The following is a 72089-nucleotide window of genomic DNA, read 5'->3' as shown; positions in this document are numbered from 1 at the left end:
CTTGGTCTTGGGAGACTCGGACCTTCTGGTACATCAAATTCAAGGAGAATGGGAAACGCGAGATATGAAGCTCATACCATACCGACAATGCTTGCATGATCTTTTTCAACGGTTTAGATCAGTGGAGTTCAGACATATTCCAAGGGTCCATAATGAGGTCGTCGATGCTTTGGCTACCCTAGCGTCAATGCTGCACCATCCGGACAAAGCCTATGTCGATCCTTTGCATATTCAAGTACGAGATCAGCATGCTTACTGCAACATGATTGAAGAAGAATTTGATGGCGAACCATGGTTCCATGATATCAAGGAATACATCAGAATAGGGATATACCCAGTGCAAGCCACGGGGGATCAAAAGAGAATAATTCGACGGTTGGCAAGCGGATTTTTCTTGAGTGGAGGAGTTTTGTATAAAAGAACACCAGACCTGGGATTGTTAAGATGCATAGATGCTAGACAAGCTACGTCTATCATGTCCGAAGTACATTCAGGAGTCTGCAGACCACATATGAGCGGATATGTGTTGGCAAAGAAAATTCTCCGAGCAGGTTATTATTGGCTCACCATGGAGCAAGATTGTATTAGTTTTGTGCACAAATGTCATCAGTGCCAGATACACGGAGATTTGATTCATTCTCCGCCATCGGAATTACACACAATGTCAGCGCCATGGCCCTTCGTCGCTTGGGGCATGGATATTATTGGGCCAATTGAGCCAGCAGCATCCAACGGGCATAGGTTCATTCTGGTAGTCATTGATTATTTCACCAAATGGGTTGAGGCCAAAACTTTCAAGTCTGTGACCAAGAAAGCAGTGGTTGATTTTGTTCACTCAAATATCATCTATCGATTTGGAATCCCAAAGGTGATCATCACAGATAATGGTGCTAATCTTAACAGCAATTTGATGAAAGAGGCATGTCAACAGTTTAAGATTACACACCGCAATTCTACCCCATATCGTCCCAAGGCGAATGGAGCAGTTGAGGCAGCCAACAAAAACATAAAGAAGATACTTCGGAAAATGGTAGAAGGTTCTAGGCAATGGCATGAAAAATTACCATTTGCATTGCTGAGTTATCGCACTACTATCCGTACTTCAGTAGGGGCAACTCCTTATTTGTTGGTATATGGAACTGAAGCCGTAATACCTGTGGAAGTTGAAATCTCATCCCTTCAGATTGTCGCTGAGGCTAAGATTGATGATGATGAGTGGGTCAAAACCCGTCTGGAGCAGTTGAACTTGATTGATGAAAAAAGATTGGCAGATGTGTGTCATGGCCAGTTATATCAAAAGAGAATGGCAAGAGCATACAACAAAAAGGTGCGTCCCCGGAAATTTGAAGTGGGTCAGCAAGTGCTGAAACGCATCCTTCCACATCAGGCTGAGGCAAAAGGCAAGTTCGCCCCAAATTGGCAAGGGCCATTCATTGTAACTAGAGTATTGTCCAATGGGGCTTTATGTTTAACAGATATCGAAGGAAAACGCATAGACATGACTATAAATTCTGATGCAGTAAAAAGATATTATGTATGATTTCTTCGGTATAATTGTTGATTGTTTGTATTTGGCATTATTTCTAAGATTGAAATGACGAAGGCAATTTGTTCTACTATCTAAACACTTTACCCTTTGTTCCCCTTTTTGAGCCTTATTTCTTTCTTTCATACCCCTCTTTTGGAATCAATAACGAAAAAGAGAGAAAAAGAAAGAAAAGAAAAAGAGAAAGGAAAAGAATTGAAAAATATAACAACAAGGAAAATTCAGGTGTGAACTACGTTTGACCTGATCCCTGTTAAGGGTACGTATGCAGCTTTACGGCTCGGTCATAGTAAAATAAAAGTCAGAAGATCCCCAAGCAAGAAACTGGGGCAGAGGTTGTTTTGTAATAAGAAATGTGATTCCAAAAGTTGTAATTTTAAACCCATGTCAAATTATTTTGAGCCTTTGATACCCTTTCTTTCTAATCCCATCCAAAAGCCCACATTACGGTCCAAACAAAGACCTTCTGATCAGTTTTCGAGAGATGCCAAGTCGAGCGAATAGAGTGATTCATATCAGGGTAATACTCCGGTCCAAGTAGGGAAAATAATGAAAATGAGAGAGTCTTATTGGTGAAAACCTTCACATGCACCATAAGGCGACGGAAGTTGAGAGAAATAAAATGAGAGAGTCTTATCGGTGAAAACCTTCACAGGCACCATAAGGCGACGGGAGTTGAGAGAAAACGAGAGAGTCTTATTAGTGAAAACCCCTCGAAGGGCACTATAAGGCAACAAGGAATTAAAAGGGGGCAAACGAGATAAGCTTGATGGAAAGGATCCGTCGAGACATCAAGCAGAATAAATGTTGTTTCGGCAAAAAGAAGATGAGTTGCGGGACCTTTGAAATGCAAAGTAGGGACATCAGAAAGATTGATTGATGTAAATAGACTGGGTTGATTAATCTAAAAATGCACGACATGACCATTGGGATCGGTTATACCATTAAGATAAGTTATTTTCTCTTCAAACAATTGTTCAGAAAGATTTTTGCTTGTCCTATCTTTCGAAGTCATCATTTTCCATTTCTTTTTGATCAATAGTAGTTTGTTTTTAAGAAAGATTTTCAAAGCTAACTACTAGCTGCCAACACGGTGCAAGGTAAATAGGGATAAGACAGGCGATGATAATGTAATAGGACGAGAAAGACGTCGTTGTAAGACTAGATGATGGATTGGTCTAAGATTTCGGGACAGTGTGGAGCAAAAGTGGAAAACAACGGTTGAGAGGTTGGTGAATACAGAATCATCAAGAAGGTCAGAAGTTATCAGCCAAGTTTCAAGATGGTCGAACAACACAGAGCATGGAAAAGAGCGAAAGGGAAAACCGTCCCCAGCAGGAGCATCCTCACGTTTTAAACTAACAAATTCTCTTTGATTTTAAGCAGAGACAGGAAATGTTATTGATGACAGAAAGACATGCCATAAGAAAGATTGTCAAACTGGGGCAGAAAATTTTCTTTCATTTTAAAAATTTTCTGGAAGTCAGGTACCCACTTGGGGAAGAAGGAAGATAACACAAGTTCGGTGAAAAGCGGTATCCCCAGCAGTTTTCGGAAGAAGGCTAAACAAGTTTTAAAGAAAGCAATTTCGGGAGGAAGATAACACAAGTCTCAAGGGAAGTAGTTCCAGAGGAAGGAAAACACCAGCTTTAAGGGAAGTAGTCTTTGAAGGAGGAAAATAATATATTTTTGAATGAAACACCGGTGTTATCCCCAACAGTTTTCAGAGGAATGAAACACCAGTTTTGAGGGAAGCAGTTCTGAAAGAAGATAATTCAAGTTAGAAAGAAAATGGTTCAGGAGGCAGGAAGGAACAACGGCAATAGAACGCATTCTAAGAAGTAGTTGAAGTCAGGAGCCCTCCTGGAGAATGGAGGTTGTTATATTTTTCAAGTTGTAGTCGAAGTCAAGAGCCCGCCTGGAGAATGGAGGTATTATCTTTAAGTTGTTTATTGAAGTCAGGAGCCCGCCTGGAGAATGGAGGTATTATATTTTAAGAAGTAGTCGAAGTCAGGAGCCCGCCTGGAGAATAGAGGTATTATCTTTAAATTGTTTATTGAAGTCAGGAGCCCGCCTAGAGAATGGAGGTATAATCTTTTTAAGTCGTAGTAGAAGTCGGGAGCCCGCCCGGAGAAGCAGAGGGTTGCAACAAAGATCCCCAGCATAAATTAAAGTTCAGAAGCCGGAAGGAAGGCAACACTAGTCAAAAGAAGGCGGTTCAAGCTTCGAAAGAAAATAATTCGAAGCTCACAAGAAGGAAATAAGCAGTTCAAATTCGACAATCAAGAGAAGACTACGAGTCAAGACAGAAAGAAAGAAACATCAGAGGAAACATCACCAAGACGTCAAAGCAACAAGAGACACAAGAGCACGACTGAAGATCTAGATAAGATTTTGTAATTCATAAACTATAGTTTAGTCTATCTTCTTGTTTTCTTTTAGCATGGTGTAATAAGGAGGTTAGTAAGTAGCGGCAGCAGCAGCAATAGCAATAACAGTAAAACCACAGCTCCGTGGTAGTCCCAGCTACCAAAACTTCCCGAACTACATTGACCTGATTCCCTTTTAGCCAGGGATATGTAGGAAACCTTTGAAGCAGAGGTTTGGTCAAATCTTTCAAAAATGCTTCACACGGAGTAGCCGAACGGGCAAAAATCGCTCGTATCCGCTCACTTTATCTTTGCACGAAAACGCTTCGGGTTTCCGGACAAAGAGGGACAGCTGTGAGCACGTGATTTTTTCCCTATGAGAATTGCTCCCAAAATTTCAAAATAAAATAATTTTTCCTTTGTTTGTAATTTTGTAGATTTTGTAGTATTTTTCTGTTATTGTTTACATTTGTCTGTGCATGTTTATTTTTTGTTTAAATAAAAAAATATATCTATATATACAAAAAATATAGCCTCTGCATTTAGGAATTAATCTTGCATTTTTAGAATTAATTAATCATTGGTTTATATAAAATGAAAAATACAAAAAGAATACATCTAGGATTCAATTTTATAATTTTTATGGTTAAATCATAAATTATTCGGCAATAATTGGAAAATCATAAAAAAAAATCATAAAAAAAATATGTATTTTATTTTTATGTTTAACTGTGTGATTTTGTACTTAATCTAATATTATTTAAGTTAATTTGGTTTTTAGAATTTAATTTAGGATTTTCAGGTTTTGGAAAAATTAGTCTAAAAAGGGAAAGAAACAAAAAAAAGATGAAAAGAAACTCGGACCAGGCCAAGTTCCACAGGCCCAATACCACACCCCCAACTAGGCCCAAATCGACGCCCTTTTACCCGGTCCAATTAGGCTGGCAATACGACCGTCCAAACGACGTCATTTTTGTCACGCTCAATCTGGACCGTTGATCTCAATCCATCAACGGCCAAGATCATCTCTCCCTTACCCGTTCCTATACCCTCCCCGACCCCGTTACTACTAAACGACCCTGTTTGGTTTAAGTGAATTAATCTGGACCGTTGGTTCCCATCATCCAACGGCCTAGATTAATCAACTAATTTTTGATATACCAAACACCCCCCCCCCCCACTCGTCTCTTCAGAGACCAAAAACACGCCACCCCTACCGCCGTGCTCCGCCCCACCGGAAATCACCTCACGGCGGTTCCGGTGGTCCAAACAGCCCCAAAATTACACCACAGCCTCCCCACGACGTCCTCTTTCTAAATCCCGAATTAGTTTTCTTCGAATCATTACCATACGCTTCGAATCTTCAATCGAAGATTAGTCCCAAAACCCTAGTTCGTCCGTTTGACCCCAAAGTTACACCATTGAACCACCTAGCTACCCACGTCCCAAATCCCACCCCAGTTCTGTCCGAATCTTGTTAGAGCCTTTTGAATTTCAAATCGAAGGCAAACCCTAAAAGAACCAAACTTCAGACTGTGTACGGAGTTAAAAATTTGAGGTTTTAACTGACTTTAGTCGAGTGTTCTCAGTCGAGAACACTCGATTAAGGTTCGTTTTGGCTTCAAAATTTCAAGACGAAGTGTCGACTGAAACGGATTGGGTTTGGTCTGAAATTTCGAGGTATTTCTTTTGTTTTCCTTTTTCTTTTGTTGTTGTCTTATTTTGACTGATTAATTCGTCATTTTTGTCAAGTAGTTCTTCCTCCTCTTTCGGACCTTTTTCTTGGTCCAGTTTTCTTCTTTTGATTAACATATGGTATAAATAGTTTCGTCGATTAATCCGTTCATGTTTATAGTTTAGTAGTCCTCGTCAAGATATTTGATGTCGATTGAATCATTTTGTGATCCGTATATTCTCAGCTTCAGGGGTTCATTGTTAGTTTTGAGTTTTGCTACCTGAATCAGTAGGTTTTTAATTCATATTCGTTTTTGAATTGAGTTACAATCAATCGAAAATTAAGGTAGAGATTCAAGGGAGCTTTAATTTGAAAAGTTGACCTGAGGGTAACATGACAGCATGGGCTGTCAGGGCACTTTTTAATTTAGAAAACCATGTTGCCCATAAGTAGGGGAATAAAATAATGAAATTGGGATGTAATAAGGTAACTGACACTTCTGTCTTGGTTTTTTGAGTGGGAAAATCAGAGGGGGTGATGGGAGGAAATATTTTCTTAATAGTTAAGTGCTTTTAGGAGTTGGAAATCAGAGACAACATGGGCTAATGATAAAAGTTTAAAGAGGTGCACATGGGAGGGAAAAAAAGAAAAAAGAGGCTAGAGAGGAGAAAAATTGGGGGGAGAGGGAAAGAGTCTTGAAGTTTAAAAGGGCAGGACAGGCATACGCAGAGGGGACAGATCCTAAGAGATAGCAAGAGAGAATACGGGGAGGAATAGGGAGGGAGATATAGAGACTGAATTCATAGACACAGAGATATTAGGCAAATAACAATCATTGCCTCCTTGATTTTGAGTCAATTTCATCGAAAGTCGATTAAATCTGGTTTGCTGTCCGATCGAAACTGATTTCTGGGCCACTATATGCTATTTCCTGAGTTTGAAATTGGTTTGTTGGTCACCTGTTGCTGCTGAATTCTACTTCACTACTGTCACTGCTGAAACCCTCACCTTTCTGTTTCATCTTTACTTCCACGTACATGTTCTTGAATCTCATCTATGTGAAGTTCGAATGAAAGAATGAAATGAAAGATAGTAGTTTGAAGAGTGGCCTCAAATGACCTGTTCATAGTTTATCTTTTGTATTGTTTGTTGTTCCCTGCCTTGAATCCCTTTTTGTTCTAGTTCGTCCTTGATGCATACTGTTTTGTTGGCTCTTGAAAACTTCTTTCAAAGAGTTGCATTTAATTGGTACCTAATATAGAATGTAATGTCCTATTAAAGTTTTACGGATTATCGAGCTTTCACTTTTAATTTTGTTTGAACGGGTAAGCAAGCTTGATGAATAATATATGTGGTCTGATCAATAGTAAGTCATGGATTTTATTTCTTCTGCTGTCACAATGTGCTTGTTGCCTTTGAATAATGCTATTGAGTAACCGAATGATTCTCGAGTTTAGTGTGTGCAAAGTTCATGTTAAGAGAAGAGGAAATGGTCTAGGCTGTTTTAAAAATAAAGACATGCACCTGAACTTGTTTCAAGTTAGAATTGGTTTGAATCTTAAAAATGGGTAAGTTCAAGTGCTAATCGAATCAAATTATCGGATTTTGATTGATGATGAGTCTGGATGAATTTGCTTTGCTACGCGCATCTGCTCTGTTTCGTTTTGTGTTCAGATATCGTATAATCTCGGACTTGATTTCAACATGCTTGACTGAAGTCGGATTTGGTTTACAATGGTATTGATTACTGAAGTGTCGCATTACTGTTAGTTTTAAGCCGTCTAGTTCCCCTGACGTTTGCAAAGTTTTCTGTTAGTGTTGGTTGGTCTGTTAACATAAAGCTTCTCCTGCTTGTTGAAACTTGGAGGTTGAGTTATAGAGTTTACCTGATTTTGAAGATGATAGTGTAAGCATAAAAAATTGCATTTGAGCTGGTATTAGTTTCTCTTTGAATAGGCTTTCATGAGAAGAATGTAGGAGTCCTCTATTCATTAGTTGATTAGCTTGAGGTATGCTGAAGTCTATTTCGTTGGCTTAAGACTGAAACCTGTTGGAGACTCTAATTGGCTTGTAACTGTTAATAAAGTGTGAGGCCATCATGTCGCTGGTTGCCATTGTCACGGATGTTTCTGCTTGTATGATTAAGTTACTTTCTACCCTTAACACAAAAGTGTCGATAAGGTTGAGTAGGACCCGGTGACTCATTGTTCTTATATCTAAGTATGAAAATTGGTATATTTGCTTGAATTAGCTTCCAGGCAGCTTGTGGTTGCGTTGTTAAATCGTGTCTTTGTTCTCTTTGCCTTCATGATTTTTAGGAAGCAATTTGTTTGAGAACTATAGTGCTTATTGCAGCATAGGAAAAAAAAATAAAAAAGGATTTTGTGTGTAATTGAGTTCCTGTTAAGGACATGATTCCATTTGTCAATTGATAATTGTTGAAGAATCTAAATATTCTGTATAGCAGCAATACACGAAATTGGTCCGTGAGGTTAAAAGCTTTAATGATTGAGCTGGTCATGTGTATAAATTGCTATTTTTCACTTGTTTGTGTGATAAATTGGTCTATCTCGTATTCCATCATGAGTTTGGGTCTCTCCCTGTTAGTTAACCAGGTAACTATGCATTGTGATTAGTTTAAATCTTCTTTGAAAGGTTCTGGTGCTATGAGTGTGTTTGATTAGCAGGGTGCACAGACGAGATTCCAATTAGTTTGAGGAAAAATTGAATGGATATGCTAAAGTTGCAATCGGGAAGGTGGAAGTTAATTATGAAAGTCGGCAGAATAGTTTCATCCTTCTTACATTCTTTTGTGTTCTTGATGCTTTTGTTTGACATTTTTGTCCGATTGTTGGGTCGTGGGAGTGGGGAGAAACCGAAGCCCATTAGCAATTGATTTGTCGACATGCTTTAGGTATCAGGCTCAGCCTAATAAAAGAAGAAGTTAAAAAGATATGAGCATGAAATCTCTTTTAGTAAAAGTGCTCCATAATCACAGGCCTTTCACGCGTAATATCAAAGTAGTTTAAAAAAATAATTCATGAACCTTCATAGTTTTCTTTAGGCGCACTATAATAAAATTATCATAGCTACGAGTACGGTTCCCGTGATGTAGTTGTGATACATTAATTTTCTTAAGCTCGGGTGCACATTTATGTGACCCAAATTCAAATCTCAACGATGCTGAAATGTGTCAAGGACCGCGGGTGCATTTATATGACGTGGTTCAAGACGTGTTTTAATAACGTTGCAATCTTCCTAAAAATGGCTAAAAGCGGTTATAAAGCTAAAATTGCACCATAGGTTAAAACATGTATTAAAATCAGATAATAGGTCAATTATAACAGTTGAGCGACCGTGCTAAAACCACAGAATCCGGTAATGCCTAACACCTTCTCCCGGGTTAACAGAATTCCTTATCCGGATTTCTGGATCGCGGACTGTAATACAGAGTCAATCTTTTCCTCGATTCGGGATTCAACCGGTGACTTGGGACACCATAAATTTCCCAAGTGGCGACTCTGAATTAAATAATAAATCCCGTTTCGATTGTCCTTTAATTAGAAAAACTCCCATACGCCCCTGCGGGCGCAGGTAAAAGGAGGTGTGACAACAGACTCAGAACCCAGGGTTAAGATCAAGAAATGGGGTTTTCAACATAGACGAGTTGAAAAAGGAGAAAAAACACAGAGTCAGTCGAGATATGTAAAGGAAAGAGGTTTAAACATGAAGAATCAATTTAAACAGAGTGTAGAAAAAGTTCCGAAAACCCTAACTTTTAAAAGAAAATAAAATAACTCGCAATCGATGATTTTTGCAAAAGAGGTTTGAGAATAGTGTAAAATATAGAAAGAAATAGACTCGAATCATTAAAAATAGCACAGATCTAAGAGATACAAACGAAAGTTAGGGTTTCAAAGGAAACCCAAATAGAAACGGAAGAACCTGCTATAAACTTCGAAGATCGTAACAAATGTAGCGTGATATTGCGCAAAATCACACCGGAGAAGCCATGAATAGCCAAAATAGTAACCCTAGATACAAGTCGGCGTGGCCCAGGGGCCCTTGAAGGCTTTAGAGAGGATGAGCAAGGCGATAGAGGAACCATTGGAGGCTCGGAGTTGAAAGGTGGTCACCGGAGAAGACCGGAGAGGGAGGCGGCGGTTGAAGAGGGATTAGGGTTAGGTTGAGAGAAAAGAGGAGACGAGAGCATCTGAAGGCGGTGGGCTGTGAAGAATGACTAGGGTTAGGGTGGTCTTAGGAATTAAAAAAGGAAAGGGGTCGTGTGGACCGTTGATTTGGGAGATCAATGGTCAGGATTTGACCGGGTAGATGGGTTCCGGGTTTGGGTAGCTGTATATAGGGTCTGGGTCGGGTTAATTGGGTATGAAATTGGGCTGGGGAGTGGGTTCGATTTGGACTACAATTGAAAGCCAAATCTAACTATAATTTAAATAGCCATTTTCCCTACTTAATTTATAATAAATAATAAATAGTTTTCTGAAAATAATTTTTATATACCAAAATGATTTAAAATATATAATTACCATTTTAAAAATATAGGGACCAATTTTACGCATATAAAATGTAATTATACACTAAATGGGCTAACATTGCAATTATATGCAATTTAGCTTAAAAAATACCAAATGCAATTATAAAAATGCAAAAATTATATTGCCCATATTTTGGTATAAGTATAGAAATTAGATAAATAAATCATCATAACAATAATTTGGGGAATAATTATTGGGGATTTTATGAGTAAATGGGAAAAAAATAAATCAATTTAAACTCTTAAAATTATGGGAAAATTATAAAAACCTTGTACATGCTTATATATGCATATATATGCTATTTTGAAGGTATTTATGCATATTTAAAAAATATATAGGGAAAATTTGGGTATCAACAGTGCACCCAAGGTGACACACTAGGCCTAATAAACCCCTTCTCAAAGAGTTCCTGAAGTTGCTCCTTCAACTCTTTCAACTCAGCCGGTGCCATACGGTACGGAGGAATAGAAATGGGTTGAGTGACCAGCACCAAATCAATACCGAAGTCAATATCCCTGTCCACCGGCATGGCCGACAGGTCTACAGGAAATACATTCAGAAAGTCTCGCACCACCGGAACAGAATCAATAGTAGGGGTCTCAGCACTAACATCCCTCACAAAAGCCAGATATGATAAACAACCCATCCCAACCATCCGTCGGGCCTTCAAGTACGAAATCACCCTACTGGGGACATAATCTTAAAGAGCCTCGCCACTCAATCCGAGACAACCCCGGCATTGCCAACATTACAGTCTTAGCGTGGAAGTCTAAAATAGCATGATAGGGAGACAACCAATCCATACCCAATATCACATCAAAATAAATCATACTAAGAAGCAATAAATCAACCCTAGTCTCCAATCCTCCAACAGTCACCACACACGACCTATATATACGGTCCACAACAATAGTATCGCCCACCGGAGTAGATACATGAATAGATAAAATGAGAGACTCACGGGGCATATCCAAATAATAAGCAAAATACGGTGACACTTATGAATAAGTGATCAAGATCAAATAATACAGAGGCATCCCTATGACAAACTGAGACAATACTTGTGATCACTGTGTCTGAAGCAATAGCATTTGGCCTGGCTGGGAGTTCATAAAAATGGTCCTAACCTCCACCTGATTGGCCTCCCCCTCTAGGGCGGCCCATAGCTAATTGAACTCCACCCCGAGCTAGCTGGGCGAGCCGTGAAGTAACTGGTGCTAAAGATGCAGTCTGGCTCCTCTGCTGCGCTGAACCTCCATAACGACGAGGACACTGTCTCCACACATGCCCAAACTTCCCACACTCAAAACAACTCCCTGGTGCTGGTGACGAGGACTGAAGCAATCCCCGAGCACCGGGATAACTGGTAGAAGGACCTGGCATAGAGGAACCCTAATTCGATTGAGCACGGGACGAACTCTGAGCTAGAAGAGCACTGAGAAATGAGTGGCCTGATGAGAGTTGTGTGAACTATGGATAGATGTTGCACTACAGTGAACTGGACAAACCGTCCGAGCATGCTTGTAAGGACTACCCCTGTCGTGGTGAAACTGACCTCCAGAAGGAACACCACCAAAACTACCTGATCCACGAGGCCTCTTGGCCTCCCTCTCAACCCTCTCTTGGCAGCGAACAGACTCTATCTCCCGAGCAATGTCAACAACCTCATCAAAAGTAGCACCAGACACCCTTTCTCTAGTCATAAGTATTCGCAACTGATATGTGTGGCCATCAATGAACCTTTTGATCCTCTCTTTGTCTATGGGAACCAACCAAATAGCATGATGGGCTAACTCATAGAATCACATCTCATACTGCGTCACAGTCATATCCTCCTGATGCAATTGCTCGAAGTGTCTGCGCAGCTTCTCTCTGCGAGACTGCGGCACATACTTCTCCAAGAAGAGAACGAAGAACTCCTGCCATGAAAGTGGCATTGTACTAACCGGCCTACACCGCTCATAATCCTCCCACCAAGTGAAGGCAACTCCAGTAAACTGAAAAGTAGTGAATGAGACCCCACTGGTCTCCAAAATGCCTGTTGCACGGAGAATCCTCAGACATCTGTCCAAGAAACCCTGGGCATCCTCTCCCTATACACCCCTGAAAGACGGAGGCTGGAGTCTGCTAAACCTCTCCAATCTACGTTGCTCATCATCAAGCATGACAGGAACCACATAGTCCTGAGCAGCTGCAACCGGCTGGGTTGGTGGTGCCTCCGGTGTCTGGAGTCCCTTCACCACCTGCTCGGGTGTGCAGGCGGCGGGAGTCTGAGTGCCTCCCTCGGCCTGAGAAGTAATTGTTTTAGTAGGAACAGAAACCGCCTGAGCAAGACTGGTGCACACGATCAAAATCTAAGCTAAGGCCTCCTGAAAGCCTAGGATAACAATGGGCACAGTTGGTGCCTGAGCTGGTCTCGCTGGTGATCTATAACTGAGACCTGGTCCTGAACTGGGGCAATTGGTGGATCTGCAGGTGCTGCCCTAGCTGTTGTGCGAGGTGCACCTCTGCCCCTACCACAGCCTCTACCGCGAACTCGGCCTCTCGCGGCCCTAACTGGTTGTACTGGTGGTTGTCCGTCCTGCCTAGTAACACGTATCCTCACAATCTGTAAGAGTATAGAATAACATAATTTTAGTTACTAGAATCAACATATTCACACGACAAGAATTCAAGGATGTAAATTTTCCTAAGGGTTTTGTAGCCTCTCGAAAATAAGTACAGACGTTTTCGTACCGATCCGCAAGACTCTACTAAACCCCCTCATGACTCATGAGACCTATGTAACCTAGGCTTTGATACCAACTTGTCACGACCCAAAACTGAACCCGTCGTGATTATGCCTATCGAGGTACTAGGCCACCCGACATTACCAAACGCTTTCAAATATTTAACTAGAAGTGAATTAAGACATTTAAATAACTGAAGTTTTGCCATAAAACGGGATAAACCCAAAACAAAAGTGCGGAAAGATAGCCCGATATCAGGGTGCCACTAGTCATGAGCATCTAAACAACCAATCCAGAATAGTGTCTACAAAAGTCCATATCCCAAAATACCACTACATAGAAAGGAAAGACAACAAAAAAGGAGAGACAAGGACTGCGAACGCCAGTAGCTATCCGTAAGTCTCCAATAATCAGTCACGCACGAGATCAATGTCCACTATGTCCGGGAACACCTGGATCTGCACACGAGGCACAGGGAGTAACGTGAGTACACCAACTCAGTAACTAACATAAATAAATAAGGAACTGAGAAGCAGTGATGAGCTATACAAATGCAGTCCATCTTAGAAATTTCAGTAAAGAATATGCATGCTTTTAATCCGGAAGTTTAAGTCAAATCAGTTTGTTTAAGTCAAGTTTAAGTAAAAATCAGATAAGATATCTTTCAGCAATTTTCAAAATAAGGATATAAGTCAATTGTGTGCATCAATAATGAAATCATATACTGCCTCTCAAGCAATTATCACTCAGTCATCCCAATCACTCCAACCTCACAATTACTCATTCCTCACGATCTCTTAGCACCCGGCACTCGATACTCGCACGCAGTAGATACCTGCGCTCACTGGGGGTGAGTACAGATTTCGGAGGGGCTCCTACATCCCAAGCGCTATATCAGGCCAATCATGGCAAAAATCAATGAAATATATTGCGTGCGTACAACCCGATCCCATAAATATCCTCATAATCAGGCCCTCGGCCTCACTCAGTCATCAATCTCTCCAGTCTCTCGGGCTCTTAGAAATCATGGAAATAATCACAAATAGAAATAACATGATGCATCAAATAGAATAATAGAGACTAAGATATGATATGCGAGTAAAAACTGCGATTGAGTACAAATAGCATTTAACATACAATTCAACATATAACACAACCTTGGTGGGCCCCAACTGTACCAACACATAGCCTAAACATGGTTTCTAACATGGTTTACAATCAATTTCTATAACACATAAAGGGCATATAGCTAACAGTAAATTGTTCAACTTTACAGTATCCACGGGACGGACCAAGTCACAATCCCCTCGGTGCACGCCTACACGTCTGTCACCTAGCTTGTGCGTCACCTCCAAAATAATCACATGACACCAAATCCGGGATTTTATACCCTCAGGACCAGATTTATAACTGTAACTTATCTCAATCCGAGCAAATCTCTACTCCGCAATATCCGAAAACTACTAAATAGATTCCAATATCCGAAATTGGCTCAACCTGGCCCCCAGGCCCAAGTCTCAAAATCCGACAAAAGTCTCAAAACCTGAAACCCCATTCACTCACGAGTCTAACCATATCAAATTTACTCAAATCCGATAACAAAATCCTATTCAAAACCTCAAAATTCCATCTCAAGAACACTTCCTCCTTTTTCCCAATTTCCCACCCAAATCACAAATTAAATGGTGGAATTAAAGACATAATCATGGGATTTGACCAAAATTAGATAGGAATCACTTACCCCAAACACCCACGCAAGAGTCTCTCCAAAAATCGCCTTCTACTGAGCTCCCAATTCAATTTTGTGATATGAACTCAAAACCCTCGTTTTTAAATCTTTTATTCTGCCCAGGTACGGCTCCTCTGCGAACTCGGAAGCACGCTCGCGTTCGCGAAGCATAAATTGCCTCTAACCAGAAATCTCTTCTATGCAAACGTGATCAACCACTCGTGAACGCGAACCTTTACTGACCCCTCTCATCGCGAATGCGATCTCACCTCTGCGAACGCGTAGACCAAATGAATGGGGTCCCCACTTGCCTCTTCTCTTCTTCGCGAACGCGTTCCCCATCTCGCATCCGCGATGCACTCTACTCCCAGACCTTCGAGAACACGTCCTCTCCTTCGCGAACGCGAAGAACAAATCTTCCTCAACCTCCAGGTACGCTTCGCGAACGCGAGACCTGCCTTGGGAACGCGTAAGAAGAAACAAACAACAGCAAAAACCAGCAGATCACCTATCTCTCAAAGGCCAAAAATAATTCGTTAACCACCCGAAACTCACACGAGGCCCTCGGGAACTCAACCAAACATACCAACATGTCCCATAACATCATACGAACTTAGTCGAATCTTCAAATCACCTCCAACAACATCAAAAACATGAATTATACAAGGATTCAAGCCTAATGAACTTTGAAATTTTCGAATTCTACAAACAACGTCAAAACCTATTAAATCAAGTCTGATTGACCTCAAATTTTGCACACAAGTCATAAATGATACCACGGACCTAGTCCACTTCCGAAAATCCAATCCGACCTAGATATCAAAAAGTTCACTTCCGGTCAAACTTTTCAATTTTCCAACTTTCGGTATTTCAAGCCAAATTCTACTACAGACCTCCAAAACACAATTCGGGCACGCTCCTAAGTCCAAAACCACGTAACGGAGCTATCGAAATTCAAATTCGTGGTCGTTTACACATAAATCAACATCCGGTCAACTTTTCCAACTTAAGCTTTCAAATAAGAGACTAAGTGTCTCAATTCATTTTGAAATCACTCCGGACCTGAGCCAACTAACCCGATAAGTCATAATACAGCTGTAGAACACAAAAGAAGCAGAAAATGGGGGAACGGGGCTACAACTTTCGAAACGACCGGCCGGATCGTTACAAGAATGAATACACAATTTTATTTTATGCGTATATATATTTTAAAACCTTTTTGTTGCATGTATACATATACACAAAACTCGAGAAAAGGATAATAACTAACCATAGGAACGTAATCGATATGCAAATATAATGAGTTTAGTTGAATCTGTAAAACCCGTTAATAGATGTGATACATTTCCAATATATATAGATATAGATTTGCAATAAATACATCAACATGGGTTTTCCTTTAGTGCAGGATGTACCAAATGTCATAAGGCATGACGTCCGTACGGTGCATGTAGTTATAAGGTACCATTGCACGTTAACGACTTTTACTCGTAATTTTCAGTCGGTGATATGCAGAATTTAGTAAATTATTATATTATTAGAAGAGAAAAAGAAAAACATATGCATATGGGCCATGTTACCTCATGTGCCCACTAGTATTCTTCTTTCATCGTCTATATAAACGTGGCACGTGATAAATAATTAAAGTCGATAAATTTAAAACTGATTTTTTTCAGACCCTTAACTCAAGGTTTAGCTTCGAGTTCTTGATCTTTGAATGTGAAGCGCTTTATCCAGTAAAAATAGCACGGTATAACCAGTTTTTGGACTGGTCATTCAAAAATAGTCAGCGTTTACGAAGTCAATGAAAAATAACCACTATTTTACTGCAACAGAGACTGGTCCAGCATAATATATTGGAGTTCGGTGCACATGTGTATGAACTCCAGCATATTATGCTGGACCGGTATACTTTGCTGACTCCAGTATAATATACTGGAGACTGGAGCACCGGTGCTCCAAACTCCAGTATATTATACTGGACAATTATACTTGCTGGAACTCCAGTATATTATGCTGGAGTTCTAGTGTACTTATGCTGGAACTCCATCATATTATGCTGGAGTTCCAGCATACTTATCCTGGAACTCCAGTATAATATGCTGGAGTTCAAGCATACTTATGCTGGAACTCCAGTATAATATACTGGCGTATTTTTCGGGTTTTGAACAGTGTTTTCGCTCAGATTTATCTTTACATGAAAAGTGGCTAAATTTCGATTACTTTTGAAACTGGGCTATTTTTGAATAATCAGTTGTAAATCTGGCTATTTTTGAATTTCTCCCCTTTATCTGACATGAATTCGACTTGGGTCCTTTCGGTGGGCTTCAGATACCGAACAAGGTTAACCGATAAATAAGATAGGGATTTTTTCATACCTATATAAAATTAGAAATTTTATTATCAAAAATGTCCATATTTACATAATTACCCGATTTACCCATGTTTAGTCTACAAAATATATACATTCCACCTTAGAAGACTCTCAATCCATTATTAATGCTTTCAATTAAGGATTTAGTTACACCATTTTCCTTTTTTATCTCTTTTCTCCCTTCTTCTCTTCAGATTGAACTTATATTTAGGGATTTAGAGAATCTAAACCCCCAAATATCAACTGATGTGTATAGCTTGAGTTGGAAATTCGAATTCAATTGTGCCTAATCTGCATTTCATCTTCCAAGAACACCGATCCGGGCTTTACTGGCCAAAGATAGCCAAAGTGATTTCACCATTAGCAAAGATATGATACAAGTGATTGTTTTGTACATATTAAAAACTTACTTGTTGTGTGGTTCTGCTACTTTCTTCAACTGTTAACCTTTAAAGAAACTAGCCTAAAGTTCATCTTTTAAAATGCAGCTGATTATCTTCTATCTATCCTTGGGACTAATTTCACCATTTGTCTAGTTTGGTATTGAAGGTCACGTCTAAATTTTCTAGCACCCCATGATATTGTTTCTTGCCTCTTATTTTCCTAAAACATACCCTCAACAACGATTGAATTGGGTCAATCTGTATGCAACAGTCGTTTTTTCTGATGAAAATCATGGCTCTCAGAAGCGTTATAACATATATCTATAGCATCACGAAGGTGTATAAAAAACCATCAATGACCAAGTATAATTATATACATAATAATTGTATTATACAACTTATCTACAATTTTTCTACAACTTTCATATATTATTTCTACCCAGTTATATACAAATGCAATATCATACTACTTAAAAATAATTTTTATACAATATGTCTTTTGTATATTTTGTATCTGATGTATACATAGTAAAAATAAATTTCATACAACTAATTATATATAATACAACTTATCTACAACTTTCATATATTATTTCTACCCAGTTATATACAACTACAATATCATACAACTTAAATACAATTTTAATACAATATTGTTCAACTTTCATACAAATATTTAAATAAAAAAAAATATATATAAATAACATAATACAATTTTTCTACAATTTTACTACAACTGTACTACAATTTCTGCAGTATAATGTATGTCATGTCTTCTTCTTCTTCGAGTTTCAACCTGAAATTCAGCCAAAAACAGGTCTAACCTTCACCAAAACTCCCTCAAAATTGATATATAAACTCCAAATCGTATCCCCAATTGTTTGCAACAACACCCAATCCAAACAAATAATGATTTTTGAAAACCCAAATTCGAATTCAAAGCTTTTTATGGCTATCAATGGTGGAATTGTTGTTTTCTTTTACTTTGCTTTACATTACTGAAATTAGAGATTGAGAGATAGAGAGAGATGTAGAGAGAATTCCCAATTCTTTGCAATAACACCCAATTCAAACAAATAATATTTTTTAAAAATCCAAATTCGAATTCAAAGCTTTTTAATGGTTGTCAACTGTGGAATTGTTGTTCTCTTGTGCAAGATACGTGAGGGAGAGGGTGGGATGTAGAGAGAGAAACGTGAGGGAGTGAGATTTGTATGTTACTTTAATATAGGAATTGATTAATTATCCTTTAATCCTAAAAATGCACATAATTGGTAATTTTGTATATATGAGGTAATTAAAGTAAAATTTAAGTAGGGAAAGTAATAAAATTTCTAATAATGTATAGATATGTAAAAATACTTTTTGTATATATATGTGCATGTATATATATTTACATTCTGTATGTTATACAGAATGTGAAAAAAGTTTGTAAGGGTAAATATCATCAATGGTCAGTCAAATTAAGCTTTGTAACATAAAAATCAATTATTTTGGTAACATAAAAATCATTTTAGTGTAGCCTAATTAACACATATATAAAACAACAACAACAACAACAACAACGACCCAGTATAATCCCACAAGTGGGGTCTGGGGAGGGTAATATGTACGCAGACCTTACCTCTACCCCGAAGGGCAGAGAGGCTGTTTCCAGGAGAAAACACATATATAAAAGTAAACGAAAAATATAAATTTTAGTTGGAAATTGACGTGGCTATCCTAATCCTCTAATTAATTTATTAAAATTTTACACATAGTTATTTTCTAATTTGAAATGACAACTTGGTCGTTGCAGTTATTAAGCTGTGATCATGACAAAAACTAATGCTCATATTTGAATTTACAAACTATATGCAAAAACTACTGCTCATATTTGAATTCACTTTAAAAATTACCAATTGTTCGTAAGCAACATCAATGGTTTGCAATAACATCCAATCCTGTCACGATCCGGGTTTTTTCACCCTCGGGAATCGTAATGACACCTAATATGAGTTAGGCAAGCCAACCTTTAACTACTTACCTCATTACCCAATTATTTTTGTTTAACAATCATAAGGCGATAACGTGATAACAGCGGAATTTCAAATTTAAACGGAAGACAACAATAAAATATATGAAAAAAATGTATCTATTACAAATACTTAAGCCTTAACCACCCAAAACCTGGTGTCACAGTGTCACAGACTGTCTAAGATTGCTACATACAAAGTCTGAAGAAATAACAATACACTGTTTCTGAATAGAAGGAAAATGAAACAGGAAATAGGGATAGAGGGAGACGCCAGGGCCTGCGGACGCCTGCAGGTCTACCTTGGATCTCCGTGTGGACTGAAGGTAGCCTCCACATTACGGTCCAAAAGCTGCTCCGGGATCTGCACATAGTGCAGAGTGTAGTATCAGCATAACTGACCCCATGTGCTGGAAGTGTCTAGCATAACCTCGGCGAAGTAGTGACGAGGTTAGGACTAGACTACCAAATAACCTGTGCAGTCCAAATACATATACAGCGAAACGAAATACAGAAATAACTAGTCAATATGGGAGGGGGAGCATGCTGTGGGGGAGATAACAATTCCGAATAGAAAGACATCAAGTAATGAAAGAAACAATATAACTCGGATATCAACAAAGAATCAGAATCAATAAATGCATGGCATCACCCTTCGTGCTTTTACTCTCGTCCTTACCAAAGCAGTCATATAATAAAAATGTGCACGGCATCACCCTTCGTGCTTTTACTTTCTTTCTTCACCATAAAATCAATAAAATCGGCACGGAATGGTACATCGTGCGGCACGGCATCACCCTTCGTGCTTTACACTCTTTCCTCACAATAATACACTGCATCACTCTTCGTGTTTTACACTCCTTCCTCACAAAACAAATAATGCACGACATCACCCTTTGTACTTTAACTCTCTTCCTCACCCAAACAACAATAAAAAACAATAGGGCAAGGGAATAAATGAAATTGCAATAAATATCCCGGCAAGGGAACAACATCAATAACCTCAACATCCCGGCAAGGGAGATAGCGAATAAATCAACAGTAGCCCGGCAAGGGCGATAACATAATGATCTCTTCTCTTTCTCACCTTTACTTCACAATTCACTTCACAACTCGAGCCAATGCTCTATAGGTTCAATTATCACTTATACTTTCACAATTCGTTATACAACTTGAGCCAACGCTCTTCAATGTTCATAGGTCACAATTCCTTCCACAAACTTTACACAACAAGTAGAAACCATTACCAGGGCATGAAAGATACAACGAAGCCATGATAATCATAATATAAGACTCACGGGCATGCTAGACATCAACGTATAGATACTTGTCACCATGACTATACGTCGTACTCAACAATTACCACATAGAAAATAGGACTCGACTCCTAATCCTTCAAGCTAAGGTTAGACCAAATACTTACCTTGATGCCACAAACACAATTCACGATTCAATTATAGTTTTACCCCTTGATTCAACCACCCATTCGCTCGTATCTAGTCACAAGTTACTTAATTACATCAATAAACACTAAATGAATCAATTCGAATGCATAAAAATGAGTTTTCTAAAATTTTACCCAAAAAGTCAAAAATTGCCCCCGGGCCCACATGGTCAAAACTCGAGGTTCGAACCAAAACCCGATTACCCATTCCCCCACGAACTCAAATATATAATTTGTTTTGAAATCGGACCTCAAATCGAGGTCCAAATCCCCAATTTTTGAAAAACCTAGGTTCTACCCAAAACATCCAATTTCCCCCATGAAAATCATTGACTTTGAGTTGAAATCATGTTAAAAGATGTTAAGGAGTGAAGAAAATGAGTTAGAAATCACTTACCAACGTTTTGGAGAAGAAAGATTGTTTGAAAAATCGCCTCTTATGTTTTTGGGGTTTTGAAAAATAAAAAATAACTGAAAATCCCGTCTAAATATATCCCTCTCAGACCCCCTGTGTGGACCGCACAAAATCGACTGCGGTCGCACAGCCCTTTCTGTGGACTGCAGTGACACGCTTTAGTATTTTGGCCATAACTTTCTCTACAAATGTCCAAATTATAATTTATTTACCTTTCTGGAAACTTGACACAAAAGGCTACAACTTTCATTTTTGAATCATCTCAAAATTCCTTGTAGATCAAAAGATATAGGCTTCCGAATTCGGACCAGTGAACCTGTGCGGAACGCATAAAATCAACTGCGGCCGCACAGTCACCAGTGCGGACATCACAAAAACCAGTGCGGACCGCAGTAGCAGGTTCAGAGATTTGCAATTCTCTGAACCTCCAATAGCCATGTTTTAAGCCTAAGACACCCCGGAACCTACCCGAAACTCACCGGAGCCCTCGGGACTCTAAACCAAATGTGCATACTAACTCAAAAATATCATATGGACCTACTCGTGCGATCACATCATCAAAATAACATGTAAAATCATGAATTAAACCTCAAAGCTCAACATTTTCATCAAGAACTCTCAAAGTTCATAACTTTTCAACCGAAAGTCCAACTCACGTCAAATAAACTCCGTTTTCCCCAAATTTCACGGTTATATTTCAAATACTATAACAAGTGTGAGCACATGATTTTTGCCCTATATGAGAATTACTTCCAAAAATTCAAAATAAAATGATTTTCTTTTGTATGCAATTTTTGAATTTCTTAGCATTTTTCGGATAACTATTTGTATTTTTGTCTACGCATGTTTATTTATTAGATTAATAAAAAATATAAAAATATGTCGCATTTGAGTTTAATATTTAATTAAGTTTGTTTTACAAAATGAGAAAATCATAAAAAATAATGTACGTTGCATTTTTAGCATTTAACGTCTAAATTGTGTGATTTATCTTTAATTGCTATTTAAATGTGCGATAATTGTTATTTGGAGTTAATTAGTATTTTTGATAAGTTAATTTAGTTTATAACTTAATTTAGAATTTTATTTTTATTAATTAGAAAGTAAAAGAAAAGAGAGCAAAAAATACAAAGAAAATCGGAATTGGGCCTCTTCTTCAATTTTGAACCACACGCCTAAATATATCCAACCTTCCCCTACGACCCGGTCCATTTAAAACTGGGTCTACCTAGTCCATAACCCCAAAGACCCAACCCCTTTCTTCATTTTCATTTTTTATTTTCCTAACAAAAAAAAAACTCAAACCCTAAAAGACTAAACCACCCCCCCTCTCTTTCCCTCTTCTTCTCCATCACCTTCCCCAAGCAGCCATGGTTGCTGTCCTTCTCCCTCACACGACCTCCCCCTCCCCATCGACAACACACACACACACTCATGCATACACTCACGCAGACACACACACATACACAACAAAACACACATACGCACACGCAGCAGCCCATCCATGGCTGCTTCTTCTTCTTCTTCATTGTCCTCACGACATCCCAACGACCCCGCCCTCCGTCGCGAGCTCCTCCAGTCGCCGGAAAACCAGCGACGCAGCCAAGCAACCACCAGCAGTCCACCATGGCTGTTGCGTCTTTTTTCGTCAACCACTCGTCCATCGCCATCGAACTTGAGCTCTACACCCATGGCTGCTGCTGCGTCTTGTTCTCCACCCCGTCGCCTGCTGCTGTTTCTTCTTCGTCGCGGCCAAACGACCCTCGTCGTTGCTGCTGCCCGTCGCTGCTGCTGCTCCGTCACTGCTGTTGTCCGCTGCTTCCTTCTTCAGTTCTTCGATCGTCCGTTCGTGGTCGTCTTCGGCGTCAAATTGTTTTGGTGCGATAATCGTTTCCGGACAGATTTGTTTTCATTCAAGTTCTTCGTCGTTTCGATCCGGTTAGTGGGTTTGAGTTTCATTTTGTCCGTAAATTGTTTTGATATTCTCGGATCTAAAATCGGTAAATGTTTGATTCTTGTTTTGTTCGTGTTTATCGTTTTTGTTAATTGGTTTCGGTTTGTTTCATGTGTTTTTATTTATTTTTAAAAGAAATTTTTAGTTTAATTTTAATGTTATTAGATTCAAATTGAAATTTAATTAATTAGTTTTTCAGTTTGTTTCATGTGTTTTTATTTATTTTTTAAAAGAAATTGTTAGTTTAATTTTAATGTTGTTAGATTCAAATTGAAATTTAATTAATTATTTCTGCAGTTTGTTTCATGTGTTTTTATGTATTTTTTTTTAGAAATTGTTAATGTTGTTAGATTCAAGTTGAAATTCAATTAATTATTTCTTCTTCGCTTTGTTTTTATTCGTTTAAAAGAATTTAGTTGTAATATAGAAATATGTTAGTTTGATCGCTTGAATCATCCATCTTTGTTGATTAGTTTAGATTTAATTCGTGTTCATCTTTTGTTTGAAGTTCGTTCTTAATCCGGTGATTTAATGTGAGTTTATGTTTTAATTCTTGATTTAGTTTGAATATTCATCTTGGTTGTAATGTTGTTGGATTTAATTTAAAGTTCAAATGATTATTGAATTTAGAAATTTAAATCTACTTGTTTGTTATGATTCAATTTGTTAATGTTATTGAATCTGAAAGTATATGTGTTGTTAAAAATATCGTTCAGTCAAAATAATTTCGGTTGTTGCTTTGTTTTTCATCATTTAGTTTGAATTTGTTGATTGAACTGAATTAAGAATTGGTTATAGCTGCTATATTTTGGTTAATTGATTATGTGAATTGGTTATAGCTGGTAATTTAATTTTAGTTCTTAGATAATTTTGAAGTTTGAACAGGTTTTTGAATCAGGGCAGTAACAGTAGTTTTAGGGGTAATACGGAAATTAACCAATTGCAGATTATTTAATTATAGTGGGGAACAAGACATAATGATAAAAAATAAAAAGAAAAAGGTTAATAATGATGTCTTCTTTTGACCATTCAAAAATAGGAAACATGGGGGGGGGGGGGATGTTGACTACTTTTACTAAAGTAAAAATTAGAAATAGTGTAGGTAATAATAAAAGTTTAAAAGTTATACATAGTAGAAGAATATTGGGGTAAAAGTAAAAAGAGGTAAAAAGGGGTAATAAGAATAGTTTAAAGTAAAAAGGTAAAAAGAAAAAAGGGGGTCTTGCTTTGGATATAAGGGGACTCATTTGACACTTAAAGGGGACTGAATTTTGGAGATAGAAATTTAAGAACAAAAGAAGAGAAGAATAAATAGACTTTTAATCTTGAGAGTGTTCTACTTCGAATCTTAAAAGAACAAAAATCAGAATTACCCCATGGCCTCTTCTGTCTTTTTGGGTTCATTCTGTCTTGTCTGTGAGAGTTATTGAGAATTTTTGGGTCTTTGCTTGGTTTTCCTAAGTCTGGTTGGGTTTTTTGGTTTATTGCTCCACCGGTTTGCAAACTCTGTTCTTGGGCTATTACTGTTGCTGGACTGTTGTTGATGTGCTGTATTGTTACTACTGCTGCTGATTCTCATCTTCATCTTCTCTTGTTTCCAATACCAGGTACACGACTGTAATACTAGTTATTGCAAGTTAATAATGTGGAAGCATAAATACATATGAAGAATGGAATTTTGAAGTTTTAATTTCGCTTTTTCTTTGTTCCTTTTATTGATTGTATTTAAGTTATTTCATGTATTACTGAATAATAACTGGAATAAGAGAAAATAACATAAGTTAGTCTTTAATAAATCGGCTTGGCAAAACGGGTTAATTCACTAGTTATGAAGGTTTTAAGATTATGAACAGTAGGTTAATCGTGAATAAGTAGCTAAATTTAGCTAAGGCATGAATTTGAACTAAATTTCGTGAATTAGGCATTAAGGCATGATTTGAGTTCAAACAAGATTAGAAAAACGTTTAAGTTTAATAAATTTTCTAATAAGCTTTAGTAATTATGGTTAAATTTAGTTCAAATGGTTGTGAATAATTAATTTCAATGGTTTTTTTTATAACAATGCGAGCTTCAATCTAACTATATTTGATTCTTTTGAATATCAGTTGTCGAATTTCTTATATTTTAATTTCGAAATTTTTTAGTAAAATTCCTTTCCATTTATATTTGTATTAATCTAGCAATTAGTATGCTATGATTTCTTAATTAAAAAAAAACTCGTAATTAATTAGGATTCTCTTTCTTTATTTTAGAGACTAATTTTAATAGAAAAATATAGTCACTTTAGGATTTGTCCATAAAAAATAAATGAGATGAGCCTCGCCTAGTAAAACGTACAGATTGCGGGGCCCTCACGAATGTATGTATTAATTACTTAGAACTCAGGATCGGCCGCTTAGCGAACTTCACGGCCTTTTCCCAAAATAACCCCGCGCTAGTCGCTTTAGGCACGCATTTTAATAATCTTACCTTCTTAAACTCGGGTGTGCATTTCATGCGACCCAAATCCAAATCCCAAATATTGAATAAAATGTGTTCCGGATTGCGGGTGCATTTCATGTGACGCAATCCAAAGACATGTTTCAAACGATGTTCACATTCTAAAATAAAAAAAATAATAATAATAAAAGCGGCTAAAAGTTAAAATTTGCACATAAGTTCCTAATTGTATAAAATCAGATATTTAAGCCAAATATGACAGTTGAGCGACCGTGCTAGAACCACGGAACTTGGGAATGCCTAACACCTTCTCCCAGGTTAACAGAATTCCTTATCCGGATTTCTGGTTCGCGGACTGTTAACAGAGTCATTCTTTTCCTCGATTCGGGATTAAACCGGTGACTTGGGACACCATAAATCTCCCAAGTGCCGACTCTGAATTAAATAAACAAATCCCGTTTCGATTGTCCTTTAATTGGAAAAACTCCATCTGCGCCCCTGAGGCACGGGTAAAAAGGAGGTGTGAAAATAAGTTTGTACCGGGTTACGAAACTAAAATACGGCCCCGATAACAATGGTTTCAAACATTAATTTTTTTCTTTATTTCTTAGATAATTCAGTAAAATAATTTCTTTCAAAAATTGATTTCTAAAGCTTGGGACCTCGGAATTCAATTCCGGGCATACGCCCAAGTCCCATATTTTACTGCGGACCTCCCGGGATTGTCGGAACACGGATCCGGATCCGTTTGCTCAAAATATTGACCAAAGTCAATCATAATCAATTTTTTAACTCTAAAGATTTCTATTTCTCATATTTTCACATATAAGGCTTTTCAGATATGTCCGGACCACGCACGTAAATCAAGGTGGGGTAAAAAAGGAGGTTTTTAGGCCTCGGAACACTGAATTCACTTACAACACAAGTGATGACCCAAATCCAAACAAACAAACAAACAAATTCGTCAAACCCGAATATTGAATTCAAAACTTCGAACATTTTTAATGGTTGTCAATAAAGTTTACATCTTTATCATTGTTCTTTTTTATTATTATTGAAAAAAAAATAGACAATTGCTAAAAACTTTTCAATCATGCCAACATCTCCAATTAATTAATGTGTATTTGTGTTATTGCATTTTCATAAGCTCATCAATATGGTAATTCATTGAAATGTTTCAAATGTTCCCAAGTAAGCCTCAGCGGTATTTTACAGAAAATCGGACATTATTCCTGCATAACTAATACATGTATAATTAATACATGCATAACCCTAACCAGCAAACAAACAACCTCTAACAACATGACGCCAGATTTTCGATCAAAGTTATTTCAATTCAAAGTTGTTAATCCATTTTACTATTAATTAGAGGATTAGGATAGCTTCATCAGTTTTCCCGCCAAAATCTATATTTTTCATTTTTATATTTCTGTTAATTAGGATGTGCTAAAATGACTTTTATAATACAATAAAAATAAGAAAAGTAACTTTTGTATTACAAACCTTAACTTGAATGATCATTAGTGAAATTTTCTCTTAATTTGGACAAATATCATCCATTTTTTGGTAAAGTTAATTTTATCCATGGTCATTGAACTTGTGTGTTTGTTACCCAAAAGTCATTTTTTTATTACGTAAAAATCATTCAACTTTGTATTCACTACACAAAAGTCATTTTTCTTTTTTTTTGTTACACAAAAATCATTTTACTTTGCTCTAGTTATCACAAAAGTCACATATTTACTTGAAAAGTCTATTATGCCGTTGATATTATCAGCTTATTTGGATGGTTGTTACATATCGTTTCATAATGTATCGTATTGTATTGTATTGTATTGTATTGTACTGTATCGTTTGATGAATACAATGTTTGGATGGATTGTGTCGTTTTGTCGTCGTTTCATGGTATCATGCACCAGTAATATGATGAATAAACTTGCAATATTATAAAGAAAAATTATGAGATGATGTATAAAAAGGTAGGGTAAATGATAAAATAAAATTATTTAATAATAATAAAGGGTGAGATTGAGAGAAAAACACAAGGAAACGACGCGACCACACCAAATCGGTCGTTACATAAAGTGGCACATTTCATCGTTACGTAACGATGGATTTAACGATACGATACAATAAAATTTAAGTAACAATCAAAACAAACATTGTATTTAAAGTAACAATATGATACGATACAACTATTATACCCTTGATATTATATAAACCTTCATTTTTATGTAATACCTTCTATATTATATACTATATAATATATTTTTAACTATGTATTTTATTTAAATAAATAACTTAATATTATTTTATTTATTATTTTTATAATATATTCGTATATTTCATTTTTCCTAACGTTAATTTCAAAATATATGAGTATCCTAGAAAATAGACTTTTGTGTAATGAATACAAAGCTAAATAATTTATACGTAACAAAAAAAAGTGACTTTTAAATAATAAACAAATAAGCTCAATGACCATGGATAAAATTATATATAACCCAGGAACGAAAGCAACATAAAAAATTAATGGAATTCTATTTGTCTTTAATATTTCAAGATCCACGAAAACGACTAAACTAACAAATTGCTAGAAAAAGTTTGACAAAATTATAACACAGCAAACACGGCGCCTTCAACGCTTAACCTTTTTCATAATTATCAATCAATTATAACATGGACTTTTCTTGTGGTTTGGTCCCATTTTCACGCCCTAATATTCGCCACTATGTTTAATTTTTTTTTTGCCCCTGGAAATTAAAACCCTCTATAAATATTCTCACTTCACTTCTTCTACTTCCAATATTTTCATTATTCTCTTCTTATTATATCTTTTTTGTTATCTTCATTACTAAAGCAAAATACTCAGTTTAGTTCCCTTTGAAGAGAAGAAGAATATGGCAAAAAGTGGATACAATGTTAGCTTCTTGTTGCTTCTGTCAATTTTCTTGATTTTGCTCACTTTCTCCAATATGGTTGAGGTATATATATGTTTATGATCATTATTAATTAGTCATTGGAAAAATAATAATGTAGTTTTTGTTTTGTCAAACCCTTTTAATAATATGTGTTTTTATCTTCATTTTGGCAGGGTTACATTTTGTTTAGAAAACCCTTTTAATTTTATGTGTGTTTTTCTTCATTTTGGCAGGGTTACAACAATCTCCAGCCTAGAGGTATATATACAATTTGGCTATTTCCTTTGGACCCCTATGTATAGGAAAATGTTGTTATTTGTGATGGCGAATATAGAGCATAGTTACTGGTTACTGGGAAGCAAGTAACTTTTGCATAGATCTTGTATTTTTATTAAAAAAAATCATTAAATATCAATAAATATATAAATGTGAATCCAGTTATTAGCGTAAATTAATTTGATACTACAATAGGAACCCATTTACTTACAATTCTGGATTTGCCTATGGGGTCGGGGGCTAACTCATTTTATGAGCTCCATACATTGGTTCAAACTCAATCCGTAGCGTAGCATCTCTTTCTCTTTCCAGCTAAAACCGACATCAAGTCAAGGAGTAAGAGCCTGTTTGGATTGGTTTAAAAAAAGTTTCAGAAATAACTTTTAAGCTAAAAAATAACAAGTTGTTGACCAACTTATTGCTTTTGGTTTGTTTTAAGAAGTTTTTAACTTATTTCATGAACTTTTTAATTTTGTCAACACTAAAAAAAGCTAAAAAGAACTTAAAAGCTGATTTGATTAGCTTAAAAACTGATCCAAACACCCTATAAGTCTTTGCTACATATATATATATATATATATATATATATATATATATATATATATATATATATATATATATATATATATATGTATGTATATGTATGTATATTAACCTATGTACCACAGATTTTAAGAATTTGACATTGGTGACCGAGATGTTTAATAAATTAATAATTGTAATGATTCTTAATATTTGATGTAAATTTCCTTTAGTTTTTAATTTTTTTTATGTGGTGTTAATAGATTGCAAGCCAAGATGCACATATCGATGCTCAGCAACATCACACAAGAAGCCATGTATGTTCTTTTGTCAAAAGTGTTGTGCTACTTGCTTGTGTGTGCCTCGTGGGGTTTATGGCCACAAACAAACATGCCCTTGCTACAACAATTGGAAGACTCAAGAAGGAAAATCAAAATGCCCTTAAATATTAATTAGGGCGAAATTCTTTCAATATAATTAATAGTCGAAAAAAAGATTATTGTTATTGTGTTTTTGTATCGATGTAACTTAATTTCTTTTGCAGTTTTAAGTATGTTTACTTGTTGCTACTGATGTTTAAGATGAGTTGTAGTTCTAGAGCAATATGATCCGTGAGGATTTATAAGCCGACTGTAACTTGCTTGGAATTGAGCTGTTGTTGTAGTGTGTTTTTACCATCACGAGAATATAATGTAATAAATTATTTATTGAATCAAGTCTATTTATTGATTTTTAATTGTACTGTTCTGATATTTTTCTTTTTTGAGCTTTGAATTGGGACTTTTCTAGCATTTCCTTCTAACTTTTTTTGATGACTATTGTCACGTATTTATTAATTAATTAAGTACTAGAAAAAATATAAAAGAATTATTAAAGGAAACTTTTTATTAGAGAATTTGAATTGCTTTCTTGATATAGCAAGAATGTGTACTTAATTAATTACTAAGAACGTGACACTATGGTCTTTAATAGTCTTACTTATAATAGGGTCAAATAAAGAAACTAGACGAATTTTATTTTACTAAAAGGTCAATAATGATTTTTGGCATATATAGTTGTAGAAGGTGGTCAGGGGTAAATATGGCCCAAGGCAACTGTCTTTGACAACTAATTTTCTATAACCTAATATTTCAAGCGAGCTCTGAACAGGGGCGTCTAAAATATATGTTTGGCCTAAAATCAAAGTTTAACGTGGTGCCTAAATTTTTTTTTAAAAAATTATTAATAATTTTTTATAATCGATTTCCCTAATAATTCTTTTTCAATTGATAATATAGCCAACAAATTTAATCTATCTTGAAACATTGTTAATCTTAGGTAAGATTTTAATGGGGCTCCAAATTTTGGGGGCCTGAGTCAAAAGCCTTGCTTGAATCTACATTAGAGCCGGCCTGGCTCTGAATAGAAAATCTTGATAGAAAATACTCTTAAATATGTTTTACACCATGCATATTAGATTAATTGATTCCCTAATGTGAGTACGGACTCATCTGAGTGAGAAATAATAATTTATCGAGACATTAAATGCCACTAAATTTATAATTAATGCTATTGGACCTGTTATCCATAAAACTATGTACCCAATCATATCTACAAGAAATTTACTCTCAAGAATATTGAGCTTTGCATGGGTTCAATTGAATCTAACACATCATAAATATGTTACCTAAAAATCAATAAAAATTCAACGTATAATAAGTATGAACCTATAATTTCAAAAGTTAAATGTGTAAATTTCATCTGATTAGTTTTCACTACCACGTCTTTGCAATTTTTTATTTTTTTTTTGTGTGTGTGGGGGTGGGGGTGGGTGGGTGGATCCATTGCTTGACTTGGTTGTCTAACTTTGATTGCTTAAATGTATACTCAGTTTTGAACTTTATCTGCTCTAGTTTTTATTTTTTAATTTTAAAAACCCCTCGAATTAGGAGATCTATAGTTTTTTCGCACTTTACCTTGGCGTGGATGAACGTGCTTTTACCAACCGAGCAAGCTTGGCTTGTCTATCTACTCTAGCTTTGATCATATCATAATCCCTTTGCATATAACAGAAATAAACAGGTGGAAAGGTTGTCTCTCTGTCTCTTATCATTGAGGAAAAAAAAAGTGCTAGATACAATGGAAGTAATTTTCCGAAAAATAATTTAATTTTTCTTTTATTTATATGTTGACCTATCTTTTTCTCGCCCAAATAGCACCAAGTAATTGCATTTAGATATGCTATTTAATCTTTAGCCAGTTTTAAACTATTTAAAGTTTAGTTAAATTTGGCAAACTCCAAACCGCTCCTCCTCCGGCTCATCTTCTTCTCTCGAGTATGAAATTTTGAACTAACACATCTTAAGTTCTTAACTTTAGACTCGAAGGGCTGAAGTTTAAATGCCAAAATTAAAATTTCAAACCTTTGAAGTCTGAAGTTCCTATCTATCTGCCAGAGTCTAATTTAAAGGATCGTTTGGTACGATGGATATGTAAAAATAATCTTGGGATAGAAATTTAGTACCACTTTATCCTTTTTTTGGTTACTAATCTTGGGATAAGTTAGCCCATGATTAAAAATAGTATCGAGATAACTTATACCCTGTGGCGGAGCTACATTATAGGAAGGGATGTCAGATGACACTTCTTCGTGGAAAAAATACACTGTGTAGATAGGTAAAAAAATAAATTATATTTATACATACTATGTATTGACTCCCCTTTCCTGGTATGTTTACTTTTATATATTTTGACACTCCTCAACTTTTATAGAAAAAAGAATTTAGGAGATAAAATCCCGATTACATTACTGCTGGCCAAAATTTTATTTGAAAGAGCAAGCCAGAGAAGCTTTGAGGGAGGTTTAGCCTAGCCTTAAGCCTTTTCGGAATAGAATGCTTCTTTGACAGAGCTTCATGCTAGAAAGAAGAAGGCGCTCTTTTCGCCAATGGATCACTTAGTCGGAATAAACGGGCTTAGGTTGATGCGGAATAAGCCATTTTTTTCCCTGTATCCATGGAAAGGTGTCGAAGAAAGCGCCGAAGCTTATCTACCTGAAGCACTCACTTCAACTCCTGTCCCGCAGTGGAAGCTGTAGCTGGAAGCTTCACTGTGGAGGCTGGCGGTCAAATGGAGCTGATTAGATCCACAGCTGAGATGAGGCCATCCCTGGAGTCAAATAGTTATCACCCGATGTATCATTGACGCGGACGAGGCTTCCTCGCATCATACCGTCGTTTCGTCGAAAGATGATTCGACGTCGTAATGCAAAGGCTGACCGGTTCTGCTTTATCTCTCATGGTTTTCAGATATTCCCCCTTCCAAGGGCGCTTTCTCGAGCCTTTTTCCCTCATCCCTTTTGGTTTGGGGACGACAAGTACTTCGTCTTGAATAGGACACCGGTGATCTCTACATTCACCTATGTAATGAAAATTTTGACTCCGCAGCTGCTTATACCTGTCAGAGGATGGATAATAATCCCATAACAAGTTATCCCAGGGTAAAACAGTAACATTGACAATCACATAATTAATACAATATACCAAACAATCAATAAAAAATAATACCAGGACAACTAATTCAATATAACTAATGTGTTCAAACCAAACAACTCCTAAAGATTTAAAGTGTAATCCGAGTCTAAAAGACTCAAACTAATTGTGAGAAGGCTAAACTTTAAATACTTTGTAAAGTGGTTATATGTGCACTTCTCCCCTTTCCTTTTCTTTTTTAAATCTTTTTTATTTTTTATTTTTCTCTTCAGTTTTCCAACTCCCATTCCTCTCTTCTACGTTCTCATGAATATCAAAATGCCGCTGATGAATTAAAGAATGTTCTATTTATTTACTGTCCGATACGCGAATTAAGTACGCAATTGTCAATCCAACCAGGTAATTTCCTTTTCTAATCCCTTAAATTCCTTCCAAAATTTTAATTTCAACTGTAAAAATAAAATCTTTTTTGAATATTTGGACCCTTTCTTCTATCTGAGTTTTGGAGCCAGAATTCAGTTACTAAATTTGTTACACTATATATAACATGTGACATTAAAGGATTTGATTTTTACTAATTTAAACTTAAAAATGAAGTCTTGTTGGAGAATTTAGACCCTTTTTCCTATCTGGGTATTGGAGCTAGATACATGTAACATCAGAAGATTTGATTTTTCCCAATTTAAACTGTAAAAATAAGATCTTGTTTGAAAAATTGGAACTTTTCTATCCGGGTATTGGAGCTAGAACGCCCCCCCCCCCCCCCAACAAGTTTGCTAAATTGGTTAGATTATATATAACTTGTGACATTAACAGATTTCATTTTTACCCAATTTTGTGTGAGATCAGATGGCAGATCTTTATTGGATCACTTTCTTGGTAGTTCTATTTTGTCTTTTTGGAACATTTGATGCTAGTGCTGGAGATGCTGATCCTTTGTACAGGTAATGTTTCAATTTTTTTACCTTATGTTTCATATATTGTGTGAGCTTTTCCAATTTTTACTTCTGCTTTTGCAAAGATACAATGAACTGATGAAGATTGATTTTAACTGATTTGGGTTTCATTTCTTGTCTTAATCACAATTCCAATGTGTTGTAAAAGTTTTTTTTTTTTTTTTTTGAACTATGGTTCGTCGTGGAAAAGGTTTATTTTTCGCCTAAGAGGCCCTCAAACTTCTAAGTGGATTATGTAGTAGGTTATAAAACATGCAACAATAATTGAGGTATTAAATGAGTGTTCTTTAATCGTTAAATGAGGACGACTTTAAGAATGATATGCATTATTATACTCAGGAGATTGAGTCTAGTCGGTCTCGAGTTAAGAGTGGTTTAAGGTTTCAGCATATCAATCAACATGCTGGGATCGTCCATATGAATCCTACGTATCTCTTCCTTCCTATTCGGGCTCATTTCTTTCCAATACCAAATAAATTGTATTTAATAAAACTAGGAGTTCACTAAAACTAGAGTTTCTTTAATCATGCGAGTCTTCAATCCATGGATATATTAACTAGAATAAAATGACTCATGACAAGCCGACAAACAACAAACAAAATGTGAGTCTATCAACAACTACTAAGATTTCAATTCCACTTAATTGGTATAGGTTATATGGATCCTTTCCTTCAACTGTGTTTTGTTCTTAGTTAAATCCGTATTGATTTTGAGAGATTGTAGGTCTCTTTAGATAGCTTTGATCATGTAACCTTTGATTTCTCTCGACCCTTTATACCACATTCAATCTCATAAAAGGAAGTGTACGCATTCATACCATAATAAAATGAATCTTCTTATAGAAATAGAACTAAAAATCAAGAGCTTCGAGCCAATAAAGACTGAGAAGATTGACTCAAGAACCAATTTCATTCTGAGCTCCATTGTAGAATTCAGACCTAACCATTAAGTAGGAAGTGATGGGAGCGACGGATTCTGTAAACAACATAGAGGAAGAATGAAGGAAATATCTCATCGAGGTAATCATATTTCTTTCGATAAATATGCTCTTCAGGCACTTGACCCAATAACGAAAGTTTCGTAAGGGGACTGCACTGCGTCCCACCTACGGACCGGTTCTTATGGAGGTGAACAAAAACATGGCCGAACCATCTCAGGCGACCTTATCTCATTTCTCAAAATGTGGGGTTTGCAAGTTGACTAGTGGCAACTATCTCAACAGTTGGCTAGTTGGTGGTTGGTGGGAAATAGAGAGTAAAGTTGCAAGCATTAGGTAGACCTGAATAGTGAAAGTAATGAAAACCCTAGTTGTTGGAGGAGGCGGGAGATATTTGGCCTGGGAAATTAAGGAAAATATTAAGGTCGGAAAAGAGACAAGGAAGAGCTTAAACACATATCTGTCAAGTTCGTGATGTTAAAGGTTGAAAGACATTGGATTAAGCTTTCACTGTCTCGAGATATTGCATGGATTACCACTGATAGTTTGCAATGTATTTGAAAATATTGTGAAGGAATTCCTGTGCTAATTTCAGAATATAATCATGGAATATATTTCTAATTTAGGGAAGCTAGGAAGTTTAGAATGGTAACAGTAGCTCTAACTTAAATCCTGAAATACCAGCTTTTTTGTTGAACCATCTTATGTGAGAAGCTAATTTACTTTGGGGATAGCTCAACACAAACTAGTAAAGCTAATCTAAGTTGCTCGGACTCGGGTGCGGGTATCCGATACGGGCTCGAATCCGAGTGTCGGATTCGGCAAAATCTAAATTTTGAGATTCGGAGGTGCGGATCCAAGAGTGGATACGGGTGCGGGGATTTGGCTAAAAAATTCAAAATTATAAAAAAATAGAGCTATAAAGAGAAAAAAAAAAAAAAAGCCATTCAAGGCCTTCCACCATCTCTACATCTATATCGCTGCTACTGTCTACCAGAAGTCCGAACTTAGAACACGACCCCTTGAATTCTTGGTTTTTCTGAAACACAAAGCAGCAAATATGAGACAAAAGTACTACAATATTGAAGGTATGCCATTTCCCAGGTCTTAAATCTGTTTTTATTTTAAATTTTGAAAAATCAAAATCTCAATTTCCCCCCAAATTTGTCGATGGACTCAAGTCAAAGTATCCGAAGTTAGTTGACCGAATCCGGGACATATCCCGCTCCCGCACCCGCTCCCGCACCCGCACCCGCTCCCGCTCCCGTGTCGAGACGGGTGCTGCACCAAAGACGAAACTTAGAAGCTAATACCAAAAAGGGACCAACTATTTACTATTGTTTCCCTTATATAAGCTGAAAACGACTCTTTTGTAAATTGGTTGTATGTTTGGTTATAGCCCTTTTTGTCAATCCAAGAAAATTTTGGTCGAAGAACATTATTTTTTTTGATAAGCAAATGCAGTTCATCACTTAGGTGATTCTTGTAGCGGATGTGCAACATGATTGTGGCTCACTGGTCTGTTTTGTTTCCAAATCAGTTTGAAAAAAATCTACTTCCTTTCCTCCCAAATAAAGTCTAAACCCAATACAATCACAATTTATGAATTTTCGCTGTAGTCTAGCACTTAAGAATCAGACAAGTTATTTATGAAGTATCAAATTCTATCATTTAGGGATTGTTTTGACCAATGTAAAAAGACTGGATGTGCTGGAGAAACATGTTTCCCGCATTGCAAAATTCCTTTAAATGGTTCTTCTTCTGATGACAACTGGTACTTGAAAGAGTCTCTATACCTGTGGTTGAAACAAGCGAATTGCCAAAGTGATTGCCAGTATCACTGCATGCTTCAAAGAGAAAAAGACCGAGCCACTCATGGATTTGGGCCTGTGAAATATCATGGGAAATGGCCATTCAAACGAGTGTTTGGGCTTCAGGTATGTTAATAAATGGCCTCTTGTCCTAAGTTCCAACAGCTTCAAGAAAGGTCCTCTTATTTCTGTAGTAACATTTTAATCTCTCAGGAGCCTGTGTCTGTTGCGTTCTCCGCGCTTAACCTTGCAATGCATTTCCATGGATGGCTGTCCTTTTTCATGCTTATTTGCTACAAGTTACGATCAAAAGCTGATGAGAAGACCGGCTACAATTACACTTGTTTGTGGCACATTTACGCGTTCTTGTCTATGAACTCATGGCTATGGAGTGCTGTCTTCCACAGCCGGTAAGTTTATACTTTAGCAGTTTCGATAATGCCGATTTTGATTTCCTAACTTTACCAATGTAGAGTTTAGGCTTTTTTAAAATCGTATGTTGTTGGGATTTGTTGGCAGTGCCTACGACTTGAAGTTTATCTATTTTCTTGCAATATTACTTCAGTGTACCAATTTTCATTTATTTATTGCAGAGACATGGATTTTACAGAAAAGCTGGACTACTCATCTGCTGTGGCATTACTTGGATTTTCACTGATTATATCAATACTAAGAAGTTTCAGTGTAAAGAATGAGGTTGCGAGAGTTCTGGTTGCGGCTCCACTGCTTGCCTTTACAGTCACTCATATACTGTACCTGAACAACTATCAAATGGATTATGGTAATCTCGCAGTCTCTCTAGTTAAATACGTCAAAATGTGCATGCATTGCCAATAGGTATGTCGAGTGTATTTACGTAAAACAAGCATAAACTAGCTTTAACTCAAGTAAGAAAGGATAGAATGTAGTATTGATTTTGGGTCGAGTTATTTGCGTTTTGGTATTATGTGCGGTAGCAATACCAAATCAAATACGACGAGTAGCGGGGTCCTGAGCTAAGCCTTGGAATTTTAATGCCATAATGCTTTTTAAGTCCTCTTAGCCATTATCCTACTGCAATAATTCTTGGTAAAAATAATGCCGTGTTGTGGCAATTCCACCCGGAATGTAACGGGTTACTCTTACAACAAGGTCATTGTATAATGCTCAAGGCTCTCGGCTGAGTAGGGGGAGCAACTTTTAATTTATTATGAGCCCAAATGATTGATTCAGTAAGTTCTACTTCAGCAATTGTTGTTTGACACGATTTAGGTCTCAATAAAGGGTTGGAAAGCATAGGAAGCTTCTATTTTTTTTACTTACTTTCTGGTGTTTATATCTGATGATAATTATTGTGATAAATTCTCAGGATGGAATATGAAAGTTTGTGTAGTGATAGCTGTTTCTCAACTTCTAATTTGGGCATTCTGGGCTGGAATTAGCCGTCATCCTTCCCGATGGAAGTTATGGACGGTGGTTGGGGGAGGTGGCCTCGCTATGCTCCTCGAGATCTATGACTTCCCTCCATATCAAGGACTAGTAGATGCCCATGCACTTTGGCACGCCACCACAATCCCTTTGACCTATATCTGGTGGAGTTTCATCAAGGATGACGCAAAATTTGGAACTTCAAACTTGAGTAAGAAAGTGAAGTAGTGTTTTCGACTGGTTTATTTCAACCTGCTTGATCAGTTTTGACATCCACAGCTATATCAAGTACCCAATAGTAAATCCTTTTAGCTTCTTCTTTTGCTATGTTATTTTCTGTTGCAATTTCTTTTACCACTGGCCCGGTGTTATAGATTCGAGCCACATAGGGCCCATTTAAGGGGAAAGCACCCTACCGGTAATTTCTCCTTAGAGCTCGAAAAGATCTCTGGTTAAGGGTAGAGATTTTCGATCTTGTTGCTACTTCTGAGTAGAAGATTCTTGCTTGTGCAAGAAAGTCGACGTTTTGAGTTGATAGAATAGTATTTATATGCCCAATGAATTCAAAATTTGTTACAAAAATGTCCATTTACTTTGGATTAGATTGTAATGTTTTATTTGCAGAGATGACATTCATTTCTTCACATGATTTGCAGCATTTTTTGCTCTGTACTTCTGTCTTGCCAGGAAAAAATATTGTTTGTCTAAAAGGTTTTGCTTTGTTGTAGCATTGAATTGTGACTTTCTCTGATGCAATGGGTTTGAAACACTTAAAAAGCAAACTTAGTGCCTTGTATATACTTGTGACGTTAGGGGTGGCAAATGCGGGAGAAATTCAAAAATAGCCAGATTTACAACTAGTCGTTCAAAAATAGTCCAGTTTCAAAAGTAATCGAAATTTAGCCACTTTTCATGTAAAGATAAATTTGAGCGAAAACACTGGTCAAAACCCGGAAAATACGCCAGTATATTATACTGGAGTTCCAGCATAAGTATGCTTGAACTCCAGCATATTATACTGGAGTTCCAGGATAAGTATGCTGGAACTCCAGCATAATATGATGGAGTTCCAGCAAGTATAATTGTCCAGTATAATATACTGGAGTTTGGAGCACCGGTGCTCCAGTCTCCAATATATTATACTGGGGTCAGCAAAGTATACCGGTCCAGCATAATATGCTGGAGTTCATACACAGGTGCACTGAACTCCAATATATTATGCTGGACCGGTCTCTGTTGCAGCAAAATAGTGGCTATTTTTCATTGACTTCGTAAACGCTAGCTATTTTTGAATGACTAGTCCGAAAACTGGCTATACCGTCCTATTTTTACGGCAAATGCGCGCCCAAAACAACCCATTTTCAAAATCCTTCTAGCCCAAGCCCATTATAACTTGGGTGGGTTGGGTGGGTCAAATGGATTTGGGTTAGTTTTACCACCCCTACTTGTGTATTCGATTTCCACATGGCCGCGACTCACAATTCTTGAAATTCTAATAAATTAACACCAACAGAGGGGGTAGAGAGTCTGTTTCCGAAAGACCCTCGGCTCAAGAAGACGAAAAAAGACAATATCAGTACCACCAACAGAGACCATATGAATATTAACAGCATCATAAAGACCAGAAAATATATGAAATGCAAAAGTGATAGCCAGTAAAAAGACCCGGCACTATGAAAATGAAGGAGTAGAGAGACATAACATTAACCACTAGTAGTCTAAGACAAAAATCCTGTCAGACTAGCCTCACATAGGTATGAAGTAGAAATAGATTCAGCTACCTCCTAACATATAACCTTAATACTCGACCTCCGCAGCTTAGAGTGAATGATGGACTTGTCCTCCCATTTGAACATGAAAGTAGTTGCTTGATCAAACAGAGACGGGGACTTTAACCACCAATAGCAAACGCTTTTCATTTCCTTCTCAATTGTGTACGTACTGACTTCTTTTAATTGACGTTGCCACGAGTAGAAACACTTGGTTTTGGTATTATCTGAGCATCCTATTAATGTAGACAGCACCTGTACTTCAAATGAAGAATGGACTAATGATTATAGGGCAAATGGTTATTGCATGTTTACGTCTTAGATTTAACTTAACACATTTCACTGACAACGTATTTCTACTTGTTGTAATGTGTTACCTAATTTTTTTTAGGCCACAAATGCACTTAATGAACGATATATTTTTTAATGATCTGATTGTATAAATTTATTTTACGCTATCAATATACAAAAGTTAAATTCTTATGGAGTATATCTGGAAATTTACTGCTAGCTTAGCTGTTTGTTTTGATTTTCTTATCATATTTAGTTTTCTTATCTCTTGAAGGAATGAACAACATATTTACCATAATTGAGTTTTCCTTTTTCTTGTAAGGAAATTACAAATCTTTCATATTTGGCTAGTCACTTTTCTTGGAAGAAAAGGTCTGGACTTCTATAAATTGAGGATCCTTCCTTCTCATTCAGTAGCATCCACAATTAGTGGCGGATCAAGAATTTTTATCACGGGGTGTCAAAATATAAATAATTAGATATGAAAAATCAAGGGGAGTCAACGTATAGTAAATATACGTAAAATAAAAAAATTATCTAGCAAAGTGGTGTAATTTTCCGGCGAAGGGGTGTCGCTTGACACCCCTTGTTTCAATGTGGCTCCGCCAATGTCCACAATGTAGCCATATGGGATTTTCGGTACGAGTGTTAGCCTACAACTTGTGTTTGACTCTTTGCGAGGTTGTTCTCTCAATATTTTCTACTCTCTTTTATATAGCAGATTGCTTATCTTCATCCGTAGACGTAAGTCAATTAACTGAACCATGTTAAATGTTTGTGTCTCATTTGATATATTTCTCTTTTATTGTCTAATTTATCGTTGTTCAATGTTTGCTTTACTAGCTTCCGCAAACTAGCTACGTTTGAAAGGATATCCAAATAAAGCAAGAAATTACCTGGAGTACTTTGCTATGCAGTATTGACATGGTCTTGGGATACATGTCCATTAAATCATCTATGAATGATTCAAGATGCAATATAGGTCTAATGAGTATCCTGACTTCATCTTCACTTTGCGGAATGACAATTTCTTTTGGATCTTCATATATAAAGATGGCTTTACTCTGCAATATTGTCAATGACATAACTTAATTCAAATTCAAGAAGTAATGCATCAATTATTCAAGTAATACAAAGAACTGAAAAAGGATTGAAAACTCTTACCTTCTTGCAAAATATTGCTAATATAAGACCTTTAGAATAGTCGAACTTTTGAACAAAGTGAAGACGTTGAAGGGCATTTTGTCACCCTCAAAAACAAATTCCGTCAAATTTGGAGCTTGAATCTTGACTTGTTCTAGATTCCTCAACTTTGATAAGGTCAACTTCTTAAGTTTTTCATTCACAATCTCTATATTTTTCAGCTCATAGCAACTTGTTAGATCCAATTCTGAAATATTTGAGTGCTTAGAGAATATGTCTTGAAACTGTTGATCTGTGATGCTGGTACAATTCAGTTCGAGTATTTCTAAAGTATTGTAAGCATCTAAAATTGCAATATTGCGAGGAACAAGACTGTCATCGATGTATTTGCTCAATCCAAATAGTCGAAGCTTTGGAGCCTGAACTATCACACTTTCGAGTTCGCACCTTGATACAACCAAATTTTGCAGATGTACTAGGCCAAAAACATGCAACTTGTTTATACCCTCGCAATCAACTAGTATTATATTCCCAATGAAAGAAGATTTTTAAGATTACATAAGTTTTGTTAAACATGTGGTTTTAAGGATTGGTCAACCAACTTTACAAAATCTCCAGGGGACTTATAGGTATAGGTTTTGCAGCCTTCTTGACTGAGTACCAGTTTAGGTCGTGAAGTCCAAAAATTGTACCATCTCTTAGACAAGACACAAGTTTGAGCCGCCTCTTTCGGGGTAATTTCAGTCTGGCATAAGATGTGATGAATGATATGCACATGCAACTCTGATATTCTATCCTTGCAACCAACTCTTTTTGCCTCCATCTTTGATTATGCTAGTCAGGGGCGAAGCCACATGCTTGAAAGGGTGGTCAACTGATCACCCTTCGTCGGAAAATTATACTGAGTATATAAGTAAAATATTAGGTTTTATAGGTATATAACATATATTGAATACTCTTTGTCGGAATTTTTTTCATTTGAACACCCTTGAAAAAGTTTCTGGCATCGCCACTGATGCTAGCATACGTTCTTGAAACAGGGAAACTACGATATCATATGGAAAGTTTTTCCTATCCGTACTTGAAAATTTTGAAAATTTTGGAAAGACATATACTCTTTATATGTCTCATCCTGTCAAATTTGATTTTTCTGTTGCATTATTATGTGTAATAACATGTATTGAGCAATTTAGGGAAACGCTACTTACCAATTTTTAGGTTTTAAATAGAAGAAAAACACTAAAAATCTACATTCAGTCTCCAAAGAATCTTTGCAAATAAACTGCAATTTCTTAACTTTTATTCATATAATGCTGAGAAAACTTGAGGGGCATTGCAGCATCTTTTTTCTTTGTTGAATTGGCAGGGTCGCGTTATTTGAACAGTTTCTTGGCTGATGATCATAACAAAGGAAGATTGTACTGCCTTTTTACCTCATTGCAATTTGCAGCACCTATTGACCCGCCCATTATTGACTCAATCCATTTTGACCAGCCCAAAATCGGCCCAACCCGCCGATTTGACACCCCTATTCAAGTATATGGAAGAAGAACATTAATGGAATTCCCATGTGGACTTTCTAGCAAAAAGTTAAGCTCTTGGTCCAGGAAACTTTTAATTATGTGGATAAAATGGAGAGAAAAGTTCAAACAACAGGACAAGATTGAATATAGATAAAATGCTGAATTTCTTCAAGTCTAAAAAAAAACATGAAGCTACACTGTAGCAAAAATGCTAGACTTAGATGACGTGGACGCAAACACTGCATTTTTTCATAGTGTTATTAAAGATAAAAGAGAGAAACTCAACAAAAAAAAGAAAGGGCAGCCTGGTGCACAGAGCATCATACATTCACGCAGTACCGCATCCAAAGGAGAGTGATGTAGACTGTCTACCGTAATGTTAAGCATTAGTGGCTGTTTCCCTGGCTTGACCCCTGACCTATATAGGTCACACAGAGACAACTTTACCGTTGTTCTAATGCTCCGCTCCAAAAGAAGGAAACTCAACATTGAGAAATTCTTAAAAAATGAGCAGGGAGTCTGGCTTGGACAAAAGAGATGATATCTCAAATGCTGCTGCTCAATTTTTTCAGAAGATGTTCTCACACAGAAAGCTAGCTACACAGATCTTGATTTGATGACAATCATAAAACATTCTAGCAAGATATTATTTTTAATTCAGTCACTTTGCAATATACAATAATTTGAACACGATAATTAATGTATGAGAGAAACTGAAGGAGGAGAGGGAACATGAAAGGAAATAATTAAAACAAAGGGGGAGATCTTAGCCAGAACCACATAGGCAGATTATTCTAGACTGAGTTTAATAAGTTCAACTGAATTTATCATGAATATTTATAATAGACCATATTTATTCAGAACATACTAAGACTAAATGTTGGATGTATCTATGGCCCTTCAGACAATCATACCAAGCTTGTTATTACCATTTGAACATGAAAGTAGTCAGTTGATCAAACAGAGTCGCGTAATTTAACCAACTATACCGAAGGGCGTCCATTTCGTTCTCAATTGTGTACATATTGACTTCTTTCAATCGATGCTGCGAGTAGGAGCGCTTGGTTTTGGCATCATCTGGGCATCCTATTAAGGTAGGCAACACCTGTGTATTTGAAACAAAACCATATGATACAGAGAATAGACTAATGATTATAGGACAATCAATCAACATTAAGCAAATGCCTATTCTGACATGTTATAATAAGTTATGTACCTTATGTTTTAGGTCACTAATTCCACTTTTACCTGCACATATTTTTTTGTATGATTTAAAAATAAAGTCTTATATCCAACATTAGCTAGCTACGCGTTTGAAAGGATATCCAAAATAAGCAAGAAATTACCTGGAGTAGTTTGCTATTTGTAATTGGAAGTATTGACTGTGTCTTGGAATAAATTTTCATGAACTCATTTATGAATGATTCAAGATGCTTCACAGGTCTAAATAGTATCGTGACTTTATCAAATGGAGGAACAACAGTTTCTTTTGGATCTTCATATAGAAAGATCGTTTCACTCTGCAATATTGTCAATGACTAAAATTTTAACCAAATTCAAGATGTAATACAAACAACTAAACTTTTATTTTGAGACTCATGGAGCAAAAAAAGATTGAAAACTCTTACCTTCTCACAAAGTATTTCTAATATGAAACCATTAGAGTAGTTGAGCTTTTGAACAAAGTGAGAAAGGTTGAAGGGCATTTTGTGACCCTCAAAAACAAATTCTGTCAAATTTGGAGCTTGAATCTTGACTTGTTCCAAATTCCTCCACTTCGATAAGGTCAACTTCTTGAGTTTTTCGCTCACAATCTCTATATTTTTAAGCTCATAGCATCTTTCTAGATCCAATTCTGAAATGTTTGAGTGCTTAGAGAACATGTCTTGAAACTGTTGCTCTGTGATCGCACCCCAGAGTTTGAGTGTTTCTATAGTATTGTAAGCATCCACATTTGCAATTTTGCAAGGAACAAGATTATCCTCACTTCCCTTGTTTAACTGTGCCATCTCTCCACATCCAAAGTATCGAAGATTTGGAGCCTGGACTATCAAGCTTCTGAGTCTGTCCAATATACCCAATACAACCACCAAATTCTCCAGATGTACTAGGCCAAAAATATGTAATTTGTTTATTTCCTTGCAATTAATTAGTTGTAGAGTCCTGATGAATGGGCATCTGGCGAAAACTGTCTGCAATTGGTCGTCTAATATATAGACATTCCGCAAATCAAGGATTTTTAGATTACAGAATGTTATGATGTTAGTTGTGCTAAGATCAAATTCAAACTTGCACCTCTTTAGTTTCAATGTTTTCAGCTCTCTAGCTGCATAAATAGCATTAGGTAAACTATAGTAGTACGTATCAAAATTCCTAGGGCGAAGATCTAACACTTTGACGTTAAGTTTAACCACCAAATAAATCCAACGATCTATATGAGAAGCCAATTTTTTGTGATGATATTCACATTTAATGCTGAATTGCTCAAGACATAACTTGTTTTCAACATGGGGTCGTAGGGACCGATCAACATACTTGACAAAATTTTCCCAAGACTTTCGTTCATGATTGAGTACCAGATTAGGCCGTGAAATCCAAAAATTGTACCATCTCTTGGACAAGACACATGTTTGAGCCACCTCTTTCAGGGTAATTTCAGTCTGGTATAACATCTGATGAATGATTTGCACAGGCAACTCTGATATTCTATCATCATCACAAACACTTTTTGCCATTCGGATGACAATTATTTAAAGGATAACCAGGTATTATAAAGTATTTATTGTTTAGTCATTTACGAATCAAATACACATCTACGTGATCAAAGTTGAAAATCACAGGTTTTAAAGTTCCAACTACCAGGCCTATTTTAAACCCAAACATTCTTCCAAGTGATAAAAAATTACAGTTTCCCCACATATCCTTTTATTATTATTTTTTTCTTAAACTAAATGACTGAAGGTAATAAGTTGAGAAAATTACTGGAGAGGATATATACAAGTAGTACGGACACAAAAAATTTCCATAAGATATCCTACTTTTTTGTGAACAATTTCCACTAGGAATCTGAAATATTGTACTCTTTAATAGAGGTATAGCAGAGAGGGTAAGTAGCATTATTAATTCTGTGTAAATTATGGAGGCAAAAAGAATTTGCGGCGAGGATAGAATATCATAGTTGCCTCTACAAATCATTCATCAGATCTTATGCCAGACCGAAATGACCCCAAAAGACAGCGGCTAGAATTTGTGTCTTGTCTAAGGGATGGTACAATCTTTTGACTTCACGACCTAATCTGGCCTTTCTAAAAGAAAAGAGAAGAGAGGTAGTCGCAGCAGTAGAAGGAGCCCTAAACCCTGAGGATCACTCGGCCCCGACCGGTCAATCTCCTGTTGTCATTGCTATCTCGTGCGCGAAGGGTTGCCCATGCTCCTAATTAAGTCCATCCGGGTCTTCCTTCCATCTTTAAATTAAGGTTCAGACTCAATCGGCTGACCTCAGTCAAGAACTAGATTACACCAATGATAGCTATATGTCCCCCAACGAGTTTTTCAAGTTGGTTGATCAATCCCTGCGGCCCCATCTTGAACAAAACATACGTCTTAAACAATTCAGTCTTACATGTGAAAATAATCATCAAGAATTGGCTTCTCATATAGATTGTTGGATTGATTTGGTGGTAAAACATAACGTCAAAGTGTTGGAGCTTCACTCTTGGAATTTTGATACGTACTATAATTTACCTAAGACTATTTATGCAGCTAGAGAGATGACAACAGTTTGAATTTGATATTAGCACAACTAAAATCATAACATTTTGTAATCTTAAAATCCTCGACTTGCAGAGTGTCCATGTCTTAGAAGACCAATTGCAAAGAGTTATCGTTAGATGCCCATTCTTCAACTATTTAGTTGCGAGGGTATGAATAAATTACATGTTTTTGGTTAAATATTTGGTCATACTTGTCTACAATATACAAAAACAATTAATTATTAAAAAATTTCCAAATTTCCAACCGATTTCAGTCGGAAATATATCAAATATTTATATAATGTATAAAAATAATTATTTATTAAAATTTTCCAAATTCCCGACCGAAATCAGTTGGAAAGTTTGAAATAATTATTTCATGCACAAGACAAAAATTATATATATTTATTAACCAACCGAGATAAGTTATAATTAAATATTTCCGACCGATTTCGGTCGGAAAAATGATTTTAAAATAATTAAAATACAAATTTATTAATATTTGTGTGTGAGTGCGAGTAATATATATTATTTCACACCGGACAAAATAGTCATTTAATTATTTCCCTAATATTTAACATTTTGAAGTCAACTAAAACTTCACTTATTTAAAAGTTTCCTTATTTGAACGACTACACAAAAAAATCTAATATTTAGGATATCAAAATCAATTACATTTACCATACACAATATTATAAGATTATAATACTAAAAATATAAATGTTTACGTGTTATATTTCCTAAAAGGATGTGCATATAATCAATGGAAGGAAACGACCAAACTTATAATAGAATATCCCGACCATAATTTGAAAACTAACAAAGGCAGCAAATTTTTGATATTAAAATAGCTATTTTAAAATTATGGTCTTAATTAACTGATTAAAAAAAATTCAATTCAATTATTTTTTAACTTTATCATATTATGTTTCAAATTTACTGAAAGAAAACTTGAAATTGTTCTTCAGGTTCAAATAATCTAATTTAAGAGGAGATAAAGAGATATATCAATACGGCCTTATCAATTCACTTATTTATATTAAGCATATGCTAATTAATCCAAAAATTAAGAAGATAATTAAATAACTTCGATAAGTGAAAAGCGAGAAATCATAATAAAGCATCTGAGAATTTATGTAGGACATGATTTTTTTAAGCTAGCTAAATAGGATTAACATTCGTCATTTTTAGGACCTTATATTATTTTCTATAATTTTTTTAATAACTCATATACATTGGTTAATATGGATATACAAATATTTAACAGTTATATATTTATGATTATAGAGTACACGTGCAAAGCGCGTACCCTAAGACTAGTTATATTAAAAGCGCGAATGTCTTTAGTGAAATGTTGTTCGCCTTTTTTACCCTTAAAAATTGATTTTATATTGGACAAAACTGTCATATGATTATTTTTTAATATTTGGATCTTGAAAGCAATTTTGAAAGCTACTATATATTTTATTATTAAAAATGTTCCTTATTTAAACGAAATGCGTTGGAAGTCTTAAATATTTGGACAGTACAATCTATTAAGCGGAAATGGGAAACAGGTAAGGGGAAAAAACACAGTCTATTTAGATTTTTCTTTATTATTTTTTGAGCCAAGAGTATTATTTTTATTCTATAATATACAAATATTATTAATTCTTCCGATATATTGCTTTGGACTAACACCTTTATTATATTTTCATACTTCTAATACAAATAAGTGCAACAAACTATGAAGCTTTTAGACAGTTTTAATATGCATACTAAGAAGCCTTTAGACAATTTCAGTATGTTCTACACAAAAAGTTTAAGTAAAAAAGATACCGTTACTGATTCAAACTAAGGACAAAATATCCAACATTCAATATGACTTTGGGATTTTATCTTGTAGAGCTTCGAATATTTTTTCCAGAGTACTACATGAATTTCTTATCTTCTAAAGCTAACAAATCTGTGACTCGTGATTCAGGCAATCCAACCTTCCGTGTGTAAGGCGGAAGCCCCCAAAAATAGTTTTCAAAAAATGGGTGATCAAAAGATCGAATTACTATGCCTATCTTGGTGGTCGTTACTTTTAGTGGTCTATCTTTTTGGTCCTCTTCTTGTTCTATTGATCAGAAGCATCCAGCAGCACCACGCCGGTTTAGAATTCGATTCTAAGGAATCTCGCTTTAGTATATCTATTGTAAAAGCCTATGGTGTTTTCAACTAAAACAGTAAGTTGTTATTCATATTCTTATTGCATGTATGCTTATATATTTGTATATTTTATTATCTTTAATCATGCGATTATTATGTATTTCATTAAATTTTGATTTTTTTTTTATGGAATTAGATTCCTGACAAACACGGTGATGATTGATGCATTTTTAGTACTATTCCATTTATTCTTGGTATTTTTTATCTTCGAAATTAGAATCAATATTCTTTTCAAATGAGCTTTTTTGGGTTGAGGGGATGTGTTGAGGATTTCATATCACTTTGATTGTCCATTGTAAGGGTTTAATATTATGACGCGGTTACTCATTTATCATACAGATAATCGCCCCAAAATTTGACCTCATAAAGTGAGTCTTTTCAGGACAATAAATACTAATGTTATATTTATATGTATTTTTTTCAAATAAAATTGTAATGTTGGGCTCTTATCAAATAGTGAGAAAACGAAAAGAGATGCATAACCAGCGACTTTGAGCTTGTGATTTTTGTACATACTGGCTTCTTGATTCTTGATTTTATGTCGTTTAATTATTTAGTTATTTAATCATGTATAGTTTAAGACCAGAATTTCTTTTATGGTGCTTGATTTGGACCTTATAATTAAGTAGTTCTACTTCATTCTTTTTGCTTAAGTTATTGCACGTGTTCCCTATATCAATAAGTATAAACTTTTTAAACTATCACACATATAAATAAACATTGTTGTATCAAATATGTATGAATTATAAAATAAAATTTTGTAAACATTATATTTCTTAAACATAAATTATATATTTTTTGTTTCATAGAACAATGTAAACCACCTCTACACCAAACCTATCATCAGTCTGAAAATTACTATTGTTATCTATAAAACAAGAGACAATAAATATTATATAACTATTTGAAATATACTTTAAAAAGATGTTTTGAAATTTTTTGTACGATGGTTGTAGGAAAGGAAGAAAAGTAGAAAATTGTTATTCTTATTGGCGTTTTTGTTCTAAAAAAAATGAAAATTGAGTACAAAAACTTTGATTACTCACATATAAAATAGTTTCTTCACGAAACTTATCAATATGTTTGAATAATCAAGTAAAAGGAATTTTGGCACTTAATCCATCAGAAGACTTATGTGAGACAAAGGTTCTTCATTTATTAGTAAATGAAAAGAATATTCAACGCTTTCGACTCACACTTTTTTCCTTTGATTTTTAGTTTACAACTCAAAGATATTATGCGTGATGTTTTAAAGTTTTATTTTTATTGATAAGGTACACGTGCAACGTGTTGCGGAAGCCAAATGTATATAGTGTCAATGAGTCACAACTACTATACCAAAAATTATGAAAGCCACCAAATAATAAATAAGACAATAAAGCAACAATAAAAGGAACACCAGAATGTATGAGGTTCGGCCAATTTAGCCTACTTCTTCGGACAACCAATATTTTATTCCACTCCAAAATACAAGTGAAATAATACTAAAGAGAGAAGATACAAATGCCTTAAGAAGATAAGAAGGCAAATGAGATATGTGTTTAAATCCTAAACATTAGGCCTTCTTTTATATGGAAAATAATCCATTCAAAATCGTCACCCACCGATGTGGGACTTTTGACAATTTCAATAAATCTCCACCTTTGGCAAAATTCCACATCTTCAATTTTCTCTCAATAACAAATTTTTATTATGTCTTCATCTTCAATCTTTAGTGTTCAACAATGTTGATAAAATCCAAACAATATTGAAACTTGACCACAGTCACCACTTTTGTCAGCATATCAGCAGGATTCTCCGTAGTATGAATTTTCTTCGCCGTGACTCCACCTTCTTCTATGATTCTGATGAAGGGATTGTATTTCATCATTCATGGCAATCCTCCACTTATCTTCTTCTGAACTTTGGACTGCGTCTTTATAAGTGGTAGGAACATCATCAGCTACAATTGAGGCGGCACAAGCAACCGTCTCTATAAGACGAACAGGTTTTGTTATTGTCCTTTTTGGCCTGCTAGTTGCAATTGATTCAAGTTGTTGTTGAGGTTCCTGAGTTGGAATCTCCCTCTCTACTGGCTCTTCTTCCAGAGGATAATCTTCATTTATTTCCTCTTTTGCTTCTTGTGTAGGAAAAATAAATTTTCTCTCAAACTCCACCTGCTTAGAAGCACCCTCATTTTGTTTGGTATCTTCTGTTACCTTATTTACCATAGCAGATTTATCAAAGGTAACATCCTTACTGAATATTACTTTCTTTGTCATTGGACACCATAAGCGATATCCTTTGACTCCAGAAGTAATTCCCATGAAAATAGCCTTCTTTGCCCTTGGATCCAATTTTGACTCTATCACATGATAATATGCAGTTGAGCCAAATACGTGCAAAGAGTTATAATCTACAACAGGCTTTCCATACCATTTTTCAAATGGCGTCTTGCCATCAATAGCAGTAGATAGTAAGCGATTAATGAGGTGGCATGCATATGTAATTGCCTCAGTCCAAAATTCTTTGTCCAAGCCAGCATTGGACAACATACACCGTACCTTCTCCAGCAAGGTCCGGTTCATACGTTCTGCCACTCCATTCTGTTGTGGTGTATGTCTGACAGTGAATTGTCGGACGATGCCATCATTTTCACAGACCTTATTGAAATGATCATTTTTGTATTCACCTTCATTGTCTGTGCGAATACACTTGATCCTCCTGCCTGTTTGATTCTCCATCATTATCTTCCATTTGAGAAAAATTCCCAACACTTCATCTTTGCTCTTCATTGTATATACCCACACTCTTTGGGAAAAATCATCAACAAAGGTTACAAAATAGTGCTTCCCACCCAATGAAGGTGTTTTGGAAGGACCCCAAACATCAGAGTGTACACAATCCAAAATGCCTTTAGTATTATGGACCGTTGTACAAAATTTAACCCTTGTCTGTTTCCCTTTGACACAATGCTCGCAAAACTCCAAGTTGTAAGCCTTTACTCCTTTTAACAATCCTTGATCTGATAGAGTTTTCAAGGATTTTCCTCCAGCATGTCCCAAGCGCATGTGCCATAGCCTGGTTGCTTCTGCCTCTTTATCGTCACTGGATGTCACTGTCGCTGCCCCAATAATTGTACTGCCATGATAGCGGTACATATTATTGTTCTTCCGCTTAGCCTTCATTACCACTAGTGCACCGGAGTATACTCTCATCACTCCATTTTCTGCAATTATTTTGAACCCTTTTGATTCTAGGGCTCCCACAGAGATGAGATTCTTCTTCAAATCCGGTACATATCGAACATCTGTTAATGTTCTGATAATTCCATCATGGTTCCTTAATCGTATTGAACCAATACCATATGAGATAAGAGGGTTGTTATCCGCTGTGTGGATGACTCCATATTCTCCTTCTTGAAAATCCACGGACCAGTTCCTGTTGGGACACATATGATAGCTACAAGCCGAGTCCATCAACCATATGTCTGATGATGTTGATGACTCTGTTGTAACTAATAAGAAGTCCGAATCATCAGAATCAGCTACATTTGAATCTATAATGGCCTTTCCATTGTTATGTTTGGCCTTATTCTTCAACTTCGGACAGTCTTTCTTCTAGTGCCCCTTTTCTCGACAAAAGGCACATTCATCTTTGTTGGGTCTAGATCTTGACTTGGATCTTCCCTTCCTTGTCCTTGTTTGATTTTGAGGACAACCCCTCACAACCAGTGCTTCTCCTTCTCCGCCCTTCTATTTTTCTCTCTTTCTTTGTTCATAGCTGTACAAAGCTGAACAAACTTCTCTGAGAGAAATTTCAGTCATTTCCATGGAGTAGAGTAGTTTCAAAGTGTTCGTACTAATCAGGAAATGACCCTAACAACATCAAGGTCAAGTCACCATTATCAAAAGTTGCATCCATATTTTGCAAATCTGTGACCAACTACTGGTGATATGCTCATTCATCGTGGTACCAGGAACATAAGTGAAGCGAAATAGTCTCTTCTTCATGTACAATTTATTTTGACTGTTTTTCTTCAAAAATTTATCCTCCAGTGCTTTCCATAATTTACTTGCAGAAGTTTCCTTTGTGTATGGATATTTCTGCTCTCTAGCAAGGTAGGATCGAATGGTCTTTTTCTCCTACCTTGCTCCAGTCTTTTTCAAACAGTCTTTTTCAACAAGGGCTAGATCCTACCTTGCTAGTGAGCAATTTTGGGATGTGGCAAGGCGAGTCAGACATTTGCGGTAGAAATTTTGAGATAGATCCTACCTTGCTATAAATTTGCCATAGAAATTTTTGACGGGTCAGGACATTTTGGGATGTGGCAAGGCGAGGTTCTAGATGTCCTTTTTCTCCAAACAGTCTTTTTCAACAAGGGCTAGATCTTGCCTTTTTCTGCTCTCCAATCTTCTTCTCCAATAACATCTGGTCTTTTTTCTTCAATGGCAAGATCTAGCCCTTGTTGAAAAAGGACATATAGAACCTCGCCTTGCCACATCCCAAAATGTCCTGACCCGTCAAAAATTTCTACCGCAAATTTCGCATTTGACACAATTCTCGCCATAAGCGAAAATGCCAATGATGACGTATTGTTGACACTTGATGTAGATTCTTCTTGTTTATTGTCTCTCATCTTTGACACAAATATTATTTAATAGCTGACGACACAAATCAAGATTATTTCCTTTCTGGTGTGGAAGATCAGACTAAGATGCAACCACAGAGCATACTCAGACAGAACCTTGACTCAATTACCAAGATAAATCTTTTCTGATGTGGAAGATCAGACTATGTTGCAACCACAAAGCATACTTAGACAGTACCTTGGCTCTGATACCAATTATTGCGGAAGCCAAATGTATATAGTGTGAATGAGTCACGACTATTATACCAAAAATTATGACAGCCACCAAATAATAAATAAGACACTAAAGCTACAATAAAAGGAATACCAGAATTTCCGAGGTTTGGCCAATTTAGCCTACTTTCTCGGACACAACCAATATTTTATTCCACTCTAAAATACAAGTGAAATAATACTAAAGAGAGAAGATACAAATGCCTTAAGAAGATAAGAAGGCAAATGAGAGTGGTGTTTAAATCCTAAATATTAGGCCTTCTTTTATAGGTAAAATAATCCATTCAAAATTGTCACCCACCGATGTGGGACTTTTGACAATTTCATCACAACGCACGTACCCTAAGACTAGTCCTTTTAAAAGTAGATATCCAGATGTAGGAGTTTAACTTTGAATGTTAGACAATCCGATCATACAAAAAATACATGCAGGTAAAATTGGAATTAGTGACCTAAACATAAGGTAGGTAATTTGTTAATACATGTTAAATTAATGTTGATTGACTGTCTATAATCGTTAACCTATTCTCTATATCTTATGGTTTTGTTTCAAATACACAGGTGCTGCCTACCTTAATAGGATGCCAAGATAATACCAAAACCAAGTGTTCCTATTGGCAGCGTCAACTGAAAGAAGTCAGTACGTACACAACTGAGAAGGAAATGGATGTCGTTTGGTATAGTTGGTTAAAGTCCACGTCTTTGTTTGATCATGTGACTACTTTCATGTTCAAATGGTAATAACAAGCTTGGTATGATTGTCTGAAGGGCCATATATAAATCCAGCATTTAGTCTGAGTTAGTATATAATATGATCTATTATATATAAACATGATTCTGAAAGCAGTAAATTCAGTTGAACTTATTAAACTCAACATAGATTTGCCTACGTGGTTCTTGCTAAGACCTCCCTCTTTGTTTAAAATAATTCCTTTCATGTTCCCTCTTCTTCAATTTCTTTTCTGTATATTGAATCTGATTTTGTTGTACAAGGACTGTGTATAAATACAAAATGAAAAGAATCTGTGCATAACTAACTATCCTATGTATCCTTATTATATTGGCTAGTCTATAACAAACAAAGAATAAAATATACAGCTGTTGTCTTTCTTCTATTCCCTTCTATTCTCTTCTATTGGGCTGGATATTTGGCAGACGGATAAGGAGGCCCAAAAGACTAAAGAGGCCCAATGTTGAGCAGCCCATATTTGGATCCTTAGGCGAACAAAACAAGACAAACTATTGTCATTTACAGACAACCTAAATTGTACCAAACCTTATACTCAAACCAAACCCTTTTCTCTATCAAACACCATAGACGAATCTGAGATGCCTTCATCTCCAACACCCCTCCTCAAGTTGGAAGGGGATGAAAGAACACCCAACTTGCCCAAAAATCTATGATGAAGCGGCCCTGTGAGAGACTTGGTGAAGAGATCTGCCAACTGAAAAGAGGATCGAACAAAAGACAGAGAAATTAGACCTGCGAGAAATTTTTGACGAACAAAGTGGCAGTCGATCTCCACATGTTTCATTCTCTCATGAAACACAGGGTTCTTTGCGATACGGATAGCTGCTTGTCTATCGGAGTGCAAAGGAACAGGGAGAGAAATTGGAACAGCCAGGTCCTCAAAAAGACGTACTAGCCATGTGAGCTCGGCAACTACTCGCCTCATTGAGCAATACTCAGCTTCAGTAGAGCTTAGGGCGATGGAAGTCTGTTTCTTGGACTTCCAGGAGACGAGAGAACCTCCAAGTGAAATATAAAAGACACTAATAGATTTACGGGATTCAGGACAAGTACCCCAGTCGGAATCACAAAAAGTGAGCAGCTGAAAGGAGGGTGATGAAAACATAAACAACCCAAGACCAGGGTCCTTGAGCAAATATCGAAGGGCAATAAATGATGATACAAGGTTGGATCTGGTATAGGATCACTAGTGTTGGCCAAAAGTTTGATAGTTGGATCAAGTGGGCAGGAAGCAGGAGTTTTGTGTAAGACATCAAACTTAGTGAGGAGGTCCAGGGCAAATTTACGCTGGGACAGGATCAGACCGGCAGATTCTCGCAGTACTTCCATGCCCAAAAAATAATGTAAGGTCCATAAGTCTTTGATTTTGAACTCTTGGTTTAAGAATATCTTTAAAGCATGTAGTTCTTCAACATTATTTCTTGTGAGTAGAATGTCATCCATGTAGACTGAAACTATGGATACTGAGGAATCCATCTTCTTAAAAATAGGGAGTAGTCATTCAATGGGTGTGAATACCCTTTAAAATTTAGAGCTGTCGTTAACTTAGCATACAATTGACGCGAAGCTTGACGTAAACCATAAAGTGATTTCTTCAAACGGCGAACTTGAGGTGGAGAAGCTGGTGAAAAACCAATAAGAAACTTCATATAAACCTCTTCATTAAGATCACCATGTAAAAAAGCATTGTTCGCATCTAATTGATAGATTCCCCAACCCATCTTCACAGCTGTAGCAAGAATGCATCTAATTGTAGTCATTTTCACCACAGGTGAAAATGTTTCAGTAAAATCTACTCCTTCCCTTTGAATATCACCTCTTACTACTAGCCGAGCCTTTAGTCTTTCCACACTACCATCAGAATGTTGTTTCACCTTATACACCCATTTGCAAGGTAGTGCTTTTCTACTAGGGGTAGTTCCACTACTTCCCAGGTTTGATTCTGTTCAAGGGCTTCAATTTCCTTAGCCATGGCTTCCTGCCAACCTGGGTGATGTGCTGCTTGACTATAACTGATAGGTTATTGAATACTAGACATGGAATTGAGTAAAGTCTAATTTGAGGTAGAGAGACCAGAGAAAGGAAAACTAGGAGGTGTAACATGGGAGAGAAAATAGGCAGTGCTAACATCTATAAGTTGAATAGCATTACAAATGTAATCTTTGAGATAAACTGGAGGGTTATGGGGTCTAGATGACTTTCTGATCAAATTGTCTATCATAGATTCAGATGTAGAAGGTGAGGCAGTGGGAACAGGAGAATGTTGAAGTTGGGAAGGTGTGAGTGAGGGAGCAGTAATAGGAGAGAAAGGTATGGGAGTAGGAGATGTAGGGTGAGAGATGGAGGTAGGAGAAGGGGGGATGCATTATCGTTAGCTGGTGATAGGGACTGTAATTTTGGGATTAAGTCAAGAATACCACTGGTGGAATTAGGTAAAGGTGAGAGAGGCATGAAAGAATCTGGAGAATGTTGAGGTAGTTTAGAAGAGAAAGGATAAACTTCCTCATGAAAAATAACATCTCTGGAGATAAAAGGCTTCAAAGTTTTGAGATTTAGGACTTTGTAACCTCTTTTACCATGTGGATAGCCCAGAAATACACATGGTATGGCCCTAGGTTGAAACTTTGTTCTGTGGATGGAAGGAGTAGAGACAAAACACAAACATCCAAAACATTTTAACTTTGTGTAATCTGGTCTAGAATGAAAAAGAACCTCATAAGGTGTTTTAAAATGAAGAACCCTTGAGGGAAACCTATTAATGAGATAAGTTGTTGTTAAAAGACAATCACCAAGTAAGAAATGGGTAAATTGGACTGAAAGAGTAGAGCTCTAGAAGTCTCCAACAAATGCGTGTATTTTCTCTCCACAAATCCATTTGTTGTGGAGAGGCAATACAGGTAGTCTGATGTATAATTCCTTGGGAAAGAAAAAAAATCTGACTGGGCAGTCCCACTTCCTAACTCAAAGGCATTATCTGATCTAATGGCCATAACCTTTGTATGAAACTGTCTTTCTATCATAGCCAAGAATGATTTTAAAACTGAAAAGGCATTTGATTTGTTGCTCAATAAGTAGGTCCATGTACCTCTACTATAGTCATCCACAATAGTTAGGAAATACTTAAAGCCATCATAAGTAGGTTTATTATAAGGGCCATATGTATCAATATGAATTAATTCAAAAATATGCTTTGTAGTAATGCTGCTTGTGGGAAATGGGAGTCTTGATTGTCTTGCCATAGGACAAACAACACAAGGAAAATAAGACTTGGATGAAACAAATATAGGAATATCAAAAATGTTTTTCATATTATTGAAAGGCATATGGACTAGCCTATAATGCCATAGCTTATCTTTTACATTCGAAATAGAACTAAAACAGGAATGTAAAATAGGTACATATTGTCCTAGATTAAGCTTACTGCTAGAAAGAAAACTATTGCTAGACTTGGATGGAATACTGGGAATGGCTGCTGTTGGACTTGATTGAAGGATGTAGAGTCTGCCTTCTCCTTACCAATCTCCAGAGGGCTTTTCAGTGAAGGGCCCTGCAGAAAACATGAAGAATAAGTAAGAAAAGAGTGGATGATTTAACTATTTACATAACTTGTGAACAGATAAAAGATTATATTTGAAAGATGGGATATAGAGGACATTTTGAAGTATTAGATTAGAAAACAGAATAACTGAACCATAGTGAGTTGCTAAAACCTTTTGAGAACTTGGCAAGTTAACAATTCTAGGCTTGATTAAAGGTTTAAGGACATAGAAAAGTTTTATGTTGTAGGTCATATGTTCTGAGGCTCCATTGTCTAATATCCAAGACTGACTATTGATTTCAATGAAACAAGCAGGAGAATTAAAGAAGGAAGGTATACCAGCACAATTAGCATTTGCAAAAACATCAGAAGAAGTTCCTGCCACCTGTTGTCCAAGCTTAACCTGCTGAAGGAGCTGGAGTAGCTGAGCTACATTTTCTTGGGTGAGTGATTTTGTCTCTGAAACACTAATTGCCTGTTCACTTTCATCAACTGCATTAAGAGCATTGTTAGCTTGTATTGGAACTTATTCTGTCTTGTAAACTTAAAATCTGTTGGAAAATCATGGATCCTATAACACTTGTCTATGGTATGTCCTGGCTTCTTACAGTAGGCACAAATGGTTGAAACCTTTTTAGAATCAAGCATACCTTTTTGACCTCTATGTTCATTGTGTCTCTTCCCCTCCTAGCAGATTAGCAGCAATGAAAGAAGCAGATTCTCCTGGATAAGCTCTGCTTTTATCTTGGATCACTAAGGAGTATGCTTGTCCAATAGTAGGCTGAGGAGAAGATAAAATTATGTTACTTCTTACTCCTATGAAGCACTCATTTAACCCCATAAGAAATTGCAACAACCTTTAATCTTGATGAGCTTTATGGTTCTTTATTTTAGCTCCACAATCACAATCACAGACACAAGCTGAAAAAGTGTTAAGAGCATCAAGCGCATCCCACAAGCTCTTCATCTTAGTAAAATAAGTTGTAACACTAGAATTTCCCTGCACCACAACACTTAGCTCCTTTTGCATCTGAAAGAGTTTAGCACCATTTACCTGACCAAATCTATTTTTCAGGTCAGCCCAAAGGTCTTTAACACTTTGTGAATACAACACACTTTATGCTATTTCTTTGGAGAGTGAGTTGAGAAGCCAAGGAAGGACCATATCATTGCAATGTGCCCAGGCTCTTTGAAGACCTGAATCAGCAGCAGGAACAACTAGGGTTCAATCAATGAACCCTAGCTTGTTCTTAGCAGACAGAGCTATCACTATTGCTCTTCTCCATCCTCCATAACCTCTTCCATCAAGTGTAGAAGAAACGAGGCTCATACCAGGATAATCTTAAGGATGAAGGTAATAAGGATGTGCTGAATCAATAGCACCAGAAAGAGTAGATCCTGCAGCTATAGAAACTCCAGTAGCAGGAGTAAATGAATTCAACAAATCGTTGGGCTGACTTTCAGTTGCCATTATAGTGAGAAAGAAAGAAAAGGAAAATGATGTAGTGTGAATCTATAGCAGATCAAACCTGCTCTGATACCATGATGAAATAGAAGAACAATTTTAGAGAATTTTCCTTTTCTGTATATTGAATCTAATTTTGTTGTACAAGGACCGTGTATAAATACAAAATAAAAAGAATTTGTGCATAACTAACTATCCTATGTGTCCTTATTGTATTGGCTAGTCTATAACAAACAAAGAATAAAATTTACAGTTGTTGTCTTTCTTCTATTCCCTTCTATTCTCTTCTATTGGGCTGGATATTTGGCAGACGGATAAGGAGGCCCAAAAGACTAAAGAGGCCCAATGTTGAGCAGCCCATATCTGGATCCTTAGGCGAACAAAAAAAGACAAATTGTTGTCATTTACAGACAACCTAAATTGTACCAAACCTTATACTCAAACCAAACCCTTTTCTTTATCAAACACCATAGACTAATCTGAAATGCCTTCATCTCCAACACTTTCATTCACTCATTTGCCACAATTTCCAGAAACAGTATGTCTACCTTCACAAGGTAGGGGTAAGGACATTTAATCCTTTTTGCTCTATTGAAGAACGTCGTTTTAAACAACTATGATGTTTGGATTTCTGAACCTTTCTCTATTGAAGAACGTCGTTTTCGTCTTTTTCGTCAAATGGGTCTTAGTATCAGATCGGTTTCATCACTTCATTTGAAGTTTTGAAGTGCCAGACTATTAGTAGTAGCAAATGTAGTGTTTCTGGGATCGTTCGATCAAAATTAGATGGCGATTCCAATTCCTCTAGTTTTCCTTCTTGTTCTTCAGTTCATAAAAGTAGTGAAATTCTTTGTGTTAATGCCGATGATAGTATAGTTGTACATAATAATGGAAATGTGGATCAATTACATAATGGCGATGGATCTGCAGCGGTGACGATTAGAGCTGATTCGAGGGACAATGACAGCTGTAATTTGTTGGAATCTACATTACATAGCTCCTACATTACACATTCGCAAGGTAGGTGTAACGATTGCGTATGTACTACCCTCCCCAGGCCTCACTTGTGGGAATACACGGAGTATCTTTTTGTTGTACTCATTTGCCATAACTCCAGTAATCCTTTTTGTTTTACATATTTATAATTGTGTGTTGCTCATACTTTGATCCAGTTGGATATGAATAATGGTGATTTTTTAATACCTACCTAACATCCCAAGTAATACTATGCTTTACTCCTCTTTGACATGGGATTTTTTACTGCTCTCTATCTGCTGTAAGCCTGTTACAACATATTTTTTGCTAATTTTCTCTTTAACAAATATTAGCTCGTGTCCCCTCTCTGTAATTAAGGATTTGTGTCTCTTAAATTTTTTTTGTGGTGATGGAGAATCTCATCTCTTGTATACACATTAAATCGGGTAATATTCTCCCCTTTTATTGTTTGAAAGATATCTTACTTTTAATGGAATCATTTCAATTTATTGAAAATGGATATTAGCAGAAGAATGATTGGCTAGATCATTTGCTTCATTGCAGAATAACCCATTCTATGTTACGTTTCCAAGAAAAAGCTGTCATCCTTCGAATTCTATAGCTTGTTGTCACACCAGCCCCCGCCCCCAACCCTCGCACAAAAAAAAATCAACCAATATTTAATCGCAACTTTTGTAGCCTCGCTTCCACTTTCTTTCTCTAAAGCTTGCAGACATTAAAACAAGAAAAATATAAAACTAAAGAAGCTTATATATGAGAAAGAGAACAAAATTTTTATCCATTTGGAAGTGCCCTTGGTCTCTCTTGACCCTTGGCAGTGCAATAGAATTCAAAGAAACGTCAGCCAAGGTACTCTTAACATGACATAATATTCATCCTGTTGTTGAATCATAGATTCTGATATCAGTTATTGGGATAACATGACATAATATTATCTATTTTGGACCAAACCAACATGGTATTCCGCAAAACAGCTCAAGGCATTTAAGAGTATATCTCTACACCTTATATATGTAGTTTCCTTATATTCATAATCTCTGGTTTCGTCTAAATCAGAATTTGAATCTGAACCTTCTAATGGAAAACAAAAAGTTGCTAAGGGTTCAATGCAAGGCAATGGTTAGAAGGATTGCGATGAAGACTTTATTTAAAGAGACAGTTCAAACCTATAAAAAATATGCAGCTTTGTCCCAAACTTTCTTCTCCCTGTGTCACTGTTTATTTCTTTGGTGGGCGAGTGAAAATCAAAGGGCCATTGTTAGCGAGATAGTAAAAACTAAAAACCAACCTTGTACATGTTAGTGGCGAATGCAGAAAATCACAAAGGTTAATGTGAACACAAATTACAAAGAGATCTAGAAGATATCATTACAAACTAAAGGGACTATATTAGGCACCGCTTTGGTGATCCAAACCAATATAAAAATTGTTGGTGTCATTTACTTATTGTATTTTAAGTCTCTCATTTACAATAAATCTTTATCTAACGAATTGAGTATTTCTCTACGTACTCAGCAGATTAAGTACTAGCACAGTCGACTAAATTTTAAAGGCTCACAATTTAGCCCTCATCTTGTATTTACAACGTTATTATAAATGATTATAAGGAAGCTACCAAAATAAGAATTTACAGAAAATTTCGCGAAAGTCACAACAGTGGGACGACATGACACCACTGCTAATGTCATGCATTTTACTAGTATTTTTGTGGAATTTGGATGTGGAATGTAATGAATTATTCTAGTTCACGGTATTTTGATGTGTAGGAGTCAACCGGAGGCAATATGGAACGAAAGTGCACAAATCGAAGCAAGAAGAGAACAAAAGAAGAAATTCAGGCAGTACTGTAGTGCCCAAGCCAGCGCCCAGTGCTACATGTGGCACAACTTCCAGATGCAAAAAAAAATCCAGCACCAGGGCTAGCGCCCCGCACTACTCTGGGCACTGGGTGACGGGAAACTATTGCAATTCGCCCGGGACAAGGTTATTTCGACCCTACACACCCCCAACTCGTATAAAAAGAAGCTTAAACCTATTTTGGAGAGGGGGACAACACTTTGAAGGAGAATTCACATTGGGAACATGTTGGAGCAAGCTTTCAACTAGTTTTTCTTCTCTTCTCTTCCTTTAATCTCATAGTTTATTAGTTCTAGAGTTGTGGGTGCTACATGAACGTTGTAGTCTGAAGCTTGGATTGTTCTTACTATTTTATCGTATTTGTTTATTTATTCAATCTTGCATTTAATTATTTGATTGCTTGATCACTAATTAATACTAACTACGAATCTAGAATTGAACACGGGAGAGGGAATTTTAGATTACAAATTAAATAGGATTGAGTAGAGCAAGATTTTGAACTTGAGTATCTGGAATGGATTTCGGTTAGGATATGGATATACCTAATCGCCTTGCTTGGTTATTATACAGGAATTATTAATGCGTTATTATTAATCCTAATTCTATGGGAATATAGGCGTTAGGTTAGCTTGAATAGGCTAGTAGTACTTCGAGAGAAAACTACGAGTAATATTAATTTTGTCACTTGTAACACCCTATATATTTGGACTAGGTGTGGATATATTAAATGGATATTAATTTGATATTTTAGACATATGAAGTCCTAGAAGGATGATTATTGGTGAAAATAGTTGTTTCGGAATCAAGATGGAAAGTGAGGTGCATAAGATTTGACAAAATTGACTAAGTTTGCAGAAGGTCCGTCTTCCAGCAGGGTTTAATGAAACTGTATAAGAAATTTAGGAAAACTCAAAGCATGAAAATTGTAGGCCTTTAAAATATCTTTCCAACGGAATATTGTGGAGCCCAAACGAAGCTCTGTGCAAAAAGTTATGCCCGTTTTAAAGAATAATGCATAACCACAGCGTTCGGTCGCGTTTGACCGCGACCGCAGTCGTGAGGCAGTGCTCCAGCTATTCGACCACGGTCAGGCCTACTAGAACGTGGTGGCCGACTTGGAAAATAAATTTTAGCTCTATTTCGTCCCCCATAGCCCCAAAACATAAAAACTTGCTCTAGAAAGGAAAGCTCTCAAAAACCTAACTCCTTAAGGGTCCCTCCACCACCCAAGGTAAGTTCTAATGATGATTCTAAGTTAATTTCAATTTTTCAACATCTTATTAACATGGGTAAACCCTCCATATCATTAGACATTCGATTGAGACATCATTGTTGAGAGAAGGAACCCTAGAACTCGAATTCAAGGGGATTGAACGGCAAAAAGGTAATATCTTCACCCTCTAATTGATTCTATCATTGAATTAATAATTATAGACTCTAGTTCATGAGATATGAGTTGATGGGCTTGATAGAAAAGCATGAACGGTTATAAGTTTGGGTTGTTAATTATTGATTAAGTTAAGGGTGTTGTTTACCTTATGGGTGATAAAGAATAATATTGATTCTAACCATATAAAACTGAAATTAAGCTGATAATTGAGAATTGCTAATTGATAACTGAAATGATGACTATTGTGAGTACGTGATTTTTGCCCTATGTGAGAATTACTCCCAAAAATCCAAAATAAAACAATTTTCCTTTGTGTGCGATTTTTGAATTTTCGTGGCATTTTTGGATAATTATTTGTATTTTTGTCTGTGCAAGTTTATTTGTTTAAATTAATAAAATATAAAAAATATGTCGCGTTTGCATTTAATATTTAATTAAATTTATTTTACAAAATGAAAAAAATATAAAAAATAATGTACGTTGCATTTTTAGCATTTAACGTCTAAATTGTGTGATTTTATCGTTAATTGCTATTTAAATGTGCGATAATTGTTATTAGGAGTTAATTAGTATTTTGAGATAATTTTGGGTTTTTATAATTTAATCTTAGCATTTTTAGCTTTATTATTTAGGAAATTGAATAAATAGAAAAGAACAAAAATAGAAGAAATCGGATTGGGCCTTTTCTTCAAATTTTAAACCAAATACCCAGCCTTCCCCTACGACCCGGTCCATTTCAAACCGGGTCGACCCAGTCCATAACCCCAAAGACCCAACCCCTTTCTTCATTTTTCATTTTTTCATTTCCCTAACCCTAAACCTAACAAACCACCCGCCCCCTCTCTTTCCCCCTTCTTCTCTAAAACTCCCAAAGCTCCCCTTCCATGGCTGCCCCTCTCCCGTCGTCCCCTTCATCCTCTGCCAACACACACACATACACACAGCCCCATCACCACGACAGTCCGTTGTCTCCAAACAACACCGTTGCCTCGTCTTTTTCGTCGACCACCATGGACGTCGACCATGGCTGCCACTACTTCGTCTTCTCCTTTATCGTTACCACCCCTTCAACCTCATCGCCCCCAAACCAGCAGCAACTTCCACAACGAAACGACCAAACAACACAACCACCCTACAGCAGCCAGCGAGCTCCGTTCCAAGCGACCACCCGCGACAACCCAAGCCATGAACGCCCATCTCCTCCAATTGCGAGGCTCCAGCCATGGACGTGAACTGCTGCTACGTGCAGCTTCGACGCGTGCAGTTCGTCATCTCCAAACGACCAGTAGTTCCCTCACGACCAGCAGCTATGTCACATGCAGTCCAGTCGTTACCACCAGCCCCGTCTACCTGAAACCCCCAGCGAACTCCATCTCCGCACGACCCCCCTACGGACTGCCCAGCGCCGCCACTGCTGCGTTCCTACTCGTCGAGTTATTTTCCGGGCAGATTCGAGTTATTTTGGCTTCAAATTTTTCGGGCAGATTTGTTTCCCTTCGAGTTCATCGTTGTTCCGATCTGGTTAGTTGGTTTAAGTTTCATTTCTGTCCGTATTTTGTTTGATATTCTCGGATCTGAAATCAGTATATGTTTGATTCTTTTCTTGTTCGTTGTTTGTTGTTTCTTGATTATTTCTTCAGTTTGTTTTTATGCATTTGTTCTTGTTTAGTTTTAATATAGAAGTGTGTTAGTTTAATCACTTGAATCCTTTATCTTGGTTGTAATGTTGTTAGATTTAATTTGAAGTTCAATTGATTTTTGAGTTTAGTGATTTGAATCTACTTGTTTGTTATTGTTGTTTGAATCTAAAAGTAGGTTTGTTGTTAAAAGAAAAAAATAAAATAAAAATATTGTTCAGTCAAAATAATTCCAGTTTGTTTCTTTGATGTTCATCATTTAGTTTGAATTGGTAGGCTATGAAAGTGTTCAATATATCATTCGGATCAAGGAGAGCCTATAATCACATCTCAAGTCAAATTACACTTAGGATTTCGCCTAGACAAATATTCAGGGCAAGTTCTAGACCAATGGCTCGGGACTTGGACTTGAAATTCAAATACTCACCACACAAGCTATGAGATTGCTAAAGACACAGAGTCGGGGGCCCACAACAACCTTATCTAAGATTTGAGCTACACAATGGTCCCGAAAAAACCATTTGATGATTATCGGCCAACACAAAGGTCACAACTATCACCATCATATACACAACGATTTGTTTTTGAACATAGGATCAAAGGAGAATGTGCTAGGCCCAAGTAAAGTTTTGCTTGAGGCACCCTTACCAACTAACTACTAAAAAGCAAAAAGAAAACAGACTCAAACCCTTAGGAAGGTTGTCATGCCATGCATTATTGGGAAGAGCCACTCGGTTCACAAAAATTCCACCTTTGGAAAGAACCGTGGCATTAAGAAAACCAAAGGCTTATTGCAAAAACTCAAAACAAGAAGCTACGAACATTAAATAAGAAGCTAAGAAAGGAAAAATGCGGAAAGTAAAATGGATATGTACAAGAGGGGATTTAATCGAATATAGAATAAGGAGAATGAATATATACATAAGAACGTAACTTTATATACAGACCCAAAAGTAAAAAGTATTTCAGTTGTTTGGTGATCTCCTCTTTAATCTTGTCACTGACTTCAGTTTTGAACTTTCGTTGCTTTTGTTGAACTGGAGGATAATCAGGGTGAATTGGCAATTTATGAACCACTAGATCGACACCTAATCCCGGCATGTCATCGTATGACCAAGCAAACACATCTTTAAATTCAAAAAGAAGTTGAATTATCGCGTCTCGCATTTTCTTGTCCGTGTGAATGCTTATTTTGGTCTCCCGGATTTCTTCAGGAGTTCCTAAATTAACCGGTTCGGTGTCATTCAGATTTGGCTTAGGTTTATGATCTGGAAATCTTAGATTTAAGCATTAACAGATTGAATGATGAAAGTGTCCTCTCTGCTCTAGGTAGAAATTTCTGTTGAATTTGGCAAATTTTTGTCCCACATCGGTGGGCTCTTAAGTTTTGGGGGGATTTTCCCCCTATAAAAGAAGGCCTAATGTTTAGAATTTAAACACACTTCTCATTGCCTTCTCATCTGTTTACGGCATTTGTATCTTCTTTTTTTAGTATTATTTCACTTGTATTTTTGGAGTGGAATAAAATATTGGTTGTGTCCGAGGAGTAGGCAAAATTAGCCGAACCTCGTAAATTCTGGTGTTCCCTTTATTGTTGCTTTATTGTCTTATTTATTATTTAGTGGCTGTCATAATTTTTGGTATAGTAGTTGTGACTTAGTTAAAGGTCAAAAGTAATGCTGCTCGGTGGGTCGGGCCTGAACCGGACCGGACCGGGCCCGCGGTCCTAACGGGCCTGGTGGGCCGGTCCTGGGTGGGCCGGTCTTGGTGGGCCTCCTGAGCCCGTCACGGGCTGGTCTCCATGGTTGAGCCCACGAGCCCGGGACCGTTTAGCCCGGGACCGGCAGGCGGGCCTGGCGGGCCCAACGGCCCGGTCCTGGCGGGCCCAACGGCTATTTTTCAAAAAAAAAAAAAAAAAATCTCCAACGGCCATATTTAAAATCTAGCCGTTTGGGCTGAAAATATGACCGCTTTTTAAGTTAAAAAAATGGCCATTTGGCCCCCAAACTTTATTTTAACCCCATTTATATAATCTCACTTTTCCCCATTTCTCAACTATAAACTCCCCCTCATTCTTTCATTTTTTTTCACCAATTCATCAATATCTCTCAATATCTCTCAATCTCTCTCAATCTCTCTACTACAATTACTTAATTTATTGTTGAAATTTCGTGAAAAATTGTGAAGTTGTTGAATTGAAGTTTTCAAGCGTTCAACGATTTTCAATTTTCAAGAAGTTGTTCGGCAATCCGGTAAACTCGTTTCAACTCTTACGTTTTTAGAATATATTTTTGTGTGGTTTAGTTTGCATAATTATAATTAATATGGCATTTACTTTGAAAAAAATGTTTGGTAAAGGAAAAGATAAAACCGGTGAAAGTAGTGGCCAACCAACTACCCTTCCCCCGGCTCCCCGACCTAGAAAAGATAAGCAAGTTGAAAGTAGTCGCCAACCTAGACGTCCTCCTCCTTCCGTAATTCTTGATAGTGATCACCCTTGTTTTCAATTTACCGATAGTGAATTTTATCATAATGTTGCACCAGGTGATAGATTAGATGATGAAATTATGAATGCTCTTTATCCTAATGAAACCATCTTAGAAAATAATGAGGAAAATGAGGATGATGATGAAACTCAAGCACCGGATTTAGATGATACACCTACTAGTCCTCTTAATAACCCAAGTGATGCACCGGTCGACCCACCTGTAGAAACTCCTACTTTTAATAGAGAACCTGCTAAACGCTTAGAAACATCATTAGTTTGGAATTTTTTTACTCAAGTAAGAGAAAAAATAAGGCTAAGTGTAAAACTTGTGGGAAATTAATGTCGCATAAATATGTAGGAGACCGTAGCGGCACAGGTAGTTTGACTAGGCACATAAAAACACACCCTAGAGATAAGGCTAGATTTTTTCAAATGAAAGCGCATCTAGAGGGGACAAGTGTAGATTCTGCGGTTAACCCTAGTACAGGTTCAAATCTAGTTCAACCAGGAATTAACACTGTCACTGGAGGTATTTTATATTACGATCCAAATAGAGATCGTGAAGAATTAGCAAAGATGATTACTGTTATGTGCTTACCTTATACTTTTGCTTCTAATCCTAATTGGGTTCATTATATTAGAAGAGTGTTTAATCCTACTTATAAAGGTTGGCCTCGCGCAACAGTTAAGAGTGATATTTATAAATTCAAACATGAATATGAACAATATTTGCGTTATTTATTTACTCATATACCTAATCGGATTTCTATTACTACTGATATTGGTAGAAGTGGTAATGATTGTGATTACCTAACTGTTACAAGTCATTGGATAGATGAGGAATGGATAATGCAAAAACGCATAATTGCATATAGAATAATTAATTCGCGTCACACAGGTAAGTTTATAGCTAACACTGTTGCAGATATTTGTAGATATTTTTGCTTTAGCGATAAAATAATGGCAATTTCAATGGATAATGCTTCTAGTAACACCAGTGCTATAGGCATGCTTACAACAACACTAAATCCTGCATTTACTAATATTTTCCATGTTAGATGTATTTGTCATATTTATCATTTAATTGTCGGTGATGACATGCGAATATTAAACATAGAAATTGAAAAGGTTAGAATGACTCTTAATTGGCTTTTTTATTCAAACCGTAGAAGTAGACTTAGAGAGTATTTTAGAAAATGTGATGAATATGGCCTTAGAGAAAGAAAGGTTCCTAAACCTTGCCCGACTAGATAGAATTGTATGTACGAAAGTTTAGTAGTAGCATATGAATATAGAAACCCAATTAATGCAACGTTTAATTCTCGGGTAGGTGGTGAAGATGATGATGAAATGCTTACCACTCAAGATTGGACTAATGTTAAAATTCTTTTAGATTTTTTAGAACATTTTCAAATTGCAACAAATGCATTTTCTGGGCAATATTATCCTACTATTTCAAACTGTTTAGTTTATATTGCAGCACTATCTGATTTGTTTGTTGAATTTAGTGAGGGTGGGGATATTTATGAACTTGCTATAAATGAAATGAAACAAAAGTTTAAAAAATATTTTTTTCCTATCCCTCCTATTTATGGTCTTGCTGCAATGCTAAATCCTACAATGAAATTGGGAGGTCCTCATTTTTGGTATTCAAATATTTATAAGGCTTTAGATCTTTCAAATGAGGAAATTGCGACACTTGCAGATGCAAAAGCTTCAATTAAGATTAACGCTCAAACAGTTTATAATGCTTATCAACTTGCCTTAGAGCATGCTAGACCAACTATTCCAACCCCTACTTCGTCTAGCTCACAATCCTCTAAAAGAGTTGCGGGCTTAAAAGCTCTTAAATCTTGGACGGAGTTCAGGGGGTCTTAAGGTGAAAATTATGATGAAACTTCACATCTAAATGAGCTTCAAGTTTATTTGTCTCAGGGACTTGAAAAGGAGAATCCAGACGGCTCTTTTGATCTTTTGGAATGGTGGAAGGCAAGGGAAAAACATTTTCCTGTTCTTGCAAGGATGGCTTGGGATATTTTATCAATTCAAGCTTCAACTGTTGCATCAGAGAGCGCTTTCAGTCAAGCAAGACTGCAAATAGGTGATCATAGAGCGTCTATGAGGGATAGCTTGGAAAAATCAGTATTGTTTAGAGATTGGATCCGCTCGGAAAGAAGAAACTTTGGAATTGCAGAAGCACAACCGGCGATAGATGAAGCTTATGAAGAAATGATAGCGGAACTTACGGAGGATTCGGCTTCGTCCGGAAGTGGTGATGAACAAGCTTCTTTTCCACCACCACCAACGCAACCTCCTCCGAACCTTGAAGGATTTATGAGATTTGTTAGAGATAATACATAGAATAATATGTAACTTGTATTTTGGCACATCTTCCTTAGTTTTTTTCCTTCTAATGGTGGTATTAGTACCTTGTTGTGCTCATTCCATTGGGGGAAGGATGACTAAGAAAGATATGTCATTTTTTGGTAATAAAATTTATTGCTTCTACCCATGAGCTTCTTTTCGCAATATTTCTTTGTCTATACTTAGAATTATTTATAAGCTACAATATATACATAATATACAATATATATACTACAAGAAAATATATTTATAAGCTACAATATATACATAAGATACAATATATATACTACAAGAAAATATATAAGAGAATATATATACATAAGATACAATATAATATACTACAAGAAAATATATTATGCTACAATATATACATAATATACAATATATATACTACAAGAAAATATATTTATAAGCTACAATATATACATAAGATACAATATATATACTACAAGAAAATATATAAGAGAATATATATACATAAGATACAATATAATATACTACAAGAAAATATATTATGCTACAATATATACATAATATACAATATATATACTACAAGAAAATATATTTATAAGCTACAATATATACATAAGATACAATATATATACTACAAGAAAATATATAAGAGAATATATATACATAAGATACAATATAATATACTACAAGAAAATATATTATGCTACAATATATACATAATATACAATATATATACTACAAGAAAATATATTATGCGAATATATATACATAAAATACAATATATATACTATAAGAAAATATATAAGAGAATATATATACATAAGATACAATATAATATACTACAAGAAAATATATTATGCTACAATATATACATAATATACAATATATATACTACAAAAAAATATATTATTATGTGAATATATATACATAAGATACAATACATATACTAAAAGAAAATATATAAGAGAATATATATACATAAGATACAATATAATATACTTCAAGAAGTGATATTTATGCATGACAATTTAGTGTTTTACTATTATTTTGTTATTTTCTTTTTCGTCAAGCACTTTAATAATTAGATATACATATATACTACATATATATTTTTAATATAGCCATGATACTACAAGAAATTGTCTTAAAAAAAAAAAACCCGCTAGGCCCGCGAAGCCCACGAGCCCGGCCCGTTAAGCACAGGATCATGTGGGCTTAGGCCCGTCACGGGCCGGTTCCACCCATTAGGCCCACGAAGACCGGGACCGCCAGGCCCGGGACCGCCAGAGCCCGGGACCACGAAGCCCGGGACCGCGAGGCCCGGCCCGTTAGGCCCACTAAGGCCCGGGCCCGGGACAAAATACAGCATTACATTTGGCTTCCGCAACAATTGGTATCAGAGCCAAGGTACTGTCTAAGTATGCTCTGTGGTTGCAGCATAGTCTGATCTTCCACATCAGAAAAGATTTATCTTGGTAACTGAGTCAAGGTTCTGTCTGAGTATGCTCTGTAGTTGCAGCTTAGTCTGATCTTCTACATCAGAAAGGAAATAATCTTGATTTGTGTCGTCAGCTATTAAATAATATTTGTGTCAAATATGAGAGACAATAAACAAGAAGAATCTACATTAAGTGTCAACAATACGTCATCATTGGCATCTTCGCTTATGACAAGAATTGTGTCAAATGCGAAATTTGCGGTAGAAATTTTTGACGGGTCCGGACATTTTGGGATGTGGCAAGGCGAGGTTCTAGATGTCCTTTTTCAACAAGGGCTAGATCTGGCCATTGAAGAAAAGAAACCAGATGTTATTGGAGAAGAAGATTGGAGAATTATCAACCGTGTTGCTTGCGGTACCATTCGATCCTACCTTGCTAGAGAGCAGAAATATCCATACACAAAGGAAACTTCTGCAAGTAAATTATGGAAAGCACTGGAGGATAAATTTTTGAAGAAAAACAGTCAAAATAAATTGTACATGAAGAAGAGACTGTTTCACTTCACCTATGTTCCTGCTACCACGATGAATGAACATATCACCAGTTTCAATAAGTTGGTCACAGATTTGCAAAATATGGATACAACTTATGATGATGATGACTTGGCCTTGATGTTGTTGGCGTCACTTCCTGATGAGTACGAGCACCTTGAAACTACTCTACTCCATGGAAATGACGAAGTTTCTCTCA

At 36.3% G+C, this 72089-nt stretch overlaps 3 protein-coding genes across 4 annotated transcripts; 2 read left to right on the top strand and 1 right to left on the bottom strand.

Annotated features, from left to right (window-relative positions):
- The first annotated feature begins 28430 nt into the window (after positions 1–28430).
- Positions 28431–30082, top strand: LOC107796101 (protein RSI-1). The gene is made up of 3 exons (XM_016618832.2): positions 28431–28611; positions 28782–28806; positions 29610–30082. Exons 1-3 carry the CDS (start codon positions 28528–28530, stop codon positions 29789–29791), a joined length of 291 nt encoding a protein of 96 aa, XP_016474318.2. The 5' UTR covers positions 28431–28527; the 3' UTR covers positions 29792–30082.
- Positions 30083–33076: 2994 nt separating this feature from the next.
- On the top strand, positions 33077–38572 carry LOC107764786 (uncharacterized). The gene is made up of 6 exons (XM_075228519.1): positions 33077–33215; positions 33666–33760; positions 36385–36646; positions 36734–36930; positions 37114–37301; positions 37869–38572. Exons 2-6 carry the CDS (start codon positions 33666–33668, stop codon positions 38153–38155), a joined length of 1029 nt encoding a protein of 342 aa, XP_075084620.1. The 5' UTR covers positions 33077–33215; the 3' UTR covers positions 38156–38572.
- A 3530-nt stretch (positions 38573–42102) lies between these two features.
- On the bottom strand, positions 42103–44942 carry LOC107798396 (uncharacterized). Of its 2 annotated transcripts, XM_075229096.1 has the most exons (4): positions 44282–44942; positions 44000–44173; positions 43870–43901; positions 42103–43758 (listed from the first exon to the last, which is right to left on the bottom strand). In XM_075229096.1, exons 1-3 carry the CDS (start codon positions 44660–44662, stop codon positions 43878–43880), a joined length of 579 nt encoding a protein of 192 aa, XP_075085197.1. In that variant the 5' UTR covers positions 44663–44942; the 3' UTR covers positions 42103–43758; positions 43870–43877. The 2 variants fall into 2 exon arrangements, with proteins under 2 accessions (XP_075085197.1, XP_016476863.1); XM_016621377.2 differs by lacking the exon at positions 43870–43901.
- Positions 44943–72089: the final 27147 nt, after the last annotated feature.

This window comes from Nicotiana tabacum, chromosome 13 (assembly GCF_000715075.1).
Source record: "Nicotiana tabacum cultivar K326 chromosome 13, ASM71507v2, whole genome shotgun sequence".
Classification (NCBI taxonomy): Eukaryota; Viridiplantae; Streptophyta; class Magnoliopsida; order Solanales; family Solanaceae; genus Nicotiana; species Nicotiana tabacum.
The sequence above is the reverse complement of the archived record's forward strand: the minus strand, read 5'-3'. Positions and strand labels throughout refer to the sequence as shown.

Excerpts from the sequence above, each read along its gene's own strand:
- LOC107796101 (XM_016618832.2), top strand. The coding sequence starts at position 28,528 with ATGGCAAAAAGTGGATACAATGTTAGCTTCTTGTTGCTTCTGTCAATT. Across the intron at positions 28,612-28,781 it reads CTTTCTCCAATATGGTTGAG|GGTTACAACAATCTCCAGCC; the intron begins GTATATATATGT and ends TCATTTTGGCAG. Across the intron at positions 28,807-29,609 it reads CAACAATCTCCAGCCTAGAG|ATTGCAAGCCAAGATGCACA; the intron begins GTATATATACAA and ends TGGTGTTAATAG.
- LOC107764786 (XM_075228519.1), top strand. The coding sequence starts at position 33,666 with ATGGCAGATCTTTATTGGATCACTTTCTTGGTAGTTCTATTTTGTCTT. Across the intron at positions 33,761-36,384 it reads GATGCTGATCCTTTGTACAG|GGATTGTTTTGACCAATGTA; the intron begins GTAATGTTTCAA and ends TCTATCATTTAG. Across the intron at positions 36,647-36,733 it reads AACGAGTGTTTGGGCTTCAG|GAGCCTGTGTCTGTTGCGTT; the intron begins GTATGTTAATAA and ends TTAATCTCTCAG.
- LOC107798396 (XM_016621377.2), bottom strand. The coding sequence starts at position 44,662 with ATGGCACAGTTAAACAAGGGAAGTGAGGATAATCTTGTTCCTTGCAAA. Across the intron at positions 44,174-44,281 it reads TAGAAATACTTTGTGAGAAG|AGTGAAACGATCTTTCTATA; the intron begins GTAAGAGTTTTC and ends ACAATATTGCAG. Across the intron at positions 43,759-43,999 it reads CAAATAGCAAACTACTCCAG|GTGTTGCCTACCTTAATAGG; the intron begins GTAATTTCTTGC and ends TCAAATACACAG.